Source organism: Coffea arabica, chromosome 1e, assembly GCF_036785885.1.
Source record: "Coffea arabica cultivar ET-39 chromosome 1e, Coffea Arabica ET-39 HiFi, whole genome shotgun sequence".
Classification (NCBI taxonomy): Eukaryota; Viridiplantae; Streptophyta; class Magnoliopsida; order Gentianales; family Rubiaceae; genus Coffea; species Coffea arabica.
The window spans coordinates 2,673,147-2,725,317 of record NC_092311.1 but is presented as its reverse complement, the minus strand read 5'-3'; the positions used below and the strand labels follow the sequence as shown (position 1 = coordinate 2,725,317).

General features: G+C 35.8%; 6 protein-coding genes across 14 annotated transcripts; 1 reads left to right on the top strand and 5 right to left on the bottom strand.

Annotated features, from left to right (window-relative positions):
* Positions 1-17,617: 17,617 nt before the first annotated feature.
* Positions 17,618-21,063, bottom strand: LOC140007836 (uncharacterized). Of its 6 annotated transcripts, none has more exons than XM_072051269.1 (10): positions 20,719-21,063; positions 19,838-19,992; positions 19,461-19,731; positions 19,275-19,371; positions 19,015-19,139; positions 18,853-18,931; positions 18,621-18,768; positions 18,360-18,520; positions 18,132-18,255; positions 17,618-18,015 (listed from the first exon to the last, which is right to left on the bottom strand). In XM_072051269.1, exons 2-5 carry the CDS (start codon positions 19,988-19,990, stop codon positions 19,136-19,138), a joined length of 525 nt encoding a protein of 174 aa, XP_071907370.1. In that variant the 5' UTR covers positions 19,991-19,992; positions 20,719-21,063; the 3' UTR covers positions 17,618-18,015; positions 18,132-18,255; positions 18,360-18,520; positions 18,621-18,768; positions 18,853-18,931; positions 19,015-19,135. The 6 variants fall into 5 exon arrangements, with proteins under 6 accessions (XP_071907370.1, XP_071907373.1, XP_071907379.1 ...); XM_072051272.1 differs by having other exon boundaries at positions 18,132-18,225; XM_072051278.1 differs by having other exon boundaries at positions 20,762-21,063.
* A 508-nt stretch (positions 21,064-21,571) lies between these two features.
* On the top strand, positions 21,572-22,322 carry LOC140007840 (phytohormone-binding protein-like). The gene is made up of 2 exons (XM_072051300.1): positions 21,572-21,780; positions 21,928-22,322. The coding sequence occupies exons 1-2, from the start codon at positions 21,600-21,602 to the stop codon at positions 22,209-22,211; spliced, it is 465 nt and encodes a 154-aa protein (XP_071907401.1). The 5' UTR covers positions 21,572-21,599; the 3' UTR covers positions 22,212-22,322.
* An 8,056-nt stretch (positions 22,323-30,378) lies between these two features.
* Positions 30,379-33,140, bottom strand: LOC113699358 (F-box/LRR-repeat protein At4g14103). Its single transcript, XM_027219676.2, has 3 exons — positions 31,564-33,140; positions 31,283-31,444; positions 30,379-31,204 (listed from the first exon to the last, which is right to left on the bottom strand). Exons 1-3 carry the CDS (start codon positions 32,617-32,619, stop codon positions 31,031-31,033), a joined length of 1,392 nt encoding a protein of 463 aa, XP_027075477.1. The 5' UTR covers positions 32,620-33,140; the 3' UTR covers positions 30,379-31,030.
* Positions 33,141-37,434: 4,294 nt separating this feature from the next.
* On the bottom strand, positions 37,435-40,403 carry LOC113699343 (F-box/FBD/LRR-repeat protein At5g22660-like). Of its 3 annotated transcripts, none has more exons than XM_027219661.2 (4): positions 38,363-40,403; positions 38,083-38,244; positions 37,918-38,004; positions 37,435-37,851 (listed from the first exon to the last, which is right to left on the bottom strand). In XM_027219661.2, exons 1-4 carry the CDS (start codon positions 39,422-39,424, stop codon positions 37,663-37,665), a joined length of 1,500 nt encoding a protein of 499 aa, XP_027075462.1. In that variant the 5' UTR covers positions 39,425-40,403; the 3' UTR covers positions 37,435-37,662. The 3 variants fall into 3 exon arrangements, with proteins under 3 accessions (XP_027075462.1, XP_027075454.1, XP_027075444.1); XM_027219653.2 differs by having other exon boundaries at positions 37,435-38,004; positions 38,363-39,478; positions 39,643-40,394; XM_027219643.2 differs by having other exon boundaries at positions 37,435-38,004; positions 38,363-40,393.
* A 1,453-nt stretch (positions 40,404-41,856) lies between these two features.
* LOC113699362 (F-box/FBD/LRR-repeat protein At5g44980-like) lies at positions 41,857-43,885 on the bottom strand. Of its 2 annotated transcripts, XM_027219690.2 has the most exons (3): positions 42,797-43,885; positions 42,519-42,680; positions 41,857-42,440 (listed from the first exon to the last, which is right to left on the bottom strand). In XM_027219690.2, the coding sequence occupies exons 1-3, from the start codon at positions 43,856-43,858 to the stop codon at positions 42,141-42,143; spliced, it is 1,524 nt and encodes a 507-aa protein (XP_027075491.2). In that variant the 5' UTR covers positions 43,859-43,885; the 3' UTR covers positions 41,857-42,140. The 2 variants fall into 2 exon arrangements, with proteins under 2 accessions (XP_027075491.2, XP_071907359.1); XM_072051258.1 differs by lacking the exon at positions 42,519-42,680.
* A 3,247-nt stretch (positions 43,886-47,132) lies between these two features.
* LOC113690542 (F-box protein At4g22280) lies at positions 47,133-50,024 on the bottom strand. The gene is made up of 3 exons (XM_027208492.2): positions 48,621-50,024; positions 47,732-47,896; positions 47,133-47,614 (listed from the first exon to the last, which is right to left on the bottom strand). The coding sequence occupies exons 1-3, from the start codon at positions 49,668-49,670 to the stop codon at positions 47,333-47,335; spliced, it is 1,497 nt and encodes a 498-aa protein (XP_027064293.1). The 5' UTR covers positions 49,671-50,024; the 3' UTR covers positions 47,133-47,332.
* Between the last annotated feature and the right edge of the window lie 2,147 nt (positions 50,025-52,171).

The window sequence follows — 52,171 nt, the reverse complement described above, 5'->3', positions numbered from 1 at the left end:
TTTTAACGATCTTTCCTAGAAATTATTGAATTGATTTAAATCACTAGTTGAATTTTTTGATTGAGAAATGACCCGATTTCCCCAACAGGAATAGCCTCAGGCAAAATGTACTGAAAAATAGTATTTATTTGAACCGATTTTCCTAACAAGTGATATCAGAGCAGAAGGTTCGTCCTTTGGCCTGTTTGTAATTTTTTTTATATTGAATACTATTATTTGAGTCTGTAATGGCATCAAATGATTTCACGTGAAGAATTATATCTGAGTCATCGGCTTCCTCGTCTACATGGTCTAGAACTCGAATATCAAGTTCGAAACTGGCGGTGGAGATATTTGACGGTACTGGCCATTTCGACATGTGGTAAGGCGAGATCATAGACTCACTTTTCCAACAAGGTCTTGATATTGCCATTGAAGAAAAGAAACCAGATGACATAGAAGAGAAGGAGTGGAGTACCATAAATCGGTTGGCATACGGAATAATTCGATCGTATTTGTCCAGAGAGCAAAAATATGCTTTTAAAAACGAGACTTCTGCATGAAAATTGTAGAGAGCATTGGAGGAGAAATTTCTGAAGAAAAGTGGTCAAAATAAACTCCTTATGAAGAAGAGATTGTTCCAATTCGATTACCAATCAAGTACTACTATGAATGAACACATCATTATGTTTAATTAGTTAATAGCATATCTATTAAATTTAGATGTGAAATTTGAAAATGAAGATTTGGCTTTGATGTTATTGTCATCCTTTCCTGATGAATTTGAACATTTGAAAACTATGTTATTTCATGGGAAGGAAAATATATCTTTAGATGCTGTATGTTTTGTTTTGTATAATCATAAATTGAAAAAGCAGGATAAAATGAAAAAGAAAGTAGCTACAGCAGATGAAGCGTTAGTGACAAGAGGTCGTCAACAAAGCCAATCAAATAGGAGAAAAGGAAGGTCCAAATCGAAAAGCAGAGTTGCCAAAAATAAGTGTGCTTTCTGTCGTGAGAAAGAGTACTGGAAGAAAGACTGTCTAAAGTTAAAAAAGAAAGGGAAAGTTCCGCAAGACGTAAATGTTACAGAATGCAAAAGTGATACGGAATCAGATTTCTCTTTGACTGTATCACATTTAACATCCCATCCAAATAAATGAATTTTGGATTCAGTTTGTACACATCATATGTCTACCATGCGAGAGTGGCTCTTTAAATTTAAAGAATTTGATGGTAGAGTTTGTGTACATGAGAATGACAATCCATGTAAAATAGGTGGGATAGGTTCAATCAAGCTGCGTAATCATGATTGATCCACTAGAATCTTGAAAGATATTTGGTACGTGCCGAATTTGAAGAGAAATCTCATCTCCTTGGGAATCTTGGAATCAAAAGGCCTGGAAGTGAAGATGCAAGATGAAATTTTTAAAGTAATTTCGGGAGCACTTGCGATGTTGAAAGGTGTGAGGAAGAATAATCTGTATTGCTACCAAGGTAGTACAGTTGTTGGGATAGCAGCAGCAGCAACATCTTCCAGTAGCAAAAAGGATGCGGAAGCAACAAAATTGTGACACATGCGATTGGGACATACTGGTGAAAAATTCTTGTAAAATCTTGCCAAATAAGGATTGTTGAAAGGCACGAAAACTTGCAAATTAGAATTTTGTAAGCATTGCGTTCTGGGAAAACAAAGAAGAGTGAAATTTGGTACTGGCATCCATAATACCAAAGGTATTTTGGATTATGTACATTCAGATATGTGGGGACCTGTTAAGACTCCATCCTTTGGAGACAGGTACTATTTTGTCACTTTTGTTGATGATTTTTTCAAAAGAATTTGGGTGTTTGCTATGAAGAACAATGATGATGTGCTAGGGTTTTTCTTAAATGGAAAGCTCAAGTTGAAAATCAAACGGAAAAAAAGATCAAAGTTCTCCGAATAGATAACGATGGAGAATACAAGAGTGATTCCTTCCAGAAGATATTCCAAGAGTGTGGCATAATTCAGCACTTCACAATTAGAAGAACACCGCAACAGAATGGGGTGTCAGAGCGTATGAACAAGACACTAGTAAAGAAAGTACGTTGCATGTTGTGTAATACTGGGTTAGGTAGAAAATTTTGGGTTGAGACTGTGACATATACTCAATATCTTATCAATCACTTGCTATTATCTGCAATTGGTGGCAAGATTTCATTAGAGGTATAGTCTAAAAAACCTGCAACATATTATAATTTTTTGTGTATTTTTTATTCTACTGCATATTATCATGTAAATGAATCAAAATTGGATTCACGTGCAAAAAAGGCTCTTTTTATGGGCTTTAATGCTGGAGTTAAGAAATATCGTTTGTGGTGTCTAGAAGTAAAAAAAACCATTATCAACAGGAATATTACCTTTGATAAATCTGTCATATTAAATAAGGTAACACAAGATGGAACCAGTAGTACTCCGCAACAGGTGGAGTGTACGCCGAAATAGATGGAGTTTGAGCAAATAGTAGTGAGCCCAATAAACAGTACCATCAGTGACTCTCCCATGGCAGAAGAGAAGTCAGATGAGGAAGAAGTTTCTATCCAAGAACCTCAACAGCAGCAAGAGTCAATTGCCGTCAATAGACTAAGACGAGAAATTCAAAAACCTGCACGTTTTGCTAACATGGTGGCTTATGCATTCCAGTTGTTGATGATGTTCCATCCACTTTTTTTGAAGCAGTTCGAAGTACAGAAAATGATAGATGGAAGGATGCTATGGAAGAAAAGATGCAATCTCTTCAGAAAAATAAGACGTGAAAGTTGACACAACTCCCGAAGGGCAAGAAGGTAATTGAATGCAAATGGATATTTATAAGAAAGAAAGATTTCTTGACAAGATTGATGTTCGCTACAAGGCAAGATTGGTGGCTAAAGGCTACGTTTAGAAGGAGGGAATTGATTATAATGAGGTATTTTCTCCAGTTGTTAAACATTTCTTTATTAGAATTTTGTTGGCCTTGGTAACATAGTTGAATTTGGAGCTAACTCAACTTGATGTGAAGACTGCGTTTCTTCACGGTAACTTGAAGGAGGAAATCTACATGTCTCAACCAGATGGATTTAAAGTTGTCGGTAAAGAGAATTGGATTTATAAACTGAGCAAATCGTTGTATGGATTGAAGCAATCACCGAGGCAATGGTACAAATAATTTGATCAGTTTATGATGGATCAGAAGTACACAAAAAATAAATACAATCAATGTGTGTATTTGCGTAAGTTACGAGATGATTCCTATATCTATTTACTCTTGTATATTGATGATATGCTAATAGCATCAAAGAGCTAAATTGAAATTGACAAATTGAAGGCTCAGTTGAGTAAAGAGTTCGAGAAGAATGATTTGGGAGAAGTCAAGAAGATTTTCGGCATGGAGATAAGCAGGGATAGAACGAGAGGCAAGTTTTGTCTGACACAAAAGCAGTATTTGAACAAAGTACTACAACGTTTTAGTATGAATAGAGATTCAAAACCTGTAAGTACTTCGCTTGCTCCTCATTTGAAACTTAGCAGCCTATTATCTTCAAAAAACGGTTGAAGAGCGAGCATACATAGCGAAAGTCCCGTATACTAATGCAGTTGGTAACTTGATGTATGCAATGGTGTGTATGAGACTCGACATTTCACAGGAAGTTAATGTGGTAAGTAGGTTTATGCATGATCCGGGCAAGGGTTATTGGCAAGTGTGAAATGGATTCTACGGTATATTCAAGATACTGTAGATATTGGATTAGTATTCGAGCGAGATGAATCACTTGGTCAATGTGTAGTTCGATATTGTGACTCTAACTATGCAGGTAATTTGGATAAACGACATTCTACAACTAACTATTTGTTCACATTTGCCAAGGCGCCAATTAGTTGAAAGTCTACTTTGCATTCAACGGTGGCTTTGTCTACAACAGAGACAAAGTATATGATAATTACAGAAGTTGTGAAGGAGGCAATTTGGCTTCAAAGATTGTTTGAAAACTTGAGAGTTGGTCAAAAACACATTGACGTGTATTGTGACAGTCAGAGTGCTATTTACTTAGCAAAGAACCAGGTCTTGCACGCAAGAACGAAACACATTGATGTTCGCTATCATTTTGTGCGGAAAATTCTCAAAGAAGAAGAGATTTTTCTCCAAAAAATTCGGATTACAGAGAATCGTGCAGATATGCTGACCAAAGTAGTTACAAGGTCCAAGTTTGAACATTGTTTAAACATAATCAACATCCTGCACATTTGAGTTGGCACCTGAAAGCGTAAATTTGGAGGTACCGCAAAGACCATTTGTTATTTTTGAGTGAGAAGTTTGTATTTTTTGAGGTGGGATTAGAAATTATATCAAGGTGAAAATTTGTTGAAATTCAAAACCAATAATTGTTGACTTTGAATTTTTGACATAATTTCCAAATCCCACATCAGTGGGATTAGTTGTAGGTGCAAGGCTTGAGAGTTATAAATTAACTCTCAAACCTTCCCAATAGGTACACCAACAAAGAATTTGAAAAAGAATTCTTTTGTAATTTTTTCTTCTCCTAAATTATAAAAGCAGGCTGCTTAGGCGGTGTTCGGAGATTAGGTAAAATTGATCGAATTCCGTTATCAATTTTTCGGGTACGTTTTTTCCTTATCTCTTTTATTTATTCCGCATTTATTTGATAATTTCTTTTCAATTGTAGTGCAGTATTCAATATATTTGTCGAGTTTATTTATAGTGTTTTATATGATTCATTTAGGTGTATTTTTATTCATGTGTACGTATTGTTTATGTATACACGGGTTAAGTTGTGATAATACACCGTGCACGAAAATTCTGTCATAGGAGACTGGGTTTTAAATGGAATTACTTGTGACCCCTCCAGCCTTTCTTGGGAATTTATTTGGAATGATAATTCTGTTTAAGGAGATTGTTTTAACGATCTTTCTTGAAAATTACTGAATCGATTTAAATCACTAGTTGAATTTTTTGAATGAGAAATGACCCGATTTCCCCAACAGGAATAGCCTCAGGAAAAATGTACTCAAATCCGTTAGTCGATCTGAAGTTTTTTCGAACTTGTACATTCAAAGAAGATCAGGGACAGCAAAATCCAAAGTAATTCATTCAAATAGACAAAATTAAGCTCGAATAACTCACTTGATCAAAGATCAGCACTTCAAGTTTGGAGGCATTTTAGAGCAAGCAAGGCATCACTTTCCAGAAAGAGACATGGTAAACATGTTCATCGTGAAAAGCTTCCAGCAACAGAGTGGTCAAATTATTGAAAGTTGGCAACAAATCATGAGCACGACAGAAATCTTTCATGCAAATCAGAGAAAGAAATAAATACATTATGAAATTCTATAACAAAGCCACAAAAATGAGAAAAACAATAGTGAAATCAAATGTACACATACCAGCAAACTAGGATGATGTAAATCAAGTAACTGCACACTTTGCAACCTGTTAACAAGAGCATGCAAATCATTCAATGATAACAAGTCGCTTGCCAATCCATCAAAGTGAAGCTTGATTTTGGCCTCTACATAAGACTTCAAATTTTGAACAAAGTTTATGCTATCATAGCTATTGTAGATAAAATACTTGAGATTTGGGGTATTAAGACTAAACTTTTGCCTTTGATAGGCAGAATATTCCAGATAATCAAGACTCTGACTTGATAACCAAAGAACACAAGTCCAAGAAACCACTGAGTATCAGTTTTCTCAGTGAAGGACTAGATAAATCAACTGCTCTATGTTCAATCAAATTGGAAGATCGTAAAGTTAATTTCAGTTCCTCGAGCAAAGGACAGGCCTTCATAAGCCTGGAAATGGACTCGGCATCTACTGGCGCCAATTCAAGCAAGTGTAGAACCTTAAGTTATGGTAAATAAACTGAATCTGGCAGAACCAAATCGACCTCACCATTGGCTACTTTCAAAGTAACTAACGTTCTGCAAGAGAATATTGCAGCACAAGATTGAATTCCAATTTCATCGCTACCAATAAATATATCAAGTTCTTGGAGTTTACACGAAAGTGCAGCAAATATCAACGAGTCGATTGCCACACTAATATTCGGGATAACAGGCTTCAAAACGAGTTTAAATTCCCCTTTTCGTAGCATAATTACTCGATTGGCGAAATTGATAAATTTTATGGACTTACAGAGTAACATGCCACTCTTATTTCTGGCATGATAGCACAATGTAGGATGCTTATCCATGAAATTACACTTATGTGCTTCAGAGAAAGTAAGATCAACATCAGGAAGCTGAACAAAAAGGTATCTCCACCTGGTGGACAGTACTGATGTTCGTGCAGCATCTCTAATACGGAAAAATGACAGAATATAAAAAAGAATGTCATCAGGAAGGGCACTCAACCAATCATCTAGGGTTTTAAAAGCTCTCTTGGGCTCTAAAGGATGATGACAATGATAATCAGTCATTGTTAATCAGCTTGATTATTATTCTCCTAACCCAAGAAGATGGTTAATGTTTTTGATCACTGAGTAATTTGGAAAGGCTTCCAGGGATTACAATAAGCAAGCCTGAACCCAAAAATATAATTTTTTTAATTTATTATCACAAAACATAAAAGATAACAACTGACGATGAAGGCAAGAGAGAGCAGAAGCAAAAGAGAGCCCGCAGCAGAAAAGCTTTTCCAAAAAACTAGCAAAACGAAATCAATGTGTTGAGGGAATATTCCAAAAGTTTCTTGTTCTTTTTTTTTTTTTCAGAAAACTAGCAACCCAAACGAGCAAGTTATTCGGAGCACTCACCCTTACATTTGCACTAGCGAGAATAACATGCACTATTCTACATTGGGATGTCTAACTTCACATAGTGCACCAACCACTAGAATGATGTACTTTCACTCATTGAATCCAAGACTAGACATTGTATCTAGTTTTGAATTGAGGTTCCACCATTAGTGATCAAGGATTTTGGACTTTAAACCCATCCCCCTTGATGTCCTTAACATCAAATTCCTTGATAACCCTTTTATCAAAGGATCACTCAAATTTTCATTAGATCTCATACAGTCATTTGATATGACTCCATTTGTGATCAAATCTTTGACATAATTATGTCTTAAACCGATATGTCTTAACTTACCATTATCTACTTGACTATATGCCTTAGCAAGTGTAGCTGTACTATCACAATGTATTGAGATAGGTGATAAAGGTATTGGCCACAATGGTATATCACAAAGTAAATTACGTAGTCATTTAGCTTCTTTACAAGCTGAAGCAAGTGCTATAAACTTTGCTGCCATTGTTGAATCGGTGATACAAATCTGTTTCTTAGAACCCTAAGAAACTGTACCTCCATCAAACATAAAGATCCAACCACTTGTCGATGAGTGATCATCTTTATTAGTGATCCAACTAGCATTTGAAAATCTTTCTAAAATTGAAGGATAACCTGTATAACATATACCATAGTTCGTAATGGCCTTTAAATACTTTAAAATTTTAGTTACACCTTGCCAATGTAACCTAGTAGGGTTGCTTGTATATCTGCTCAATATACCAACTACATATACAATATCAGATCTAATACAAGTCATTGCATACATTAAGCACCCTATAATCTTGGCATATTCCAATTGAGATTTTGGATCCTCTTCATTTTTCACAAAGTTTATCTTGGGATCCAAAGGTGTTGAGGTTGGAATACAATCACTTTGATTGAATTTGTTAAGAATCTTTTCAATATAATACGATTGAGATAACTTTATATTGTTATCATTTTTTAAGATGCTTATACCAATAATGACATCTGCCTTATCCATGTCTTTCATGTCAAATTTGCTTGAAAGCAAAGTTTTGGTGACTTTAACTTGCTCCAAGTCAGTCCCAAAAATTAATATGTCATTAACATATAAACAAATTATAACACCTTTTTCATCATTAAACTTGCTATAAATGCATTTATTATATTCATTTATCTTGAATTCACTAGCAATAATAACTTGATCAAATTTCTGATGGTATTGATTCGATGCTTGTTTTAGTCCATATAAAAAGTTTATAAGCTTACACAACATATGCTCTTGACTAGGTACTACAACCCTTTGAGTTGTTTCATATATATTTCTTCATCCAAATCACCATTCAAGAATGCTATTTTAATATCCATTTGGTGAATAACTAGATTTTGGATAGAAGTTATAATTAGTACTCCAATTGTAGCAATTTTTGCTACTGGAGAATATGTGTCAAAATAGTCCACACCATGCTTTTGTGTAAATCTTTTGGCAATCAATCTGACCTTGAACTTATCAATAGTTCCATCAATTTTCATTTTTTTCTTGAAGATCCACTTACAACCAATTGATTTTGAACCAGGTGGTAAGTCTACTAATTTCTAGGTTTTATTACCCATAATTGAGTCAATCTCATCATTTATAGATTCCTTCCAAAAAGGAGCATCTTGTGATTTCATTGTTTCTTCATAGGTCTTGGAATTAGCCTCAGTATTGAAGCAATATGGAATTTGATTGCTCACTGTATTTCTAGTTCCTTCAACTAGATATATATAGAAGTCCGAACCAAAGTCTTTTGACTTTCTAGCTTTTTTGCTCCTTCTCAATTCAATAGATTCATTTTCACCATCTTTTATCAGTTTATTGCTTTTGGAGTAATATTTTTTATAGAGGTGAACCTAGTTTCTTCAAAAATAGCATCCCTAGATTCAATTATAGTATTAACCAAAATTGAATCATTAGGTTCAATTACCATGAACCTATGTACTTTGCTATTCTATAGGATATACTTTGCTATTCTATGCATATCCTAAAAATATACACTCCATACCTCTTTCTCTCAATTTTCTTTTCTTAAGTTATAGGAGTTTTACAACAGCTCTACAACCCCAAACTCTCAAATAGTTTAGGTTCGACTTCTTTTATAGGACTCCTTTTATAGGTATTAACCAAAATTGAATCATTAGGTTCAATTACCATGAACCTATATACTTTGCTATTCTATAGGATATACTTTGCTATTCTATGCATATCCTAAAAATATACACTCCATACCTCTTTCTCTCAATTTCCTTTTCTTAAGTTATAGGAGCTTTACAACAGCTCTACAACCCCAAACTCTCAAATAGTTATAGGACTCCTTTTATTAGGAATTCTATTTAGGATATAATAAGCCGTTAATAAGGTTTTACTCCAAAATTTTTGACTTAGTCCAAACTTTGACCAAAGTGCATTAATCATTGCCGTCAATACATGATTTTTCTTTTCGGTTACACCATTTTGTTGTGGTGTATAAAGAGTAGTCACCTCATGTTTTATCCCAATAGACTCAAAATAGGTAATATCATGTTGTGGTGTATAAAGAGTAGTCACCTCATGTTTATCCCAATAGACTCAAAATAGGTAATATCATAATATTCTTTACCTCTATCTGTTCTTAGACATTTGATAAAGACTTCACAATGAAGTTCAACTTCAGATTTGTATGTCCTGAATTTTTGCATTATTTCATTTTTTGAGTGTAACAAGTAAACATGACAATATCTAGTATAATCATCAATAAAAGTCAAAAAATATTTTTTACCACCCAAAGTAGCAATGCCACACACATCGCTATGAATAAGATCCAAGATTTTAGATGATCTTTCAACTTTAGGAAATGAATTTCTTGTGATTTTCATTAGCATGCATGTTTTGCATTTTCCTTCAATCTTATCACAATATGGCTGCAAATCAAGTTGTTGACCTTGGTCGATCAATCCTTGGTTTTAATGATTAACAAACCAAAATGTAGATTTGGGCTAATGTTTTATGTGAGCATTTTGTTAGAACAGATTCTTGTGGCACAAAAGAAGAAGCAAAAACAGGGCATTCATGTCGGACGTCCGAAAGGAAGCATCGGACGTCCGGAAGGATCGGACGCACGCCTCGGACGCACATCGATCGCATCGGACGTCCGAGAAATTTCGCAAAGATTTGATAACTCTCTGACGACGTTCGGACGCAGGGTTCGGACGTCCGACAGGTGGTTTGGACGCAGGGTTCGGACGTTCGACAGGTGGATCGGACGTCCGACAGGCCAACGGCTAGTTTTGACAGCATTTAATTTTTGACCGTTGGAGAGCCCTTTGGAGCCATTTCTCACCTTCTATAAACACCCCAAAGCACAAGAAGATACCAGACTTTTGCCAACACAAAATACAAGCTTACAAGTGAGATTTTTGAGTAGAAAGATTCTTTGTTGGTTGTATAAGGGGTTGGGAAAGTTGGGTTGTGAGGTTGCTCAAGTGAAGGTTACTCTCTAGAAGAAGTAAAACCTTGGTGAAGGTGAACCTATCACTTGGAGTGGTAAAACCTTGGTGAAGGTTGCCTCATTTGTATAAAATAGTTCTTAATTGGGTGTGTGATCTTTCAAGTGTAGGTTGTTGAGGGTTAACTAGATTAGTTGTAAAACTCCTTGGCTCAACCAAAGAGTATTTGGGGTGAGGAAGGAGTGAGCCTTCACTTGTACATCTTGGTTTGCATCGCCATCAATTGAAGAGGCTATTGGGTTGATATTTGGTTTGCATTTCTTATCTTTTCTCTTCAATTAAGTTATCTTTATTGTGCTTAAATTTGATATATCTTTGTGCATCATTGTGAAATTGTTTGTACTCTTTGGGTTGCACCGGGCATTACAATTGGCATCAGAGCTTGGTCTCCTAGAGATTAAGCTTAACCGCTTAGAGTAAAGATCATGGCAACCATAAAAGTTTCATTTTTAGAAGGGCAATCTATTGATAGACCACCTATGTTTAATGGTTCTCATTTTAGCATGTGGAAACAAAGAATGATGATTTTCTTACAATCCGTTTATATTGAATTATGGTATGTGGTAGAAGATGGTCCTTATGAAACTAGAATAGTTGATTCTACAACTAATTTGAGTAGATTAAAGACTAGACAAGAATTGAATGAAAAAGACAAGAGATATCTTTCTTTGAATGCCAAGACCATGAATATATTGTACAATGCATTAGATGTAAATGAATCTAGTAGGATTAAAGGTTGTAAATCAGCTAAAGATATTTGGGATAAATTGTGTGAATTTCATGAAGGTAACCAAGATTTTAAAGAACAAAAGAAATCTTTGCTTGTTTCTCAATATGAATCTTTCAAAATGCATCCTCTTGAAAATGTTGATAAGATGTGTAGTAGATTTTGTGACATTATTCAAGATCTTAAATTGCTTGGAAAAGAATATTTTTTGGGTGAGAAAAATAGAAAGATTTTGAATGCCTTGCCAAAAGAATGGGAAAACAAAATAAATGCTATAGAAGAGGCAAATGATTTAAATTCTATGTCCATTGAATCTCTTGTGAATTCCCTAACCTCTTATGAATTAAAGCTGAATTTCAAAGTGCAAGAGGAAGAAAATGCAAGAATGTATACGAGAGGCATAGCTTTTAAAGCATCTCAAGTGGGGGATAACCCATCCTTCATGGGTAATGAAAACATGGAAGTGGACAATGATATAACTCCTCACATCAAAAGTTTCAAGAAGATCTTCAACAAGAGAAGTTCAAGAGGAGATTGCAAAATTACATGGGATGATTGCAATTCAAAAAGAGAAAAAGAAGAGTTGGCCCAAATGACACTAATGGCCTTTGGAGAAGATGAGGTAAATTCTTATCACTCTTCTAGTGATGAAAATAATGAAGATGATGATGTGCATATTCTTATGATTAAAATGCATAAAAGTTTGAGAAAGTCTTATGCTAAAAATAAAGATTTGAAAACAAAAATAAATGATTTGTTGGAAGAAAACTCCAAACTTTTTCAAGAAAACAAATGTTTGAGAATGGAAAATCAAAAAGGTGTTTTTGATTGCAAAAATAATTTGAAAAGGAAGTTGGAAGAGAAAACAAAGTTTTATGAAAAGATGTTGGAGGAACAAAATTTGTTAAAGAAAAGAATTAATGACTTGAACGAGTTTCTCCAAAATGAAAAACAAAAGTTTTCTCAAACAAAAGAAAGCAAATCTTTTCAAGACCCAAATAAGTTTGCTATGATAAGAAGTAAGAAAATTAGTTGCATTAAATCCACTTATGTGCAAAATACTTCTATCATGTGTCACTTTTGTTGCCAATTTGGACATATGCAAAATGATTGCTATGTAAAGAAAAATATGAGAAAAGGTATGAAATCCATGTGGATTGCTAGATCATGTTGTACTAACTCCCAAGGATCCTATGAAAAGTTTTGACATTCTATATGGTCTTAATTTGAAAAATAAAGGGGGAGTTTGCTTTTTGATTGATGCCAAAAGGGGGAGTAGGATTTATTGAAATTTCTTTGTATGTTGGCATTTTCTAAGGGGGAGTTTTATTTGAACTTATTTGATCAAAGAAATCTTCATTTTGTTTGTCATCATCAAAAAGGGGGAGATTGTTGACTTTCGTCGATCAATCCTTGGTTTTGATGATTAACAAACCAAAATGTAGATTTGGGCTAATGTTTTATGTGAGCATTTTGTTAGAACAGATTCTTGTGGCACAAAAGAAGAAGCAAAAACAGGGCATTCATGTCGGACGTCCGAAAGGAAGCATCGGACGTCCGGAAGGATCGGACGCACGCCTCGGACGCACATCGATCGCATCGGACGTCCGAGAAATTTCGCAAAGATTTGATAACTCTCTGACGACGTTCGGACGCAGGGTTCGGACGTCCGACAGGTGGTTTGGACGCAGGGTTCGGACGTTCGACAGGTGGATCGGACGTCCGACAGGCCAACGGCTAGTTTTGACAGCATTTAATTTTTGACCGTTGGAGAGCCCTTTGGAGCCATTTCTCACCTTCTATAAACACCCCAAAGCACAAGAAGATACCAGACTTTTGCCAACACAAAATACAAGCTTACAAGTGAGATTTTTGAGTAGAAAGATTCTTTGTTGGTTGTATAAGGGGTTGGGAAAGTTGGGTTGTGAGGTTGCTCAAGTGAAGGTTACTCTCTAGAAGAAGTAAAACCTTGGTGAAGGTGAACCTATCACTTGGAGTGGTAAAACCTTGGTGAAGGTTGCCTCATTTGTATAAAATAGTTCTTAATTGGGTGTGTGATCTTTCAAGTGTAGGTTGTTGAGGGTTAACTAGATTAGTTGTAAAACTCCTTGGCTCAACCAAAGAGTATTTGGGGTGAGGAAGGAGTGAGCCTTCACTTGTACATCTTGGTTTGCATCGCCATCAATTGAAGAGGCTATTGGGTTGATATTTGGTTTGCATTTCTTATCTTTTCTCTTCAATTAAGTTATCTTTATTGTGCTTAAATTTGATATATCTTTGTGCATCATTGTGAAATTGTTTGTACTCTTTGGGTTGCACCGGGCATTACACAAGTCTCATCATTTCATGCATTTTTTTATAATTAACATGGCAAATCCTATTATACCACAATCCAAAAGAAGACTCAACCAAATACACAAAAATAATATCAATCTTATTATTTCTAATAGCAAGTACATTCAACTTAAACATTCCATTACAATGATAACCCTTGCCTACAAACATACCACCCTTAAACAAAATAAATTTGTCAGTCTCAAATACGAGTTTAAAATCAAATTTATTTAACAAATTAGCCGACGCCAAGTTCTTCCTAATTTTTGGTACATATAACATATTTGTCAAAGTTACAATATTGCCGGAAGTATATTTTAATTCTACTTCTCTAATGCCTTGAACTAGAATTGTAGCAGAATTTTTCATGTAAACAACGGTGCTTTCATCTACTGGTTTCATAGAGTTGAAGAACATTTTATTGTTGCACACGTGTCACGTAGCTCCAGAATCAACCCACCAAGTTAAATCATCTTCAATCATATTGATTTCGGAGATAATTGCACTCGAACTTGTATTGTCCCTCTTTCTTGCAATAGAAGCATTGTCCCTTCTTCCTTTTCTTGGATCGGTTCTTGGGTTGTTGGCCGTTCTTGCTTCCTTGAGACTTCTTAGTTTGTCCCTTTTCAATCACATGCACTTTTGAAGTAGAATCTTTGTTTTCTTCAAGGATTTGAGTATCTTTCTTTTTTTGTATGCAAATTTCCTCATCTACTTGAAGAGATTATTAAGAATCTCAAGAGAGATATCCTCTTTTTTATGTTTGAGATCTCTTTCGAAATCTTTTTAAGAATATGGTAATTTATTTATTATAGAGCAAACAATAATGAGTTCATCCATGTGCAGATTATGTTGTGTGAAGTGATTAAAAAACCTTTCAATTTCACTAAATTGCTCCATAACAGACCTATTAGCTTCCATTTTATAATTATTAAAAGATGATACAAGAAACTTCTTACTTGTATATTCTTGCATGTTCTTGGACTCCAAACGATCCCAAAATTCGTTTGTGGTAATAATTGAGTGGTAGACATCAAATAGGCTGTCACTCATGATATTGAGAATGTGACCACGGTATATTTCATCATCGTTCTCCCATTTTTAACGTTTTCGAATGTCTTCAAGAGTTTCTTCCTCGGGATTGATGATTAATGATTTTGGTGTGGTCAAAACATAGACCACTTAGAGTGCAGTGAGAAAAAAATGAACACGTTTTTGCCATCAAATGAAATTTCCTCTATCAAACCTCTTGAGTATGATAATGTTGGATGCCAACTCTTTCAAGATATTTGCTATTGTAGAGTACAAGATAAAGCTTAAAGATTGTTGGGAATATTATAACAAATTGGCAAATATCGTGACAAGAATTGGCTTCAAATCATGATAGAATATCACTCTTCTTTAGACTTTATTTTTCTGATATAATATGTAATAATCTTAGACAAATATCCTTTAGAATAAAATGAAATTTGTTTGTTTTAGATTCTTGCACAAAGTGACAGGTTGTCGATGTCTGTGCAATAATAAAAATAAACCTAGTTGTCAATTAAAGTAATCATAACCCGATTCTAAGTATTAGAGCAGGGACTCTAGGTGTGCAATGGGTTACTTGATTCACCTTGTTCTCAAAGAATTTGCTTGATCCGATATACCAGAATGGGATTGCTTATTCATAAGTAATTATTGATTTGTAAACAGGGCAAGTAGGGTCATATATTCAGGGACTGAGAAGAATTCGTTTCTTCTAAAGTTCAAGTTATGGGGGGATTTTAGGGAAATTAACAATGAGCTATACTAATCATATGTTGTAGTCAAATAAGAATTAAATAGCAATGAGGTAAAAACTCAAACAGTATTAGACAACTCTAGTCAAGAATCAAATTCAGAAATGGTTCTTCTAATTGATCATCGATGCAGGAATATTTCACATATAAACTGATAAACAAGTTATAATTGTCAAACAAACGATAACAATCAATTTCTCCGTAATTATCGATAGTTAAGGTACGACCGTTAGTTATTACCCTAATTGCAAAATAATTCTAGGTACGACCATAGAATTAAATTTTACAATTGCCTTAAGATTTAGAGAAATCCTGTTCTAACCAGACAACACGCTACGAGGGTTGTCTACAAATTAGCCCGTATATTTCCCTGCCATAACCTTGATTATGCCAGTTGTCACTAATTTAGAACAATCAAACAATTACGAATTTAATTATTCTAATTGACTCTAGGTTATTGAATTAATCTAACATCCGAGTCCGGGACAATTGAATAATGTAACAACCATAGGACAATAAAGTAGGAAATATACAAATACCAGAAGATAATAGGAAAATTAAAATCGATTAGATCTCACAATTTAAGTTGAACCAAATCCTCTGTTGTTCCTTGACTAGAAAAAGGGATTTAGTTCATCCTCGTTGAGGAGAACTCACGTAAAATTGTAGAGAAAATTGTCGCATCCATTGTCTCCCCTTGAGAGGATTCAATTTGATGGAATCAAAATAATGTCCCAAATTACAAAGTCAAAAGATAACTAATTGTTTCTCTTCTCTCCCTGACATACGAAGGAAAAGAATTCCTAGATAGGAATTGGTCCAAGACCCAAAAGCTAGTCTCCTAGTCTTAATTGACTTCCCTATTTTTAAAATTACCAACAAAAGAAAAAGGAGGATCCCAAGAAAATGGCTCCTAGTCTGCCTAATCTCCTTTTTCCACCAAGAAACTATCTAGCAAAATAAGTTAAGAGGAGTCCTAATAGGAGCACCCCGCCTAACAAATAAGTAAACAAAATCAAGATTAGGCTCCTATTTCCTACTGCTACTTAAATTCCTCCACTAATTGCCACAGGAATTAATCTCACTCTGCAGCTTTGGATGTCCCAGTTCAATTAGCAAGCATAGCAAGGAAATTGTGCCTTTTTGCCATATTTGACTCCAAATCCCTGCAATCAACACATATTCTCAAAAGTGAATAAAATCTGCCCAATAATGCACATTTGGTAAGATCATAGGAGGGAATTAATTGTAAAATAAATGACAAAATTATAACCTATCACAAAGTAAGACAAACCTTCTTGAACTAAGGAGTGTTTTTTGAGAAAATTCGAAATAGTAGGAAAGTGATTTTCTGCAACAAATCACTCTCTACTTGACCTCTTTATATAGGACTAGGAGGAATAACCGCGGCGTTGCGCGGTGGAATAACCAGCATGCATGCCCATTTAGACGGGTTTAAGAAGGGTTTATATAGATGGTGATGGTGTGGTTGGATTAAATATTAAGAGTACAAGACATTCTAAAATCGATCACTGCAAGTAAGTATGAAGGAAAAAATGAAATTTGATATGATGCAGAAGGGAAAAGATATATGGTAAAATAAATAGGTAAAATAATGTTAAGAAGGTCTATTGAAGATTGAGGCAGCTTTAAGAAAGCACTACATTGATAGTTATAATGTCATATAATTAAATATCTAGAGGTTTCTATACATATGATTAAATTTTTTTTTTAGATTTATATACTCATCGGTGGTAGAATGAAGAAGGAACAAAAAAAGTGGAGCTCAATAGAAAGATAAACCAAGGGAAACAATTTAGAAATATGAAAACCAGCCAGCGGCACATTATATCTGGCAAGAACAATTGCATGAATAATTCGGACCCTAGTAACATAATAGATGAATTCTGAATTTACGGGACTATTGAGTTCCATAAGTTCGACTAATACGGCACCAAATGGTGCATAAGTGCTTATCATTGTTCACAAGTCAATTGGGCACACACGGAGGATCATGGAAATGAATCCACACGAATTGGCAAGTAAGCAGTAAAGTGCCACTCAAATCTGTAAGGCAGGTGGGGTGGTAGGAAGAATGGAGCGTAGTTCAGTAGGTGATTTGGCAAACTACTTGGAAAAAGTAATAAGGAAGTATAAGAAATGGTAAGAAATATGGAGAGGGCGCAAGGCACAAAAGACATTGGCGGTGCCAATGGAAAATATGTCCACTGTGATAATAGAAGCAAGCGTTGGGAGCAAAAAAACGTCAAATGAATTCCAGGCATACGCACAAGCATCTGAATACATAAGGTTAACATCTGGCCAAACCTCTCTAAGGTCCACACATATATATACGTCTGTTGCAGCTAAAAAATACCGTGAATAATAAAATTCATGGAAGCTATTGGATTCCGCAGAAGAGCCAGAGAAGCCTGACATACATATAACAACACTAGAAAACACAACCAAAGAAAACCACTATAAATACCAGTCATAAACATCCATTAAAATAAAATTCATTCATTACAAACCATAAAATTAGCAGGCAAGAAGTACCCAGCAAGACAGGGTATTCTCATTACACGGTGACATACAGTAAATTCAACAGCCAAAAGAAGAAAAACCCAACCATGAGATACAAACACAAAGCTTAGTAATGCAAGGACCTACAAGGGTGCCAATTTAGGCAACAACCTAAACACTGTCCCCAAAAGGCATCTGCTGAGAAGAGGCACCCCCGGAAACAGGATAACAAGCAACAATGGTGTAGTCAGTAACCGTTGCTGTCCTGATTATCTTGGACGAATGTTTAAGGTAACACAACAGCTCCTTTCCGTCAATCCGACGAGACACACGCTTGGAGATTTCAAAAGTCTGTACAAAAAATAATACGTCGTAAATTTGAGCAAACAAATGAATCGGAGAATAAAAGCAAAATCTTGAACAACTGAAATATCAGAGCAACTCCAATAAGCCAAAACAAACATCACCTGCTGATCAGAGACACGATACATATCAGCAGCTCTTAGGCCAATAAGGTTCTCAGCTTCTGGACCCAAGGCAATAACATTCACGTAACCAGAACTGTCAAACACCGTAAGACGAACCCATGCCCTATTAGACAATACATGACATGCAACAAGGCTAAAACATAAATACAAGCAACTGCATATTAATAGCACAGAAACATACACAAAGGCAATAGACAAAGAGATCACCTAGGGAACTCATGCATTCCCTGACCACAACTTAAGCATATGATCCCCAAAGTTGATGGAAATTCATAGAGCTCGTAAGAATGGGGGCAGGCTATATGCCAAAACCGAGCCGAAGGCCATGCAATTTCAACACAACCCTTAATCTAAAAAGTCCTCTGGTCCTAGAAGTAACAAAAGAGTAGCTGAGCAGGGGCCAAAACAAAATGTAAACAAAGCCATAACCAAAATAAGTATACTAAAAGGAGTACAAAATTACAGTACCCTGTCACTAACAGATTTAGACTGAGATATAACATTATAGATTGGTGTGAGGGTTGCGTCACGAACAGGGGGCAACAAAATGCATGGATCAAGGTAGGCCATATCATCAAAAATCATACGAACTAGCTCTGATATGTTAGCATTAGACCTACACGAACAAAGTAGCTCTGTGCATAAAAAAAAGCTTCAAAAAAATATAGAAACATAAAATAAATAAATAGACAATGGCTACCAATCATCAAGGCATCTTGCTTCTAGAACATCAGGAGCAACAATGACAACAGATGATGGCTGAGTTGACAGAGATAGGTCTGGAAAAATAAAGCAGAAAAAAACACGCATAAGCAGAGAAACCACACAAGGGGGAAAAAGCAGAACTGACAAAGAACCATACAATTCTGTGTGGTAACCCTGAGTCTCATAGCAATAATAATCGGCATGGACGCCATTGATTCATCAATAACACGGCCCTTAATAGCCTCATAATCATCCCACAAAGTTAAGACCACTGGGCGTTAACTGCATACACCAAACACAGAAGCAGAACAACCTTAAAATAAGCAAAAAGGAACTATCCTATGGAAAGAGTTTGTTTGAGAGGGGAATAAGCTTAGAACAAACAAAAGGTCCTGTTTCTAAGAGGAAAAGATCAACCATTGGTCCACTATAATATGATCTCTTCCATATCGCCTACTCCCTTCAAAATACACATCTCGCGGAGGCAATGCATGGATAACAACTCCCATTACATCTGGGTTAAAAGCATATATGCAAACAATTAGGAACAATCAAACAGCAAGAAATGGAAAAAAAGGGAAAAATGCCAGTAAAGAGACTAACTTATAAAAATATTTGTGTCAGCCACAAAATGAAAGTATTGAAAAGAGTGCAACTCAAAATAGAAAGGAAGGGCCAACTCCCCTGAGCCAGCAGCTTCTTCGATAACAGTCCCCTCATTGATAACCCAGTAGAATGAATACAGGCCAGTCCCCACAAGTTCAGGAATTTCACGGAGCTCTGCATTTGATACGTAATACTTCCAAAATGGCAAAAGACGGCCATCAACAATAGCAACGTTATCATCAAAGACAACTACAGAGACCTTGATACCCTATCCACAGGGGGGGAAAAACTCAATACATTAAATTAGTGAGACAAAAGGATAACCAGTACAATAGGAGGTGGGGAAAAAAAGGATCAATTTGGGTGGTACAAACCTGAAAGTCGCCAAACTCAAACCGACGGAAAGACCTGGATAAATCCCTATCCCGACCAATCTTTACACGATCAACTTCGATAACTTGAACCAGCACAGTCCAACCAAAGGAAGACGTATCAACTCGCGATATGCGAACAGTCCCAGTGGCCATTTCTTAGAGGGCATGGGAAAAAGTAACAGCAAAACATTAGACAAGGAAATCTTTTGTAAGCAGCAAGGCCAATAGAAATGTAAGAACAAAAAACAGATGCACAACACAGCATGGCTAAGAAAAAGTGGAGGGAAACAACGAGGAAATGCACCAAGAAAGTAAATAGCAGTCAAGGCAGAAAACATCAACCCATTTATAAAAAAAGCATCGTGGGCAAATACACATATCAGCCCATCTCCACCAGGCAAGAAATTTATTAGTAACCAACAGCGGCAATAAAAGGGGGGAAAATGTAAGAACCAAAAAACATGCATATAACGAAAAGGAGCGCACAGGGAAAAAAGGGCAAACGAGAATAACAAAATAAATCAAACGGAAACCACTTGCACCTTTAAAATTTCTGAATAGCAACATTACTTCAAAAGAACACATGCATATTACGTAAAGGAGTGAACAGAACAAAAAGGCTAATGGGAAAACGAAAAAAAAAACCCATGGTAAACAGCACCGAAAGCCACAGGGGAGAAAGATATCAAGGGGAAATAAGCTCAGAGGCACAACATTCAGGGAGGAAAAATTTTCCTGACATATATAAGCAAAGAACAATGAGCAATAAGAATAAGAGTGAGATATAACAGTGAAATAGCAGCAAAAGCAGGACAAGGATTAAAACAAACACCATGGCCAACAACAAATTGCAGCGAAAAAAGATGGGAAAAAAACCGCACGGGGTAAAAACGAAGAGGAACCACGATTACGGTTCAGACGAACCAGTAAGAGAAGCTCCGCGAGGCCGAGATTAAAACAAACGAAAAAGATGTAACCAAGCTCAAACTAGCCAAAGAAGTCAGCGAGGGGAACGGGCTGAAGAGCACAACAAATCTGCGTAAATGGAAATGAGAAATCAGATGAGAAAACCCTAGGACAAAGAGGCCACAACCAGACCGCGTTGGAATTCGGACAACATCGGAAGACACAGGCATGATGAAGCACGCCAATTGCCATTCTTGAGCAAGGTCGCCTGTCAGCTCCTTCCAATGCAGCTGTGAGAGCCGGAAATGGAAAGGAGCTGGTACGACAATTAATTCCAAAGCATAAAATCCATGGGCGACCCAATTACCCGATCCATTCGAACGGAGCACCCGGAGTAGCAGAACATTACACAGCTCACGCGAGCGGCACATGACGACGACGAAACCCTTTGGCACGTAACACGTTGTATGTTATGTTGATAAATTGTTTAAGAAACAAAAGAACTTATTAAATACTTGTATGAATAGATTCATGGTATTATGTACAAATTCATGCACTTTAATTCATGCATCTCATGATCTTAAAATCAAAGACATGAATCTATCCTTACATTCAAGGATTTCCACATACATGAATATATTCACGAATGAATATACATAATGTATGTACATTTTAGAATCATTCACAATAAATACATATATGTACATCAAAGTGGAGCCTAGGCATCTTGTTTCCATATTTGTCCATACAACTACAGATGCCGTAGTGTCATTTTGTCCCTCCAAGCTAATAGTATAAATTTGTACTTATTGTATACCAACGATCAATTTTAACTGTACTCAACTAAAGAGGAGCAATGATGAAGGAAGTAAAGAGCCAAATGAAGGTTGGGGTCGCAATTGAAGTGCTATGGAGGAATTATGCAAAAGAAATAAGCTTTGTCCTTCCAAAACTTGCCCCCGATTTAGTGCGTAGTGTTGAAGTTATTGAAGGAGATGGTGGCCTTGGTACAGTTTATCTGATCGACCTTGGCTCTGGTGAGTTCCAGCTTCCAGCTTCAGTTGGACATTTCAACCAGTATTTCCTGCTCTGTGCTATTTTTTTTTTCATTCATACAGTACTAATTTATTTTTAGCCTACCATCTGACCATCTTGATGCTGCAATTTTCAACTAATGCTTTCAGAGAAATCAAGTCTCGGATACCAGAAGGAGAAAGTTACAGTATTCAACGAGTCCCTGCATCAGATTGGGATGCAAGTGATCGAAGGGGGACACCTGAATCATGGGTTCACTTCTTACACAACTGTTATACAATTTAATGCAGTTGGAGAATCAGAGACTGGGGTGGATGTTAAGGTTCTATACGAAACTGAAGCAGAAGAAACTCGCATGCCAGAGGAAACTGCAAAAGCAATACTTGCTTTTATAAAACGCCTTGAGGATTATCTGTTAAAACAAGGCTCTTAGACTTGTTCTTAGCAAACGCCTTGAAGATTTACATGTATTGAAACGAGGATCCTGTTGAGCATTCAGCTCTCACAGAAGTAATAATGAATTGACAAAGTAGCTCTTACATTATGTTGTCTAGTACCCATACAATATCTCGAACACGTTTACCATTTCAGAGAGAGAGGGATATTCATTTTCTTGACTCGTCTCCTAGGCCTGCATATTATTCGATAAGAAACACTTCGTCCTTGTCCCAATGAATAAAACTTTTCTATAAGATCCCTCCAAAACCAAAGGCAGAACAAAAATAGTTTATATACAGAATCAATTAACAAACCACCTATATACACAAACCATAAAACAGTCCAGGAAAGGTACACAAATCGGAATCTGCCTAATAATTCCAACACTAAAAATAAACGCTACGAATCAAGCTCACAAAGAAATTCATGTAAAGGATTGGGCCTGCATGTGAAAGAAGGAAATAGTATAACGTGTTGAATATTTTCTATACGTTTTTTGTTTAGTATGATCATCAAAAAATGAATGGCATGCATCTAGAATACGGCATCCCTTAGTTGAACTTCTGCAAAGTCCTACTTATGTAAATCCATCCTCAAATTCCTTCATTTACATCTATTATACTGCATCCAACTCCAATCACGAGGCTTCTGAAAACCCTTTAGAACTTCGAGTTCAAAGACCCTAGTGGATCCATTTTCCACATCACATTGACATTATTATGCATTCAATCAGATGGGACTTCTACAAAAACGCTGGCCTTTTGGTGGAAAAAAATCGGAAGACAGGATTGACAAGATTACAGTACAGATCAAGGATTGCAGAAGGTGGCTTCCTAATCTTTGCAGAAGATAGTGGAAAATTTCGGCGAAACCGAAACTTCCACTCGGCAAAATGGTCACCTAAGGCCAATTCTGAGAAGAGTAGTGGTGGGTATATAGTAAGTATTAGTACTAAGATTAAATTTAATATAGTCTATTACTATTTATTGCCAAAGTTATCTACTTTAGCAAGGGTTCTGATCTTTCAAATGCAAACGGATAATAGAAAAAAAATGCAAAAGGGAAAAAAAATTAAATGAGACAATGGCAAATGGCAAATAATATTAGAATTAAAGGGATAATAATAGTAAGAGAAGGTATTGGATGAATTACGTGCAGCCCTTGGTGTATTAGTATCAATCACTATAATTGGTAACTGGTGCCACAATACTTTATTTTGATTGATACTCGTGTATTGTCATGTGGAACACAAGGTGCACATAATTTTTTTGAGGTGGTAATCTTATTGATCAGAATTTTGAAATATAAGATTACTTAACGGTAATTTTCACCAATTTGCAAAGTTGGAAATTAGGCTTAATTTTCCTCTTGTTGTAAGCTTGTAAGCATGTATATCAAAATTAATAAATTAGTTAGTCTATTGTTAAGTGAAAACTACAGCGCTCTTGCAACAACGCAACACATGGTGAGGAATATAATTGTAGGTTTTTTTTTTTTGGGTATAGGAAGTATAGGATTTTAGAATAGGTGATTGAAGAAAAGCTAAAGAAATTTTGTATTGAAATTCTAGAACAACTTGGTATTTGATAATTGGACTACAACTGTGACAACCATATCCTCCAGTCAAAATAGTTATGATGATTTCTTTCTGCTGCTGATAAAATGGAAGGTGTAGAGGGAACACATTTCTTACAGACGATTCAGAACTTTGTTCAGGTATTTCTGTATATCAACCAAAAGTTTCACTGCCTTCCAATTATATAATGCAGTTTAGTTACGTTGGTCTTCTATGTATACTATGAAACTAAATGTATCAGATACATAGAAGAGATCAACACAAGTATTAACTTGAAAGAATAATGTAGATTCATACACAAAATATAACTATACATAGTTCATACTTCAAAGGAGATTCACAACATAAACAGGTAAACAGGTAGATACTTGCGGAATTGGTCTACTTCATAAACAAGTTAATCCTAAGGTTTCTTTCAAAATGATATAACCATGCACTTCATCTGGTTTCCAGACAAAAAGCAAAAGGACTCGACTATGTCGCATATCATCCTTCCAACATTCAGGATTCTGGTGGATGGCATTCTGTAGGGACCAGAAGTAAAAAGTCTAGTAGAGGGGCTTCTCCATGTCGTGTGAGATATTCTTCTGCAAACAGAAAATTAAAAATGCAGTGGACTCACCATAAAATCAGCGAAACAGAGAATTAAAAAGAATGCAGTGGAATCCCCATAAAATCAGTGAAGAAGTCAAAAGTAATCTTGATTATTTATCACACCATAGATGACTTTGTATCAGTGGACCAGTAAAATTTACAATGACAATCCTTTTCTTTTCTTTCCTCGCAAGATACTTCAAAGATTTCCTGATAGATTTGAAGCCATTGTGGAGCACATTGGGTCCTGCAACCTAAGTTCTAAACTTGCAGTTCCCTAGGCTCATCACAAACGGAAAACTTTCTTTCAGCTAAGTAGTTGTTCGTGGACTCTATCAGATTACCGAATAAATTCTATTTAATGCTGCTATAGGAATACAAATTATTGAAAACATTTATGAAACTTCCAGCCAATAGAGGGTGAGAAAAATTGTGAAGGGCTACTAACCTAATCAAAATCTTGTTTCAAATGCATTTGAATTCTATAGTAACATGATAAAACACGCATGAAAGTGTAAAGAATAAACTATGTTAAGAATCACAAGTCAGAACAGTTTTGGTGTCTATTAAGAATAGGGACCTTGAAAATGCAAATACTGGTCTTATTCCTCAATCTCAACCAAAAAAAGAAAAAATGGCATAATTAAGAAGGGGGAGGAAAAACCCAGGAAGAGGGGCCGGCACAGGTAAAGACAAATAGGAAGTGATGTTCAACTAACATCGTTCCGATTACATGTTCACTTCTGACCAGGAATCAGGCAAGCCAATATAGTTCATGCATTTCATTTGGTAAATGGGTCATGATGCAGCTTTTATTTCACCAGTTTTCTTTGTCAGAACTACTTGATCTTGGCAGCCCAAATTCCTTTTTGATCGGTCAACTTGATATTTTACATGAAAACTACAAGCTTGCTATCCTTAGACAAATGTAATTCTCTTGGTAGTTTCCAAATTTGTATCATAGAAGTTCTTTATGAGGAAACGGACATGTTGAGAACAGATATTATAAAGGCTCTTTCTTATTTCCCACACTTACAACCTTTGATCCAGATAGACAAGCTGAAACGTGTTATTGAGCGGATAGTTCCACAAATAGGCAACAATTTCATTGTAATATGTTGTGTGTGCTAGCCTTGACGAACTTTATTCTTTTTTCACTTTTGGCTTTACAAATTGTATCTCTACTCGTGTATAGACAAGTGTTTATTATACTTCCTGAATTACTGTAGCATTTTCCAGAGTTGGTTACATTAATATCCTTGGTTCCTTTTCTGCGTAGATTGGAAACACAATGCAAATTTTATTTTTGGAAGTCGCAGCATTAGTTGGTTGATGACTCCGGCTCTTACATTAGTCATTGACAGCAAAAGGATCCAGAAAGAAGCATCAACAATCCGACGGCGTTTTGCATCTCCATTTCTTTTCTTAATTTCTATATTAAGCTTGTCAGTTCACTCTTCTTATTTGTTGACAAAACCTTGCCAGAATTCTTTCACTTTGCTCTGGCCCTTCAGCATTCTTTAGATACTATTTCCATGTGAAATTTTCACTTAAAATTACAGAACCATACAAATCAAACTAATCAAATCTCTTGTTGGTGCACATGAATGTACCATTGTGTCTTGCTGATCAACCTAGCTATGGTAATGGGTGAAACAGACAGTTGGTTATAGACACTTCATAAGGATGAAGGATCCAATAGCGGTCTGAGCAATCAGGGTCCAACCAAGGGAAAAACTCCATTTTCTAGATTCAGTTGAAGGCAGTACAAAGCACAACTGCTACAGCCTATCTGTTTGAGCAAAAATTGGGCCGAGGATTCCGTGATGACAAAATCACAGGTGATTACATCTATTCTGATGGCAGGAATAATTATAATTTAATTAATTAGTCTTTCTTTCACCTGAAATAGTAGGAAGAGGCAGCCATGGTAATTGTTCTCTAATTCCTGCTGATAGTTCAGCCAATCTGTCAAACACTCAAGTCTGCTAGGACAAGGACACATCTTAGGATGACAAAAATGATTCATAAGGATGGTAGTCACCTAATGTTTCAGCTTTCACTCTCCCGGTAAGTTTCCTCATTTAGCAGTTTTTACCCATCTCAAGCATAGCACGATTCAATTCCCATCTATTATTAGAGAAAGGATGGACATTTCTCTTTCATACCACAGGAAATGCAAAACAAAAAGTCTGTCAAAACACAGACACATTTATATGACAATTAAAAATTGTTCATCAGTATTAATTGAGCATCATGGGTCCAGGACAGAGACAAAAACCCAAACAGTCCCCAGCTATTTTTAGATATCAATGGACAAGTGTTATGTGCATAATTGTTACATGTAAAATTACTTACTGAATGCATGAATATAAAGCAATGAAAAGAGCAGGATGAGAACCACCATGCAAGGGCATCCTTTAAGAGTAAAGACAAAATTTTCAGAAGCAGGCTTACTTGCTAGAAATGGTGTTCAACCTCTTTCAGTTAGTTTCAGCAATAATTTAGTGGTCACTTGCGTCTGTTCCTGGCAACTCAACGCTTTCTGCTTCCATCTACATCAGTGAACCTGGCATTTTGCCTTGCAGAACCTACCTGATTCTCATCTCTCTCACTGTTGTTATCAGCTGGTTGTTGTTCCCCTGGATTAGATTCCACATCTTCCTTTGATACAGCAGTTTTAGGACCCTCTCCTCCTATCTCTGAATTATGCTTGACATTATCATACTCCTGGCTAAAACTTGTGTTGGAAACCACATCGCCACCGAGATCATTCTTCCTTTCTCGTTCTGTCTCGCTATTATTTTTCTCCTTCTACCTCACTATTATTTTTCACCTTATCATACTTTTGGTTATAAATCCAGTTAGCAACCACATCACCACTGAGATACTTCTTGCTTTCTCCTTCTATCTCTGCTTCATCCTTGACCTTAGCATACTCCTGGCTAAAACTCACATTGGCAACCACATCTCCACCGAGATCCTTTTTGCTTTCTCCTTCTATATTTGCATTATCCTTGGCCTTAACATACTCTTGGCTAATACTTGTCTTCCCAACCACATGACCACTGAGATCCTTCTTCCTTTTTCTAGAGTGAAACAGACTAAATTGCTGCAGTCATAATAAGCTAGTGATGATCTGGCAGTCAAAGAGTCATTCAAACACTAGAAGGCCTCTCCAAGCAAAACTAATCAAGTAACACAAAATCAGAATGTCTTCAAAGCAACTCTCAAATTCTGAGGCTACTGTACAAAGTTAAAGTGAAAAAGAATGCTCCAACCTCTGTTCCCTAATGGACATAAAAAGAACAAAAATACTTTTGACCGCAAATAAAGACTCAAGGAGTTCACAGGATTTCTGAAAAGAAGGGATCTGATCTATCAGAACAGTGGAATGCTGGGATTTTCAGTTTTACTGCTATTGCTAACACAAGATTTAGTATCAAATCTCACAAAGAAAGATACTGATATTCGGATCCCCGAACGATACTGATTTCAGTGTAAAAGATTGCATGATCTTGAACCTTAAGAACTTAATCCAAAGGATCCTGAATTTCAACAATATTGAATTTTTTACAGCTCCTATGATAAAATTCGTGTCTAAAGAACGGAGTACTTGACAACAGAGTAAACCATAGACGTGGGCAAAGAAGCACGACAATGTAATAGACAACGACTCATCTAAAAACTCGTTCACTAAACGAACTAGAAACTAATGGTGTTACTAACTACCACTAGATACCAAAGAAATGAAAGAAAAAGAAAATAAAAGAATTTGATTAATCAAAAACATAACATTCTAAAAGCACAAAATCTTATCTCCTTCAATTTTCTAAAACTCTGAAAACCTTAACCTGTGGAAATTTTCCAACAGCCAATTTGACACTTTTTTTTTTAAATCTCTGCTTTTTCCCCTAAATCCTTCCAATTAAAGGGCCCTTTAGGCTATAGGTCAAAGTTCATGAAAGAAAAAGTTGTAAAATTTAAGTAAGCCACCGCAATTTTACCAGGGCAATACATGGAGGATCAGAGTAGATATGAATACCAGCTACAAAAGGCTTGCTAAAAGCCAATTACAGAATTTAAAATGGGCAACCACACCACGTTTCGAGAGAGTAAAAACATATATGATCCACCTGAAGGTACTCAGCAGTTTAATGAAGTCCTGAACTTGTTCCTTTAGCATCTGCTGGTGCACTTTTTCCTGGATAAATCTCCAAGAAGAGTCCAAATTAAGCAGCAAGTTGGCTTATCTGTTTACTGGGTTACCTTGTTTCCAACAATATCTTGCTATTCCTGTATCTTGTCAAAGCAGCATGTTGTAGTTCTGGAATTAGTGTAAACTTTTTTAGATTTCTTTTCCACATTCTGACAAAAGACTACAGATTACTTGAAAACAAAAACTTTATACTAGCAAACCAATTGACTAACAGTAGAAACATAAAAGTAAAATGTAAAAACCTCCTTTCCAAACTGACACGGTTAAAGAAGCTATTCTTTTCCCTGGAGCATTAGTACAATCTTTCAACATAATCATTTAAACGTTTTACATCACATCCACTGCACATCTATAAACCAGAAAATCTGTGAATCTATGTCTGCTATCAACTGAGATACCGCTGTAAAGAACATTAAGATATAGAAACTGCTGTTAAAATTTGTAGGATAGCGCTAAAAACCTGATATGTAGAGCCACTCTTAGACCGAGAAAGCTGGTAGGATTTTGAACATTGCAACATGTCAGTGGTGCTTTCTTTACATTATTCTTTCACCATGTCCTATCTACAAAAACTACCCACATACACACACATTTCAAATTTTGATAAATAATATCCTAATTTCTGCTTTTAACAGATGCACAGGTGCACCACTTGATAACCCATTAACAAAATCAATAATAGCACAACACATACAGATACAGGTAGAACTTCATACACGTACAACTGACGACTAATCCGGTCTTCACAAAGAAAGGCCAATATAAAATGGGTTATAATGTAGAATGTCAAGAGCCATAAAGCTCATAGAAATGTTAATAAGTAAGCCATTTGACCAGCCAAGCCATACCAGTTGCAATAGAACAAGAACCACCCCCTCCCTCACCCTAAAAAGAAAATGAAAGAAAAACCCCATCGCATTCACAAATTGCATGACTCCAGTTAATACCATTTTTTCTTCCTACCAGACACAATTTCACGAGTCCCAGAGCTTTTCTTGAACAACGATATCCTGCAGTAACATTTCTGATGGAGACTTACAAAGTCTCTACAGCTTCACCAAAAGTCATCTTGGGTCAAAAAGTTTCAAACTTTTCAACAAAATCAACCAGCTTGAACTCCAATCCTGTGATGTCTACTGTCCTATGATGTTTAGAGAAGTTTATTGAAATAGCCTTTGGAAGTACAAACTCAAACTCTTCGATCCCTCTGAAGTTGTTCCTATACACCTACCCCATTAATACAATTAGAAGTGGAAAAGATGCTGAAAATAAATCTACATCCAAACAGATAATCTTAAGGCAGTGGATGAAAGATATGCACTTCAAGCTTAAAAGTTGCATGAAGAGAGCTTGGGAACATCTTCGACAAAAAAGGCATGTATAAAAAGATAATAAAAAGAAGTTTCAAGGAACGGAGTGGTCAATAAATTTTGAAAGTTAGTAACTTAAGAGTAATGGAGTACCTTCATACAGATTAAAAGAAGAACTAAAACAATAGAGGTACAAGCATAAAGTTCAATACTTGAATGAGAAGCTTCACATTAATGAAGCCACAGTAAAAGGAAGAAATGCACGCTTGCTGACTGAAAATCTTGAAGTGTAGGTAAATAGACATATATGTCATAACCATTGTTCATTTTGCAAGTGCTATATAATATCTTTCACCATATTGCCATACCACTATTTGTCCCTAACTATCATATCCCAAAAACCAAAACTTCTAGTTAAGGAATTAACAATGTAAAAAGCACTTCAGCCAAAGAGCACAAGCAATTGCAGTCATATAAGATCCCAATCACATGTTTAACCACTTCAGATCTATTCAAGCAATTGTTGAACAATTAATCAGGTGAGAACCAGCAATTGCAGCCATGTAAGGTCCCAATCACACTTTTAACCATACTCAGATCTATTCAAGCAATTGTTGAGCAATTATTAATCAGGTCTTCACTGAGAAAAACCTGAAAGAGAAACTAGCATTCTCTTGAAAACTTGCTGACATTTCTACAGCCAGGGCTCATCAAAATCAAATTAAAAAAGAAAAATAGAGTGATTGGCTAATTCAGAAAACTTCTAAACTGAAGGTATTCATAAGGGCTGGATATCTAGCTAGCTGTAATTCAATTCTCTGGTGCATTAATACAAAATCTTAGAACAGAATCCTATTACACAAAAAATTTGGCGCCAAGATGTTATATCCGTGAAGCCAAAATTTCTTAAGTCTGCAACTGAATTATAGCTTATCAGTTTGCCGCGAAGAATACTGTTAAGGAGATAGATTCATCAGCTGTCGTAATTGCGGGCACGTTATATAATCCCATTTCTTTCTGAATACAATCTGACAATCCTCTGAACACTTCTTGAATGAGAGGATCCTGTTGCAATATTCTGGTACGGACTTCCAACCCTCTCTTTCAAGAGTGATCTACTTCAGAGATTTTCCATTCTTCAAAAAATATTCCGCCAGCTTGAATTCATGTTCTTCCCCTTTAAAATTACTCATTTCTATTACCTTAAGATGCTCAATGAAAGATAGTGGAAAAGCCTGTGGAAAAACAGAACCAAATTTCTCATCTTCGCCAAAGTAGTTCTTGAATACCTGTTCATATAAAGTATATAAGGGACAGCGAAATACAAAGCAATTAACTCTTACACTAAAATACCCAACACAACTTACCTCACTAAAGATAAGCACTTCAAGGTAAGGGGAACTTTCAAATAAGTTTGATAACACCTGTAAGATCCAGCTACGAGGAAAAGAATGGCAATAAACAGGTTCAAGCTCCAGCTTGATCAAGTTTCTGAAAGTTGGCAATGCTGGTTGAGAAAAATAGAGAGCCTTCATCCATATAACAAGAAGAATTAATTAAGAACAAAGTTCCAGTTCTTCTATTAAAAATTGAAGGAAAAGCTCAGAAGCCAACCCAAATTAAAGAAGACAGAAAAGAGAAAACATACCTTTAAAATGTTCTCTGACAAATTCAGTGATTTCACATTTTGCAACCCACTAATAAACTCAAAAGCATGCTGAACACGTAAAAATAAGTCACCTAGATTTGTCACATTATGCAGAAATTCAGCTCGTACTACTGCCTTATCAATAGATACCAGGCTCTGAATTATGTGTACTTCAAGTACATGACCGTCAACGTTCAAGGACTTCAGATTTGGGGCATCTACGATAACTTTATGCTGCCCCTCGAGGGAACATACCAAAGTCTCAAGATTTTCTGACTTCACAACAACAGTGAACTCTAGTTCAACTTTTTCATTCCAACAGAGCACCAGGACTTTCAACAAGGGACTCGAGATATGAAGAACTTCGACTTCAATGCTTTCTTCACTCTCACTCGCATAGCTGAAAGGTTGCACTGTTAATATCAGGTGTTCAAGCAAAGGGCAACCTTGAAGAAACCTCTGAATAGAATCTTCATCTACCAATGTGAATCGCATCAAGTAAAGATACTTGAGATTTGGCAACCAAACAAAATCAGGAACATTCCAACCCACGTCAAGGTTTAGTGATAAAGAAACTATAGTTTCAGATGAAAAAATTCCAGGTGGAAAAAGTACAGAAAATTTCTCAGTTGTATCCATTTCAACCGAAATACGAAGTTGGTCGACACTGTAAGTAGAAATTGCAGCAGCTGCAGATATCAACAATGATTCAAAAGCCAAACGGTACCTTTCAACAAAATGCTCCACGCGGAGTCGAATCTTTCTGATTGGAGCCGTATTTCGTTGTTCAATCACTCTATTAGAGAAATGTGTAAACTGATAAAACAGTCTATCACGGTCAGAAGCATCATCATCCACACAGAAACATAAATCAATATCAGGTAGCGAAACAAAAAGATTTCTCCATCTCGTGGACAGAATTGAGGTGGCTGCAGCTTCTTTTGTCTTCAAAAGTGAAAGGATGTGGAGCAGAACACAGTCCGAAAGTGCACTCAACCTATCAATACTATCACCATCTGGGATTCTTTGCACCTTCTTTTCTGGAGGATCAGCCATCTGGGTTCTCTCTTTTTCTTTCCAAATTTCTCAATATACACAGCAGCAGCTCAGGAGAGATTGTGCAATCTTGAGGCTTAAAAGTAGAAGGGATTTCTGCTCTTTTGCAGATAGCTATGGGCATCGAAGGCATTGAATGTATAATTGGATAATAGACTGGTAAAAAGATACTAACAAAGCATTCCGAAATAGAAAAGGCATGAGTAGAAACATCAACAAAGAACCAGGTTTTCTGAAGAACAAAACCATCAATGTCGACCAAGAATCTGCTTTTTGAGGTGGGTATTTTGTTTGCAGTTAGACCATTGATGAAATCCCTCTGTTTAATCTCCTCCTTCAAGTTAAGAAATGTTTTTGCTCCCAGAACCTTGCTGCTCTAAACCTCAACGTTTCTTTCTGATTTTCCCAGCCAAGGGGGGCTTTCAGGGCCCTATCAAAAAGAGGGGGAGTTTAGGGCTCGTTTGGGCGAAGGGAGTAGAATACTATTCAGTGATAATGGAGTGTTTGGATACTCCATCATTTGAAAAATGAAATTACTATATAACACCATAATACTTTTTCTAATGTAATGTACATATAATAAACACTTTTTTGCTTTAAATAATCGTAATCTATAACTCTTCAGGTGTGAAATATACGTTTGGATTACATTTTATTTAGTGAATCTCAAGGGTACACTGATACTTTTTTTTTTTTTTTTTGTCAACACAGAGGTGTCCGGGTCAAGACCCGAAGGCGGCCCGACTAATTCCCTGCGCCTGGAGTACAGCACCACCCCAACCGCACCCAAGCATTAAGTGAGGTTCGACCCCACGACCTGCGAGTGCCGGAAGCAGCCACAGACCGCGTGATCTTGCCCCGGGGGTTTACACTGATACATAGAGTGTAAAATTTGGTGTACATAGCCAAGAATTAAGAATGTAAATGAGTTAAAGCAAGCCATTGTTTGTTTTAATAAATTTGAAATTGTATTTGAGTTTGTTTCTTTTTTTTGTTAAAGGAAACCAAACTCAAACTATTTGTTATTGAGCTAATCTTGAGTAGCGCTCAAGTGATTTGATTTTTTTTTTTTAACAAGTTAACTAAGGGAGGAAAAGGGCATCAAAATTAAGGCACTATTTGGATTGAAAGAAAGGAAAGGAAAGGACAGAAGAGGACTCTAGTGAAAAAGGATAAAAAAAAGGAGGGTAGAGAAAACCTAATTCCATAGATTATGCAACTGCACTTGTATGAAAAAGTTTAAGGAAGTGCAGAAATTAAGAAGTCGTGAATGCAAAAATTAAGAAAAATATGGTATAACGTTATGGAAAATTTGATAGAATTAAAAATCACAAACTCGTTAGTTCCATGTGTTTTATAGTATTGAATGTTTGAAAGTAAAAGATGATTATCTAATCATGTTTTGCTATTTTTCTTTGTAGCCATGAATTGTAGGCTATTATTATGCTGCTAATAATTTGGTTAGGAATAAGTTGATAAAATGATGTTTTTGTTAGATAAATTTCAAAAAATTCAAGCTAACGAGCTACTCACGAGTCAAAAATTCGAGCTCATAATTCGAGCTGCTTGCGAGTCAGAATTCGAGTTTCAACTCACGAGCCTTATCGAGTCCAGTTCGAACCTAACTTTATTTAGTCGGATCAAGCTCAAGCTCAAGCTCGAGCTCGAACTCGAGCCCACCCATTTTTAAGTCGAGCTCGGCTCGATAAGTCCAAAATTCGACTCGACTCAGCTCGTTTGCAGCCCTATTACCAAGCATCCAATAGGAATGATAAATTACCATTTTAGTTTTTTCCCTTTTTTCTTTTTCCTCGTCTTGCATATTAGAACAACTAACAAATTACTCAGAATTGCTCAAAAAAAAAAAAAAAAGAACTCTAAGATTGGGCACTGCTCAACAAAAAAAAAAAAAGGGCCCAACAAGCAACATACTAGAAAAGTTTGCAAGGTTTTGTGCAAGCGTTGAATCTAAGAGGTCATGAATGCAGCTAATCTTAGATTCTGCCTCATGATTTGCTTCTGGTGTAATATGATATAATAAAAGAAAATTTTGACCTTTTAACAAATGGACAAATAGCACCAAAAGAATAGCTTTGTTATTGATTTTGTAACCGAAGAAAGGAGAAAAAGGTTTGCATATTGGATACTAATTTTGCAGCTTCAAAACGAGGAGTTCCAATTACACTACACTATTTTTGCTAAAGGTCATTTCCTTCCTACTTGCAGCTGTCTTCTGGCTGCATGGTTGGATTGTTGCTGACATGGAAAGAAACAGAAGAGGTGAGGCATGGAGAATCAGAGGCAGAGAAGATCATCTATTATGTCATTCAGCTAAAAGGGATACTCCCTTCTGCCCATCTAATAAGGATGAAAGTTCCTGCAAGGCCCTTGAACAGCTGCTACCAAATTGTACACTAGCACTAAGATGGGAAAATTCTACCGAGTTCTTGAGAGGAATGATCCGCAACAGAGCTTACACTGGGCAATTATTTCATCAACAATTGTCATGTAACAAGATTCATTTAAAGCAAAAAGCAGATTGGGTAAGTATTCCATAAAAACAGAGCATGACAGTTGATATACAGGCAAGACAGCAGGTGCCTCTTGGATCCTAAACCGATTTACATCCTATCAAGATCTAGCATTTTCAAGGCAACACAGGAACACCAAAGTAGATAGGACTGCAAGCTCCAATAGGCATGCTAAAAGCCTACTTACATAATATAACATCAACAATCGTACCATGTTTCAAGATGGTAAAAACATAAATAAGCCTCCTGAAAGTACTCCAGCAGTTTCATGCAGTCCTGGATCAGTACTTTTAGCATCTGCTGGTGTGCTGATTCCTTGAAAAATCTTCAAGGAGAGTCCAAATTAACCAGCAAGTTGAATAATTTGTTGTGTAGATTACGTTGTTTCCTATCTTATCTTGTGATTTCTGTAACTTGTCAAAGCAGCTTGTTGCAGTTCTGGAATTAGTCTTAAACTTTTTGAATAGTTTTCTTTAAATATTCTGACAAAAGAATACAAGTTACTAAAAGCATAAGATTAGAGTTCTACAAGATTAGAAATATAAGAGTAATATCCAAAAACCTCCTTACTTTTGGAGCTGACACAAAATTTTCAAAGCTATTCTTTTCCCAGGAGTTTTAATGCTACCTTTCAACCAGATAATTTACTCCTAATGTCACATCCATGCACATGTATAAACCAGAAAATCTGAGATTTTACGTCAGGAGTCAACTCATGTATGACTGAAAAGATGAACAATGTCAAGTAATAGAAATCTGCAGCTGTGGAGTGCTAAAAAACCATGATAGGTATAGCCACTCCTAGACTGAGAAAACCGATATTGGGTGCTTTTCTTAAATTCTTTCATTCTGTCCTATACACACACACAACATAATGTACATTTACATTTGGAAATGCACAACATCAGTACCTAGTTCTGCCATTAACAGATGCATCGCTTTAAGAACTACTTCAAAAAAAATTGACAATAGCAGCACATATGGATTCAGGTAGAACTTCATAAATGTATAGCTGACGATTAATCTGGTCTTCACAAACAAAACCCAAAATACAATGGGTCGTAAGGCAGAATATCAAGCAGCATAAACCTCACAGGATGTTAACAAGTAAGCGCATACCACCAGACAAGTCATACCAGTTGCAAAAGAACAAGAACCACCACCTCCCCCACCCAATGAAGAAAAAGAAAAAGCCCATCCTATTCACAATATGCCAAATGCTGCTTAATCCCATTCTTTCTTCCTATCAGACACAATTTCACAAGTCTCAGAGTTTTTGTTGAATGAAAAAATCCCATGGAAACATTTCTAATGAATACTTAGAAAAGCTCTATATCTCCACCAAAAGTCTTCTTTGATCAAATATTTTCAATTTTTCCAACAAAATCAACTAACCTAAGTTCCTATTCATCCTTTATAAAGATCATGATATCTGTCTTCCTATGATGTTTAAAGAAGCCTACTTAAATAGCCTCTGGCAGAACAAACTCAAACTCCTCCATCCCTCTGAGGTTGTTCCCAATCACATAAATGATTACAAAAATTAGTTAGTGCAAAAGAATCTGAAATTAATTCTACAACCAAACAGATAATCATGAGTTACTAGATGAAAGATATGCAGTTCAAGATTAGGAGTCGCATGAAGTAAGCTTGGGGATGTCTTCCACAAATAGGCATGTACATAAAGATAATAATGAGTTCCAAGGAACAGAATGGTCAATATTTTGGACATAAAGATAATAATGAGTTCCAAGGGACAGCATGGTCAATATTTTTAAAAGTCAGTAACTTAGAGAGTAATGAGGTACCTTCATACAGCGGAGAAGAAGACAAACAATTGACTGCTTACAATTATGAAGTCCTATACTCATGTAACTTGAATGAGAAGCTTCAAATTGAGGAAGGCAAAGTAAAAGGAAGAAATGCATGCTTGTCAACTGAAAAATCTCAAAGTGTAGGTACATAAACCTATATGTCCAAATCATTGTCCATTTCCCAAGTGCAATATAATATCTTTCACCATATTTCCATACTACAATTTATCCCCAACCATCATATCCCATTAAACAAAACTTCTAGTTAATGAATTTAACAACGAACTAATCACTCCAACCAAAAGAAATTGTAGTCATAACGGATCCCAATCACCTGTTTAGCCATATTCCGATCTAGTCAAGCAATTGTTGGTTAATTAATCAGGTCTTCCCCGAGAAGAACCTGAGAGAAACCGGCATTCTCTTGAAAACTTGCTGACATTTCTACGGCAGGGGTCATCAAAATCAAATTAAAAAAAGGAGTAATTGACTGATTCAGAAAAACTTTTAAGCTGAAGGTTCTCATAAAGACTGCAAATCTACTCAGCTTTTACCCTTTCCCAGCGCATTAATACTAAAATTTAGACTACAATCCAATTACACAGAAAATTTGGCTCAAAGATGTTATATCCATGAAGCCAAAATTTCTTATTCTACAGCTGAATTATATATTTATCAGTTTGCCACTAAAGAATACGCTAAGGAGATAGGTTCAGCAACTGTCGGAATTTTGGGCACGTTATATGATCCCATTTCTTTTTTAATACAATCTGACAATCATCTGAGCACTTCTTGAATGACAATATCCTCTCACAATCTTCTGGTACACACTTCCAATCCTCTCTAGCCTCTCTTTCGAGAGCCATCTTCTTCAATGATTTTCCGTTCTTCAAAAAATACTCTATCAGCTTGAATTCATGTTCTTCCCCTCTAAAATTAGTCATTTCAATTACCTTAAGATGTCCAATAAAAGTTAGTGGAAGTGCCTGCAGAAAAACAGAACCAAATTCCTCGTCTTCGCCAAAGTAGTTCTTGAACACCTGTTCATATTAAGTATATAAGGGACTGCAAAGTACAAAGCAATTAACTCTGAAATTAAAGTGGCCAACACAACTTACCTCACTGAAGATAAGCACTTCAAGTTTAGGGGAACTTTCAAATAAGTTTGATAACACCTGTAAGATGCAGCTACGAGGAAAATAATAGCAATAGACAGGTATAAGCTCCAGCTTGATCAAATTTCTGAAAGTTGGCAATGCCGGTTGAGAGAAATAGAGAGCCTTCATGCATATAAGAAGAAGAATTATGTAAGAACAAAGTTCCAATTCTTCTATTAAAATTTGAAGAAGAAGCTCAGAAGTCAATCGAAATTAAAGAAGACAGAAAAGAAAAACATACCTTCAGAATGTTCTCTGACAAAGTCAGTGATTTCACATTTTGCAACCCACTAATAAACTTAAAAGCATGCTGAACACGTAAAAATAAGTCACTGTCATTTGTCACATTATGCAGAAATTCGGCTCGTACTACTGCCTTGTCAATAGATACTAGACTTTGATTTATGTGTACTTCAAGTACATCACCCTCAACAGTCAGGGACTTCAGATTTGGGGCATCTATGGTAACTTTGTGCTGCCCCTTGAGGGAGCATACCAAAGACTCGAGATTTTCTGACTGCACAACAACAGTGAACTCTAATTCAACTTTTGCATTCCAACAGAGCACCAGGCTCTTCAATGAGGGACTCGAGATATGAAGAACTTCAACTTCAATGCCTTCTTCACTCTCACTCTCATAGCTGAATGATTGCACAAATAACATCAGTTGTTCAAGTAAAGGGCAACCTTGAAGAAGCCTCTGAATAGAATCTTCATCTACCAATCTGAATTCAAATAAGTAAAGATACTTGAGGTTTGGCAACCAAACAAAATCAGGGACATTCCAATCCACCTCAAAGCTCAATGTTAAAGAAACCAGAGTTTTAGATGAAAAAATTCCAGGTGGAATAGGTATAGAAAATCGCTCAGTTGTTTTATCGATTCGAACCGAAATAAGGAGTTGTTGGACATTGCAAGAAGAAAGTGCAGCAGCGGCAGATACCAACAATGACTCAAAAGCCAGGCGGTAACTTTTAACAAAATGCATCACAGAGACTTCAATCTTTCCAATTGAAGCCTTATTCCGCTGTCGAACCACTCTATTGGCAAAATCTATAAAATCAAAGAACATCCTATCACGGTCAGAAGCATCACTATCCACACGGAAACTTAGATTAACATCAGGAAGAGAAACAAAAAGATCTCTCCATCTAGTGGACAGAACTGAGGTTGCTGCAGCATCTTTTGTCCTGAAACGCGAAAGGATGCGAAGCAGAACACAGTTCGGAAGTGCACTCAACCTGTCGATATTATCACCATCTGGGATTCTTTTAAGCATCTTCTTTTCTGGAGGATCAGCCATAAGTACTTTTCTTTATTTCAATCTTTCAGTACATAAACAGCAGGTCTCGAGATACTGTGAAATCAACAAGCCTAAATATAAAAGGGATTTCTGCTTTTTGGCAGACAACTATGGGCATCGAAGGTATTCCATGTATAATCGCATAATAGACTTGTAAAAAGATACTAACGAAGCATTCCCAAATAAAGAAAACATGAGAAGAAACATCAACAAAGAACCTGGTTTTCTGAAGACTAAAACCATCAACGACGAACAAGAACCTGCATTTTTAGGTGGGAATTTTGCAGTTAAGCAGCTGATGAAATTCCATCTTATACTCTTCTACTCGAAGATGAGATACTCTTCTCCTCGAAGCTGAGAAATGTTCTTGCTCCAAAAGCCTTGCTGCTGTAAACCCCAACATTTCTGATTTCCCCAATCAAGAGAAGTTTTAAACGCACCTACCGAAGAAGGGAGTTTTAAGGGCCGTTTGGGGAAAAGGGAGTACAGTAGTATTTAGCGTACTAGGCATATGTAGCATGTGGTGAAGCTCGAGGGTGCTTTGCTTATCTTCTCCTCCCATGACACGATATCGAACCTATTTTACACATGCTCTTAAGGCGGATCCAAAGGAAAAAAAATAGAGGTGATTGAACTGTCATCGAGCTAAATGAATGTATATATTTACTCCTACTTTACATTAGTAAAATGGGTCAAAGGAGGAACCCAGAGGGGTTAGCAGTACTTTACACCGGGGACAGGTGGATCTAAAGGGGTCAAAAGCAAACTTGAAGGGGATTAAATTGACACCGAATCAGATAGGTGCCCATGCATCTGCTGCCTGTTGGTGAAATTTTCAAGAAAATTTGGACAAGAATGCAAGTTAAGGAATTTGATCTTTTGACCTATATCCAAAAAGGGAAACCTGAAGGGGATTGGCAGCACTTTATACTAGGGGAAAGGGATGGATCCCAAAGGATCAAAGGAAACTTGGACGAAGTTGAACAGCTATCGAACTAGATGGGTGTCTATGCACTTGCGAGTGAAATTTTCAAAAAATCCTAGACAAAAATACAAGTCAAGAAATGTGATTTATTGACTTGTACCAAAAAGTTCACCATGGTGGCCAACTACTTTAGAAGTACTGAAGTAGTTGGTCTCAAGGGTGCGTGTAGAATTCAGAGCAATGCGAAGAATGAGTCGAATCATGGCAAATGCTCACAATTCAAAATTTAATCGTTTAATTGTTGCAACAAATTTGAAATTATGTTCCAGTTTGATTTTCTTTTTTCAATGAACTGAACTGAAATGAACTAAGCTCAAATGATTGTTATCATCGAACTAAATTTGAGTAGAGCTCAAGTAATTTAAAATTTTTAAATATAAATAGTAAATTACATGCTATTTTCTTCAGCCAAGATCAAGATTAGTTTAATATTTTATATAAAAAAAAGACTATTCAAGTTTTACTTAATTAGTTGAAAAACTAACTAAGCTTAAAGTTTTTAGATTACAAAAGACTACTAAAGATTTACTGGATTAGTTGACGAACTAAATAGACCGTGAACTTACCAAGTTCAATTTTATTATATCTTTCAACCCTATCAATAATTTTTCAACACTCAAATCTTTGACCAATCTGGATTCTTGTCATCTACTTCCACAATAAGCACAGCTGGCAACTTGTTTGTTCATTTACAATATATGCAATAAGACCTAGGCTCGATTGACTACTTTTATCCTTTTTTTTTTGTTGCCAAAGATAAGAATATGCCACAATCTTCACATAATGATACAATCCTCAGCGAAGTATACTCTAAAACTGAAATCTACAAGTTCCTAAGATTTGAATCTTACATTTATACTTCATCAAAGACTCATTGCCATTTTGGATTATGTGTCTCCAGATTGCTACTTCAATCTTAGGTTAGCTTTAAATAACTGGTAATATAACAGTATTACCACCTCAAAATCTTCTTGCAGAGTACAATATCTGTGATCATTTCACCTTCACAACTGTAAGAACATATCTAATCCTCCTCAATATGCTCCTGCAGTTTCATGCAGTCCTGAACCAGACCTTTCTGCATGGGCTGAGCCCTGCCTCAATCTTAAAAGGAGTTCACTTAACCAGCAAGTTGACTAATTGGTAGAAAGGATTGCAATGATTTCACAGCATTGTCTTGTGAAAGGTACAGAGAGAGAGAGAGAGAGAGAGAGAGAGATTTGGAAGTACTGCAAACTGCAGTGAACCTATGGTAAAAAAGGCTAAAATCTCATAATAACTTAACATTATGAAGCATGAGCATTTTTTGCATCATTTTGCTAGCATGGGCAATGAAATTGCGAGAAAAAAGAGCAACAGACTGATTTAGCAATACTTCCAAAGTGAAGGTCCTACTTGAGACCTTATATTTCCCCAGCTATTATTCTTTTCATTGGCACTTTAACACTAACTTTCAAAGTATAGTTCTATTAAGCAATAAATATTTTGCTACAAGATGTTAGTTATCAAGCCATAAATTTCTAGCTCTAAAACTGAATGATGTGATCATCATGGCACCAACAGCATCAAGAATGCCACAAGATGAACTTAACAAACAAGTTCTTAAACTATTTTTACATACGCATGAAATTATTGTAAGTTTTAGTTGGGTCTTGACCAACAAAAATAAAAAAACACTGGTCATAAGGGGGAAAAAAGAAAAGAACAGGAAGAATATAAACGACAGCATCATTACAGGAAGAGTTTCAGTGCATCCCGTTTCGTTATGAACAGAATCTGGCAATCCTCCGCACACTTCTTGGATGACAATATCCTGTGACAACCATCTGATTCAGTCTTCCAACTGTCTCTAATGAGAGTCATCTTCTTTAAAGATATTCCATTCTTCAAAAAATACTCTATCAGCTTGAATTCATGTTCCTCCCCCTCAAAACTTCTGATTTCTATTTCCTTAAGTTGTCCGACAAGAGCTAATGAGAGAGCCTCTTGAAAAACAGAATCAAGTTCCCCGTCTTCACTGTCCTTGATGACCTGTCCATTCCTAGTAGATCAGAGGCAGCAAAATATGATAGAATTAACTATGCAACAAAATTGTCCATCACAACTTACTTCATCAATGATAAGCACTTCAAGGTTGAGGGAACTTTCAAACAAGCTTGACAACACTTTAGAATAAAGATTGCGAGGAAATGCATTGCAACGAAAATGACTGAGCTTCAATTTGTTCAAGTATTTGAATTTTGGCAAGACCCCTTGAGAAAAATACAGAGCCTTCATGCATATAAGTAGAATTAAGTAAGAACGAAGTTCCAATTTTCCTATTATAGGTGGAAGATAAAGCTCTGAAATGAAGTCAAACTAAAAAAGAAAGAAAAGAAGAAACATACCTGGAGAGTCGTCTGTGATAAATAAAGTGATTTCACATTTACCATCCCACTAAGAAACTTAAAAGCACGCTGACTATGTAAAAATAAGTCACTGTGATTTGTCACATTAGACAGAAATTCAGCTCGTACTACTGCCTCGTCAATAGATACCAGACTTTGATTTATGTGTACATCAGGTACATGACCCTCAACAGTCAGCGACTTCAGATTTGGGGCATCTATGGTAACTTTGTGCTGCCCCTGGAGGAAGCATACCAAAGACTCGAGATTTTCCGACTTCACAACAACAGTGAACTCTAATTCAACTTTTGCATTCCAAAAGAGCACCAGGCTTTTCAACGAGGGGCTCGAGATATGAAGAACTTCAACTTCAATGCTTTCTTCACTCTTGCTATCATAGCTGAAAGGATGCACCTTTAATATCAGACGTTCAAGCAAAGGGCAACCTTGAAGAAGCCTCTGAATAGAATCTTCATCTACCAATCTGAATTGAAATAAGTAGAGACGCTTGAGGTTTGGCAACCAAACAAAATCGGGAACATTCCAATCCACCTCAAAGTTTACTGATAAACAAACCAGAGTTTTAGATGAAAAAATTCCAGGTGGAATAGGTATAGAAAATCGCTCAGTCGTTTTATCCATTCGAACCGAAATAAAGAGTCGTTGGACATTGCAAGAAGAAAGTGCAGCAGCTGCAGATATCAACAATGACTCAAAAGCTAGGTGGTAACTTTTAACAAAATGCATCACATCGACTACAAGCGTTCTAATTGGAGCCTTATTTCGCTGTCGAATCACTCTATTGGCAAAATCTATAAAATCAGAGAACAATTTATCACGGCCAGAACCATCACTATCCACACAGTAAATTAGACGAACATCAGGAAGAGAAACGAAAAGATCTCTCCATCTAGTGGACAGAATTGAGGTTGCTGCAGCAGCTTTTGTCTTGAAACGCGAAAGGATGTGAAGCAGAACACAGTTCGGAAGTTCACTCAACCTGTCGATATTATCACCATCTGGGATTCTTTCAAGCATATTCTTTTCTGCAGGATCAGCCATCAGTACTTTTCTTTAACACGTACTACTATCAACTATGTAACACGTGTTGTGAAACTAATAAAAGATACTCCCAAAAGTAGGGATTGGAATAGTAGAGTAAGAAGAAGAGATATTATTATATTTACTAATCAAAGTACTTCCAGGTTTCAAGATTTCCCCATGTTACAAAAGAAGTAGGATTCACCCCTATAAATAGGTGATCCAAGATCAAAGGTAAATGAACTCTATTAAATACAAATACATGAATTTAGTACATCAAGTACATCCATAAATGAGTTCATCCAATATACCAATGAATCTAGGGAGAATACATGAGACTATCATCTTGAGAATACAAACGGACATTTTCATCTTGTAATCCTTCTTGAGAATATCAACGGACAGCCACATCTAGAGAATATCAACGGATATCCACATCTTATCATTATTTCATAACAATACGTGGTATTTTGGGACAATTTCAAAACCGCCACTGTAGTTTCTGACAGTTGTATTGACCTGTTTCCAGGTTTTAAAAATTTTACTTGTCAGAGACTTAAGCCCAATGCTTACAAAATATTGACAATTATGTGGAATTAATCAATTAAAATCACTAGTTAACCAAATTAAAAAAATAAACACAATTTTGAACTTAAAAAATATATAACTTGCCATGAGAAAAGATCGACAATTCTAGGTGCACTTTTCTGATTGATAGGCTTGATAAAAAGCTCAATTAAATAAGACTTGAGAGGCAAAGAAATAGACATATAGACATTTTTTTTTGGAGAGAATAGAGCTTGAACTTGAATGATTGTGTAGCTAAGGGTGTGAGCAAGCTTGCTCTCTAATTCCTATCAACAATCCGCTGATTGTGAGCATCTTAATTTAAGGGGAGAGGAAAGACTTTTTTGATGTTCAAGTTTGGATTTGTTGTTACTAGTTGCATATTTCTTAATTTATTTTCTTGATCATGCCAAAAAATAGCCCTGCCCCTTGGTGTACGAGTTGATTGCTACATCAATAAAATTCTTTTGTTTAAAAAAATAATGGCCTTGCAAGTGAAAATAATAGGTCCAATCATGCATAAATTGAATTTCATGGCTTGCGATTACATATTTTATACTCTTGTTGCTTTTGTATAAGCGTTCATAGACATAGTCGTTGCAAAGAGTAGTTGCGAATAGTTGGAGAAGTTGATGTCTTGCATTTGCTAACATTTGCACTTATAACCCTCGCCTGTGATTTTGTTAAATTAGTAATTTATGCTTTTATACCAAATTAACTAACTAATGTAACATATGAGGGGCATTCGTGGAACCGCATTTCTTCTTTTGCCTAAAACCAATTTGTTATTTTTTTGGAATCAGTTGACTTGTTACAAGCTAATTAGTTTTAGGTAAGGCATCTAAAAGTTTTGAAACTTTGGGGGAATTCAGGGCAATTGTCAAAAACCTGGGGAGAAGCTTCTAAAATTATCCCTAGTATTGTAGTGAACCTTAAGGGAACATATAAGGTGCAGAATTTAGTGTGCATTGTGAAAAATTAGAGATGTAAATGAGTCAAATCGTGCCAAATGCGCTCACAATTCGAACTTATAATCATAGTTGATTGTTGTAACCGATTTGAAATTGCATTTGAATTTGATTTGCCTTTTTTAGGGAATTGAGACAGAATTAAATCGAACTAAAAATGATTTGTTATTGAATTAAGTTTGAGTAGAGGTCAAGTAATTTAAAATTTTAAAATGTGAATAGTATATTTCATGCTATTTTCTTGAAGATTGAGATGAGTTTAATAAGATACCGTGATGAACCAAACTATGATGAGTAGCATTATCCCTTTTCTTATTCTTTGCATTGTACTTCACACCCATATTATATTCAGGCACAATTTCATTATTTCCCAATATCACATTTGTTTTGGCAATGGTCTCCCTTTTATTTTAAACACTTTTTTCTTTTTAGCGTAAATGAGAAGTCTCAAACTCGGGACTCCTCACTTATATTCCCACTTTCTGTATCATCTAACCTATTCATTATTTGTTTTTTGTCAATATAAAGATAACGATATTGGTTATCATATACCTTAGCTGTAAATCAAGAAACTCATCGGATGTTTCACCATAACATTTTGGAGCGTACCCTATTTTTTTTGCCATTGTTGGTGGGTTGGAAAAGATAAATCGGTTGTTCTTTCGACAAATCATTACCAGAACATTTGTATGGTAAGAAATGTCCTTGGTTGGTGAAAGAAGATGGTTTCTACCTTGGTAATTGGTATCCCTGAAAGTTATCTTAAAGTGTTTTCTAACATTTGGATTGTTGTATTCATAACCTTCCTTCAGTAGTTATTTTGCATTTATGTCACAGCTGTTTTCACAATCTCATATGAGCTGACATAGACATATATACACACACCAAATTTGTCGCTTCTTAAGTTGCCAAAATGACTCAATTTCATTCAAGGTTGCTCTTGTGTGTGTGTGTGTGTGTATATCTAGACATTTCAACTAAAATCGTAAGTTACCATGATGAACCAAACTATGGTGAATAGGATTTTCTTTTTGCTTATTCTATCATTGTATTTTGTGCCCATATGTCGAGCTGCCATTTCATTATTTCCCAAGCTTCATGTTTATGTTGGCAATGGTCTTCCAAACGATACCAATCTTTTAACCGTCCACTGTCAATCTCAAGATGATGATGTTGGTTGTCATACCTTAGCTGTAGGTGAGGAAATACAGTGGTCATTTCACCAGAACCTAATCCAAAGCACATTATATTTTGGCCATTTTTGGTGGGCTGGAAAAGATAAATAAATTGTTGTTTTTGACAAATCATTACATGAGCATTTGTGTGGTAAGGTATGTCCTTGGCTGGTGAAAGAAGATGGTTTCTACCTTAGCATGGTCGGAGGTTATCTTCGCTTACATACTTGGTGATATGAGTAATTCCAAAGATAGTATTTAAGTATATATATTGCATCTTTTATCTTATTGATTTCTTTCTTGATGTTATTTCATATTATTTTTGCCTTGTTTCATCCTGCTTATTCGCTCAAAGAAAACTATTCAGCTTAAATATGTAAAACTCTGTCAAAAAGTTGATCTCAAAGGAAGAATGAATTGACAAATGAAACTTTTAGCTATGTCTGTGGCTACTTTTGCCATTTTTATTTACCAAAAGGTAAAAAAGAAAAAAAAAACACTTTGCCTGAGTAGAATTTGTGAAGACGAAAATTTGAATGCCCACCTGTGTATTAAGATGATTTCAAGTTAATTCTGGAAGTGAAATTGAACCCAAAGCACAATTAGAGACTATTGTTCTGATATTAATTGACTTTGGAAAAGCATCAGCTATGGCACCCAAATGAACTATTTCAGTTGCATCTATCACTATAAAAAATAAATGAAGCACGAAAGATGCAGACATTAAACTTTTGGATTCCCTTATTTCAGTTATATGTATAGTATCTGTTTTCGTTCTGATTCTTCTAAGGTTCGAACGCAATCCTGCAATGTTCAGAAGATTTCTTGAATGATGATATCCGGTTGTAAACTTCAGGACTAGACTCCCAACCCTTTATACTTCCACGAATAGTCATCTTCTTTAAAGATTTCCCAATCTCCAGAAAATATTCAGCTAGCTTGAAACCAAATTCCTGATCATGCCCTAAGATTATTTTCAGCTCCTTGAGATGTCGAATGGGGCGTGCTGGAAAGGCCGTTCGCAGAAATATCCCGAGTTGTTCTACACCGAAATTGTGGTCGAATACCTGTACATTTTGCAAACATTAGGAACTGCACAAGACTGTGTTATGAACTACTTGTAAGATGAAGAAATTGAAGAGCAAACTTAATTGACTCACAGACGAAAGATGAAAGAAACTCACTGAGGAAACGATATCGAGGGCTTCGAGATTAGGGGCGTTTTCCAGTAATCTTGCTATTAGGTTCAACCACCAGCTACTGTAATGGTAGCTGTAAATAGAGTCATCAAGCGCCAAACTGCTCAAATTTACAAAAGTAGGCAAGAATTCTCCAGCATAATAGAGAATCTGCAACCAAATGAGATGAAGAATCAAACAATATCCCAAACCACAAACTTAAACTTTTATGGATTGCTCTATTCAGCCGGCAGAATACTCAGGATAAGGCTGAGTTCAAGACATATTTTGTATCCATAAGTTTAAATTTACAATGTTAAACCCCTAGGTGAGGCAACAATTTTTGTCTGGGGCAGGTTCAGTTGTGATTTTAGCGCTAGTTGTAATGTTTTCATATGTTTTTTACATGATTTGTAACGTAATTATACCAGCTTACAGAATAGAAAAAACTTAATCCTTTCATCACATAAAGACAAGGCTACTTTTATTTTCACACAGATTAAGAAGGGTTAATTAATATAGTTAAATCAATTATTTTTACTAATCACTTTCTTCATATGGCCTCCTTTAATACTAGATAATTACTCAAAGTAAATGACTCATATTACTAAATCATTCTTGAAACTTGTTATTTTTTTTTTAGTTTTTCAATGCATGGCTTTACCTAATCAGAGTTACAAATTCGACTAAAACATTTTAGTAACAATGTAGGCATATTAGTAAATCGACAAAATAACAATCCTTCCAAAAGGAAATCAGCCCGTCATTTGAATAAATATATATAAACAAAAGTGAGACTATCTTTATAGAATAGGATATGGATAGGATAGAATACTGATACTCCGGTCGGAACGAAAAAAAAAAACTGCTTTAGCAGAAGGTTAACTGGACATACCTTCATACCCGACTGGAATCGAAGTGATTTCGCATATTGCAAACCATTGACAAGCTCAAAAGCTTCGAGTGATTTCAAATTTTGCCTATGATACAACACGAGGGTACTTTCAAATTCTTCTTTTCTATACTTGAATGCTACTGTCGCATTCAGAATGTTCCTCACATCCTGAACAAATTCTACTCTCACGGGAGGACCTTGACACTTGAAATACTTGAGATATGGGGCATTTATAACAAGTTTATGCACTCCATATACATTGCAGTCCAGATATTCAAGATTGTCAGACTCCACCATTAGAGAATACTGACCAAAGTAACATGAAAGTGCAAGTCTTTTCAATAAAGGAGCAGAAATACGGAGATCCATAAACTCAAATTTCCAAAATCTCCATCTTAAACCCAAATCTTCGAGCAAGGGGCAAGCCTGAATAACCCGCGCGAAGGAATCTTGATCTGTTAATGCAAATTCATTCAAGCGCAGGACCTTAAGATTTGGTAAAGAAACTGAATCGGGAGGATTGAAATTAAAACTACTTTTCATCGTCATCGTCAGAGAAGTTAGTGTTGCACATGTGAATATCTCAGGTGGATACAAAAGTAATCCGGTGGAATCTCGATCTCCTGGCACACAAATATCAACTTCTTGGACTTGACGCGAAAGCACTTTCGATATCAACCAGTAAATCCCTGGACGAAGATCTTCAACCAAGGGCGGCGACACATTAAGTTGAAATTTTCTAATTGGAGCTTTGTTTCGTAGAAAAATCAATCTAGATAGGAATTTCTGAAAATTACACAAATCCCTTCTGCGCTCCTCCCCGATCTTGGCATCCCAATTCTTAGAGATTGTGAGATCAATAACAGGAAGTGAGGTAAAGAGATCTTTCCATCTGGTTGACAGGACTGATGTGGCTGCGGCGGTTTCTGAAGGGAGAAAGGACAGGATGTGGCAGAGAATCTCGTCCGGGAGGGCACTTAACTTGTCACTTTCATCATCTTTGGGGGTTTTAGTTTTTAAAGCCCTAGGACTTCGAGGATCATGAGCCATTGTTGGGGATGGTTTCTTCAACTGATTACCTGCTGTCAAGTTTTCAACGTCTGAACACTGAGCCACGAGCCAGAAGGGTTGTGATTTTTTCCAGGCAAAAAAGGATCTCTTCTGAGGGGAAGAATCTGGGCAAAAACTAGAAAAGACGAATCTAACTTCAAAGAGTGGCTTAAAAAAAATTCAAAGAGTAAGGGAGTAATATACTCGGATAACCTTCAACTTTTATGAGTTTGATTCTAAAAGGCTTAAAACCAAGACCATCAGGTTAATGCGCAGTAACCCTAAATCTCTCAAGGATGAAGCGTTGTTTGATTCTACAAATTAAAGGGTTGAAAGTTAAAAACAAGAGGTTCCTTTTCTGTTTTTCTTTTAATTTCCACAAATTTAAAGGTTTCCCTTTTTTATTTGGGCTAATTCCACTTTGCACTTGTGAACCTCCGTCATTTTTTCACTTTGCACTCTGAACTCTCAACTTTGAACACTTTGCACCCTAAACTCTTAAATTTGTCCCATTTAAATCCAATTAATGACAATTTTAGTAAAATTACTGGCATAAACGACCCAACAAATTAATAAAAATGTGCCAAATGTGGTAAAAATAATATATTGTCATTAATTTGCATCATCTTTAATTTGTCTCATTAATTTTATTAACAATATTAGTGATTGAATCTATATAAATCAATGACAATGTGTCAAAAGTAATAAAAAAAAATTTTAAGGAATCATAGTTAAAATAAAAACAATACATTGTCATTAATTTTCATCATTCTTTTCTCATTAATTTTACGAACGTAATTATTGATGAAATATAAATGGGAACTTGAGAATTTTGGGTGCAGAGTATCCGAAATTAAAAATTTAGGATACAAAGTGGTCGAAATTGAAGTTTAGGATCCAACATAAAATAGAAATACAAGTTTAGAGGTACAAAATGGAGTTAGTCCTTCCTGTTTCCAGTTTTCCAAAGATTGCTCTTAAGGAATGGGAGGGACTGTGATTTTTAGGCTTGTTTCTTCCTCAATCTTCTAAAACTAGGATTAATTATATTTACTTTTCTTGAGATCTAGTCAACATACTGATTAGACCTTGTGATTTGATCAAATTACAAACTCTCTTTTTGAATTAGCAAACATTTAACTAATGAACCCCTGCTATTAATGATGTAAGCAAAAAGTAAAGGTAAAAGGTCCAAAATGCCATTGTAATTGGGAATGTTAGCAAATTAAAAATCCTCCCATCAACCCCACAGTAGCTGCTGCCTGCTGCGCTGCTCCCACCACCACACCACCATTTGTACTTAAATAACCCACTTCTCTCTACTTACCCCTTTCCAGACAATCAATTCACACCATCGACAACTATATCAGAGCATATAAGCCCCGTTTGATAACTCAATTCAGCACTTAAATTTAATGGATTCAAATTTTAACATATTCAAACAGTTTGATAATAAAAAATTGAACATTTGAATTAATTAAGTGACACTGAATTTTCTAAGCAACACTTACTCCTAAAATTAAGTGATAAGATATTCACTTATTACTAAATGTGATATGCACTCAAATGTATTAGATTTAATACTTAACAATTCAATAACTTAATGGATTCAGATTTCAGATTTCGATTTTTAGATTTCAATTATATCAAATGCACCCATAGTAAAGCTGAATAATTTCAATTCCAAAAAATCAAATCACTATTATATGATAAAAAAATAAAACAACAAAACACACAAACAAATTTATTATTAATGAGCAATATTGAATTTTCAGTCCAATGATTAGGGAAGGACTCTTAAGAGTCTTCTCAACTATCAAATTCAGGGTTCAAATCCTGTGCTAATAATTGATGGTAGGAAGGATTTAGGGAGGGGAGAAAGGGTGCAAAAAATTAAAAAAAGAAAAGAAAGAAATTTGGCTCATAGTACCATACTACCACCTGCACTTTTCCTTATCATTTGTCCCAAACTATCAACCACCTAATTTACTCTCTCACTCTCTCTTGGACCAATAACTCACAGTCCAATGTGAACTCCTGTTTAATAACGCGACTGCATTTATAGTTGTTTAAGAAGCTTATTTTAGTTTTAAGCTGTGTTTTAAAACTCGGACCGGACCGGCCGGTTAGACCGGTCGGACCGGGAACCGGCCAAATGTCCGGTCCAAGTCATGCTTAAAAACCGAGCAAGTAAAAACCCGGTCAAATCCGGTCAAAAATCGGGTTTGACCGGGAAAAAACCGGATTTTTCGGTTCAAACAGTTTTTTTAAAAAAAAAACTCAAACTTTTTTAATATTATGTTTTGACCCCTAGATTGTTAAAAATTATTAATATACCTCAAATATTTCATACTTTATCAATATTTTCTTAAAGTTTGGTATTATTTTTCAATTAAGTCCATAATTTTAATTCTAAACTTGTTAATGCTTATTAAATAATATAAATTGTTACTTGATTGTTCTAATTTCTTTGTATTTTCTTGTTAAATATATTTAAAACA

Coding starts and splice junctions, on each gene's coding strand:
- LOC140007836 (XM_072051269.1), bottom strand. CDS start 19,990: ATGGCCACTGGGACTGTTCGCATATCGCGAGTTGATACGTCTTCCTTT. Junction 19,732..19,837: donor TTGAGTTTGGCGACTTTCAG/GTTTGTACCACC, acceptor CCCTGTGGATAG/GGTATCAAGGTCTCTGTAGT. Junction 19,372..19,460: donor TGACACAAATATTTTTATAA/GTTAGTCTCTTT, acceptor CTTTTAACCCAG/ATGTAATGGGAGTTGTTATC.
- LOC140007840 (XM_072051300.1), top strand. CDS start 21,600: ATGATGAAGGAAGTAAAGAGCCAAATGAAGGTTGGGGTCGCAATTGAA. Junction 21,781..21,927: donor TCTGATCGACCTTGGCTCTG/GTGAGTTCCAGC, acceptor TAATGCTTTCAG/AGAAATCAAGTCTCGGATAC.
- LOC113699358 (XM_027219676.2), bottom strand. CDS start 32,619: ATGGCTGATCCTCCAGAAAAGAAGGTGCAAAGAATCCCAGATGGTGAT. Junction 31,445..31,563: donor TGTCAGAGAACATTTTAAAG/GTATGTTTTCTC, acceptor ATATGGATGAAG/GCTCTCTATTTTTCTCAACC. Junction 31,205..31,282: donor AAGTGCTTATCTTTAGTGAG/GTAAGTTGTGTT, acceptor TTATATGAACAG/GTATTCAAGAACTACTTTGG.
- LOC113699343 (XM_027219653.2), bottom strand. CDS start 39,424: ATGGCTGATCCTCCAGAAAAGAAGATGCTTAAAAGAATCCCAGATGGT. Junction 38,245..38,362: donor TGTCAGAGAACATTCTGAAG/GTATGTTTTTCT, acceptor ATATGCATGAAG/GCTCTCTATTTCTCTCAACC. Junction 38,005..38,082: donor AAGTGCTTATCTTCAGTGAG/GTAAGTTGTGTT, acceptor TAATATGAACAG/GTGTTCAAGAACTACTTTGG.
- LOC113699362 (XM_027219690.2), bottom strand. CDS start 43,858: ATGGCTGATCCTGCAGAAAAGAATATGCTTGAAAGAATCCCAGATGGT. Junction 42,681..42,796: donor TATCACAGACGACTCTCCAG/GTATGTTTCTTC, acceptor ATATGCATGAAG/GCTCTGTATTTTTCTCAAGG. Junction 42,441..42,518: donor AAGTGCTTATCATTGATGAA/GTAAGTTGTGAT, acceptor AGGAATGGACAG/GTCATCAAGGACAGTGAAGA.
- LOC113690542 (XM_027208492.2), bottom strand. CDS start 49,670: ATGGCTCATGATCCTCGAAGTCCTAGGGCTTTAAAAACTAAAACCCCC. Junction 47,897..48,620: donor GATTCCAGTCGGGTATGAAG/GTATGTCCAGTT, acceptor ATTTGGTTGCAG/ATTCTCTATTATGCTGGAGA. Junction 47,615..47,731: donor CCCTCGATATCGTTTCCTCA/GTGAGTTTCTTT, acceptor CAAAATGTACAG/GTATTCGACCACAATTTCGG.